Below are 69,718 nucleotides of genomic sequence, written 5' to 3'. Positions count from 1 at the left end.
AGGGTGAGCTAAAAACTTGGTATTAAATTAGGTTTAATAATCTCCTACTTGAGTTTCATACTTTTTTTTGTTTTCAACGTGGATGAAGATATAATACTCATTAAGGTTAGGGGAGCTGAGATAAAAAGTTTTGAGCTAAAAACTTTTTAAATTAGGCTTAATAATTTCCTAATTGAGTTTCATACTTTTTTTTTGTTTTCAACGTGGATGAAAATATAATGATCATTAAGGTTAAAAACTTTGTATTAAATTAGGTTTAATATTTGTTGTTATGATTACTTAACCTAAGAATGTGTTTTCAACGTGGATGAAAATATAATAATCATTAAGGTTAGGGTGAGCTAAAAACTTGGTATTAAATTAGGTTTAAGATATAATGTATTAGGTATAGTTTATTTGTTATTTAGGGTCCATTTGTTTATATGTAAAAAGTTTTATGGAAAATATTTTATGTATTTTCTTGTGTTTGTTTTACAGAAAATAGTTTAGTTAAAGAAAAATGACTTACATGTCAACGTAAAATAAGCCTTTTTTCCTTGTAAAATGACTTACACTTCTGAAAAACGTAAGTCATTTTCCGGAAAAGAGCTCATCTATAGGTAATTTTATTTTTATATGAAATTAACTTAAATCAAGTTTAATATTATTATATTGATAATAAATTTTATTTTTTTATTTTTAAAATATTTAAAATTATTAATATGTTAATATAAAATATTATATTTTTCAATATTATTAAACATACATATTTAATTATTGTCATATAATAAATTATTAATATAATTAATGTAATTTATTATTTTAATAAATTATTTAATATTTCAATTTTATTTTTATAATAATTTTTTAAAAAATAATTTTAAATAATATTAATTACATATTATTAAAAATATTCAATATTAACATTTTAATAATAAATATTTATTACAATTATAAATATATTAATAATAAATGTTTTGTAGTATGAAGGTTGAAATATGTCATAAGTTTATGTACTCTTCACAAATTTGCAATTTAGTCTCTTTACTTTTATTTTCAAGAATTTAGTCCCTCTACTTTTCAAATTTGAAAATCAAGTCCAACTGTTGATATTGTTAATTTCTTTTTTGTTAATTTTGTTGATGTCACATTTTTAAATAAAAAAAAACTCACTTGGTAATCATATAACTAAAAAATGACATTGTAATTAACCTGAATTTAATAAAATATTTTTAATATATGCAAAAACAAAGTAAAATATAAGTTTATAGATATAAAATAAACTTAATTAAACAATAAAAAGATAAGAAAATCTCAAATGGATGTTTGTTTCATTGAAAACAACTTTTATGAAATATTTTAAAGAAATCTATCAAACAACAGAAAATATTTTACACAAATTCATCCAAACATCAGAAAATATTAATTTTTCCACGAATGTAAGTCATTTTCTAGAAATCATTTTCCGGAAGCCATTTTCAGTGAAACAAACAGACCGTTATATTTATAATTTTTCAAATAGATTGGTTTAATAAAATTTCTTTATTCATATGAATGTCATTTGTATTTATCCTCAAAATGGTTTTGCTCGAAAAACAAAATGTGAGCAAATATTAGCTCACTGATTACCTAATGTTTAACTACTAAGTTGCATTAAGTGGAAATCATAATGCGAAAAGACAACTTGTATTAGCAAGTAATCTATAAGGTCCATAGTTTGATGAATCGAAATTGAGCAAATCGATTAAAGGATTATTATGTCATCTATCAAGTCCATATGGGGAGATACCTTGTCTTGGGTATCAGAGTAGTTAACTCCCAAAAGATAGAGATATAAATGTAATTGTTTGGATTACAGACTCATTTAGATTATCTACTGAAGTAAGTCATTTTTCTCGCAATGAAACGTTTTTTACAATGTCACTTATCTTCGGTTTGAACTTTAGACAATCAATGAGCTAATATTTGTTTGTCACAATTTCGCTATACATGCAAAATATAAAAGACAGAATAGCGAAATGTGAAATTAACTTTATTTATTTATTCATCGTTCAAATAAATAGAAAACAATTATATGTTTACTACAATATGGGCATATTTCCCAACAATTACATCTTATAATCTCATATTTATTGTCTTGGCAGACTTCATTTGTTGTCATAGCCTAGCTATGGTCTTACACAATATAATCTCATGTTTATTGTCCTACCAGACTTCATTTGTTGCCATAGCCTAGCTATGGTCTTACACAGTATAATCTCATGTTTATTGTCCTGACGGACTTCCGATTCTAAGGAATCATTAAACCTCTTTCGAGGTGTCACCCCGAAGGATCAGTCAATAACTAACATCGCAGGGGCATTCAATAGAGTCAATAGACTGTCGTCACGGTGTCACTCTTGTAACGACCCGATAGTCATGGGTGTCAGAAAGTGCATTTTTAAGGCTTTGTTACCGTAAATCGGACTCGTAAGCATTTATTAAAAATATTTACGAAGTTAATTGTGTAGTTAATTAGGTTTTGGTTAGGGGCGTTACAACTCTAGCGAGCCAGTAGATACCATTCCACGATGCCGCCCAAACTCTCTTGAATCCCCATTTTAGTTCGTCCATTCCTCCATTACTCCAATTACTCTTATCTTCATCTACCCCGTCAAGGTAAATTCCCTCCAAACTCAGCATATGTTATAATCATGCATATTAATTCAAATAACATTTACCTTAAGGAGTACTTCACACTATCATACATCCATATACAGTCCTACCATACAAAACATATTTATAGGCTCTCACGAATTCAGGCTACCTCAGCCACGCATGTCATACCCATACATTGAATTCATATTCTAACATAGGTTTCAAACATAACTCAGAACAGATGAAAACACAGATCACCCAAGCAACACCCATTCATGATTTATTCAAAAATAGCATATAAAAAACTCACCTTACATCTTTTGTCCTAGTCAGTTTAGCTTGTTCAAACGCCAAAGCCTCATTTGCCCTAGAATTTAAGCATGACAATTATTTATCGATTAAACCGAAGATATTCAAACCTTAAAACCTAGTTTACAAAAACATATTGGAAGTCCCTACCCTCCTTCTTTCTCTAATTTACGAGCCTAGAAAGATAAGAAAGCTTACCAATTTCTCAATTTCTCTGCTTTCAGACTTCAATTATCACGACTTCTCACTACACCAAAACAGGCTTTTAGCGGCGCTAAAAAACGCCGCTAGAAGTATTTACGGCGCTTCGACAAGCGCCACAAAAAATGCCACTATTGACACCGCTGCTAACTTTTGCGGCGTTTTTAGAAACAAACGCCGCTAAAGGTCATGACCTTTAGCGGCACTTTCCCACAAACGCCGCTATAAGCCATGACCTTTAACGGCGCTTTTTTCACAAACGCCGCTATAGGCTATAACCTTTAACGGCGCTTTTATCACAAACGCCACTATAGACCATGACCTTTATCGACGCTTTTATCACAAAAGCCGCTAAAGACCATTATATTTAGCGGCGCTTCTCGAAAAACGCCGCCAAAAACATAACCTTTAAAAAAATTATTTTAATAAAATAATATTTATTTTTATGATAAATATTATATTATGTTTTATTTTTTAAATTTGAACTTTAAATATAATTTTAAGGGTAAATAAAAAAATATTTAAATTAAATTTTCTATGAAAATTTTAACTTTAAAACTAAATATAAAAATTAATGAATTTAGTTTTAGAATTTAAAATAATAAATTAATAACACAATTAAAATCCAAAAGTTAGAACTCAAGTTGTTCTAAATATTAAAGTAAAAATAAAATTTAGAATCAGAACTAAAATAAATAATACATATAAGAAACGACTAGTTGAACCTGCCTATGACTATACACATCGCAAGAGAATTGAATTGAAGCTCTATCAGCAACATCTAGTTTCATTGGCGCTGCAATTGGCACTCTTTTCCACCTCAAGATTGGAGGCAAAGTCTATGTCATCTAGGACTTTGGTGAAGAATCTAAAATGTAGGCTTCCTGGGACAACACAGCTTCTTCTTCAGCACAAGTAACCTACAAAAGAAAGAACACGACCATTATGCACTATTATTCTAAGTACAATCAAAATATTATCGAGTATATTACAAGTTGACACTTAAATTTCAAACTTAGGATGGAAATTTGCAATATCAATGAAATTATCAGATCCAAATTTCCTGTGAGTATGCTGCATGACCATTATGCACTATTATTCTAAGTACAATCAAAATGTTATCGAGTATATTACAAGTTGACACTTAAATTTCAAACTCAAGATGGAAATTTGCAATATCAGTGAAATTATCAGATCCAAATTTCCTGTGAGTATGCTGCATTATAAAACAAAAAAGCATTTATCAACATTTGACAATTGTTTCACATGTCAAAATACTCTGTGACAAGTATAAGTGCTTGAAAATATGGCGCAGGAAAAAAATGCAAATAGACTGAAATCCTGTACCTTGATACAGACCACATTGAATTCCAACTTTCTGGATGAACTGAAAAAGTACATGAACAAAGTTAAAAGGGAATCATTTATAAGGATATACATAAAAAGGAATATCTAAGTTAATCTTCAAAAGACTTACAATCACTCATGGACAAGCATATTTTCTTCTGTGTCATAAACCGTCCATTGGGGGTGATCATGCTACATGAAAGAAAATTTTAATTTGATGTCAGAAAGAGTTGTGTTTTCTATCATAAAGTTTGTAAAGATCAAAACCGCAAAAAACCACATACGTGATTCCAGGAGGTTTGTAGGGATACTCAGGAGGGAACTTGATCTTTCCATAGTAATATCCACCTTAGCAAATCAAATTAAAGGAAAAAAGAAGAAGAAAGAAAGACAAGAAAAAGAACAAAGATAGCGGCATCATATAGCTGCTTCCAGACACAACAATGAGTGAGATAAAATCAATCACAAGCTATCATGGGATAAACTAGCCAACCTGCAAAAGGTGTTCCTTCACTCCCTTCCAGCACATAATCTGAAAGAGTGAAGCAGAAAAATTAGATGAAGTCCATAAAATCTACTACATCAGCACTATAACTTAGATAAAGAAGCTCAAATTAATTTAATCATAATCAACCAGTGCTGCAACCTCAATTCAGTGTAAAAAGACTAGCGAAGCTCGGATTACAAGTCCAACATTAGGAATAACTAGAAAACAAGCCGATTTTATCATTCAACTGCATGAGCATAAGAATAACATGCCATCTACTGATCATTATAATATCGGAACTTGTCTTTGCAAGAAAATTAACTTATCAAATTAAGGCCGACTTCAAATTCCATAAAGGCAATTTCTTGAAGTTTTAATTAGATATGTTTAAAATAAGATTATAAGACAACAGAGATTGGACTCTAGCTCATTGTACAATTATTCCATAAGTCTGCTAAACGAACAAGTGCCTTTTGCACAGTCAGGCACAAACTTACAGTCCACAACTTAGCTAGCAGGAAGCTTTATAAACTTGAATCTCAACTGAGATCCCTATAAATAATTAAGCAACAGTTAGGTTAATATGAATCACTCTGATAGCTTGGGAAAACATGAAAACAATCATTTTCATTCTTTTATAAGGCTAAAATCTTAGGATAGCATGCAAATTCCTTGTTGTTATAGAAGATGATTTCAAATTAGTATTAGAGTATATGGAGCTTTATCTAAAGAAAAGAGATAAAGGAAGATTCAATAAACTTACGCCATTCAAGAATGTCACTTGGGGATGGACGAGCAACAACATGAGAAACTGGTTCCTAGAAGTTCATAGAATAACTGTTAAAATTATCTGAAAACAAAAATAGAATTAAGTTAAACTAATAACAATTTCACATTCTCGCATCCACATATTTTCTTATCGAATTTATTAATGAAGGGAGTGAAAAGATATCCAACTTTCTTTTTTGAAAAAAAAAATTCAAAGTTAGTTAAGCATAATGCTGAACTGCTGATTGATATACCAAACAAAACAGATAATAGACTACCATATCATACAATACTAAATTTCCAGTCCAATCACCACTGATGCAAGCTCTGCAGTAACAAGCCTCATGGACAGGGTAACAGAGACATAAATTTTCCTTTTATTCAAAAAAGGAGTTTATAAATCACACAGACGTGAATACTTTGAAAATTGCACTGACTAGAATGACTGAAAGTTTAACTATATAATATTAACAAGACTTCTACAACAGCTAAGCATTTCCAGCATTCAGCAATTCATATAAAAAGCATGGGTAACAATAAAAGGAATTGCAGGAAATACAGAGAGAAAACAATACCTTACAAAGTGCTCTGTATTCTTTCTGAAGGCGCTTAACGCACGATTTCTCTGCCATTCCTTGAAACCTAAAAAGACAGTCTTAGCCACAACCAAATAAAACCCGTATAACCTGAAAACGAAATTAACAAGTTGAAGTCAAAATTAAAACAGTAAGAAAAATAAAAAAGAAGAATTGAAGTAAGAAATTCAGTTGGAACGGTACCGGCGCCGGCTAAGATCAAGATCTTCGACAAATCTACTCCGGTTTGCATAGCCATGACAGTGTTTTCGAAAAAATTAATCATATAAAAAACAGAATATGTTGCATTAGTAAGGAACAAGAAAAAGAACCTGCAAGGGTATGTAATCTGAACATTGGTAACATCCTTGGTTATAGATTTCAAGAAAATCTCAGATGGTTTAACTCGAGCTAATAGTCGTAATCCCTTTTTGCTCTTTTTCTCATCGTTTCCTTGGTTTCTTGGTTCTGGGTTCTTTGATTTTGGACCCCTTTTATCCATTTGAGAGTTTACGAAGAACAAACAAGAACTGGTTTGGCTTCAATCGGGAAGAAACAGAGTTAATAAGCTTTTGGGTTTTTTTTCTTAGACGTGGGAAATTAGAGATTTTAGGGGGGAAAGTTGGGGATTTTGGGAGGGGGAATTTAATAAAATGGCGCTAATTTTTTTAAAGTGAAATGTTCTTTGTGGCGTTTTTAACAAAAAAAACGTCACTATTGTTTATTTTTAGTGGCGTTTTGCCGCAAACAATTTTTCATTTTGAACAAAATGATACCGTTTTGTGATTTTAAATTTTTTTATTTTGTTTTTTATAAATTGATTTATTTTTGCGGCGTTTTTTATAAAAACGCCACTATTTCATTTTGAACAAAATGACGCCGTTTTGTTATGCTTAAAATTTTTTATTTTATTTTTTAATAAATAGATTTATTTTTTGCGGCGTTTTTATACAAAACGCCGCTATTGCTCACCTTTAAACGCCGCTAAAAAATTTTCATTTTGAACAAAATGATGCCGTTTTGCTATTCTAATTTTTTTTTATTTTGTTTTTTATAAATTGATTTATTTTTGCGACGTTTTTTTATAAAAACGCCGCTATTTCACTTTGAACAAAATGACGCCGTTTTGTTATGCTTAAAATTTTTTATTTTATTTTTTTAATAAATTGATTTATTTTTTATGGCGTTTTTATACAAAACGCCGCTATTGCTCACCTAAAAAATTTTCATTTTGAACAAAATGATGCCGTTTTGCTATTCTAAATTTTTTTTTATTTTGTTTTTTTATAAATTGATTTATTTTTGCGGCGTTTTTTATAAAAACGCTGCTATTTCACTTTGAACAAAATGACGCCGTTTTGTTATGCTTAAAATTTTTTATTTTATTTTTTTAATAAATTTATTTATTTTTTGTGGCGTTTTTATACAAAACGCCGCTATTGCTCACCTTTAGCGGCGTTTTTCACAAAAACACCGCTAAAAAATTTTCATTTTGAATAAAATGATGTCGTTTTGCTATTCTAAAATTTTTTTATTTTGTTTTTTATAAATTGATTTATTTTTGCGGCGCTTTTATAAAAACGCCGCTATTGCTTACCTTTAAAAACGCCGCAAAATTTTTTTCATTTTGAACAAAATGACGCCGTTTTGCTGTTATAAAATTTTTTTATTTGTTTTTTATAAATTGATTTATTTTTTGCGGCGTTTTTATAAAAATGCCGCTATTTCATTTTGAACAAACTGACGCCGTTTTGCTATGCTAAAAATTTTTTATTTTATTTTTTTATATTTGATTTATTATTATCTATTTTACAATTATATAAGAACATGTTTAAAATATAAATTAAAAAATAATTAATCTAAACTCAAAACCTTAACTCGACCCCTGAATCCCTAAACCTTAAATCCCTTGCTCTTAACCCCTAACCCCTAAACATTAAATCCCAACCCTTAAACCATAATCCTTAATTCATAATCCCTAAGTCCATACTCCCTAAACCTAAAATATAAACTCCTAAACTGGCCTTAAATCTTAAATTAATTATATACCCTAAACTAAAAACCCTAAACAAATTTATTATTATCTCTTTTACAATTATATAAAAACATATTTAAAATATAAATTAAAAAATAATTAATCTAAACCCAAAACCCTAACTCGACCCCTGAATCCCTAACTTTTAACCCCTAGCATGTCTAACCCTAAATCCCTAACCCTCTAACCCCTAAACCTTAAATACCAACCCCTAATCCATAATCCCTAATCCATAATCCCTAAACTCATACTCCCTAAACCTTAAAATATGAACTCTTAAACCGGCCTTAAATCTTAAATAAGTCATATACCCTAAACCAAAACCCTAAACAAATTTATTATTATCTCTCTTACAATTATTTTAAATAATAGTATTTTAATTTTTTCATGTGTTTTATTTCAAATTATTTCTACGTGTCCTTACTTTTTTCTGAAGATTTTAAATATTCAATTAGAAATAAATTGAATTTTATTTAATATGAATAAACCAATTAAGATAAAATATTTTTAGCGGCGCTTTCCCAAAAACGCCGCTAAAAACCTGAGCATTAGCGGCGCTTTCATAAAAACGCCACTAAATCCTTGAAAGCTTAGAAAACGGCATCATTGGGCTTAGGTTTTTTTGCGGCGCTTTTGCCAAAAACGCCGCTAAAGTCCTGAGCATTAGCGGCACTTTCCTAAAAACGCCGTAAATCCCCGAAAGCTCACAAAACGACGTCGTTGGGCTTTGGTTTTTTGCGGCGCTTTCCCAAAAACGCCGCTAAAGCTCTGAGCATTAGCGGCGCTTTTATGAAAGCGCCACTAAATCCCCGAGAGCTCACAAAACGGCATCGTTGGGCTAAGGTTTTTTTGCGGCGCTTTCTCAAAAACACCGCTAAAGCCATGAGCATTAGCGGCGATTTCTTAAAAATGCCACTAAATCAATGAAAGCTCACAAAACGGCGTCGTTGGGCTTAGGTTTTTTGGCGGCGCTTCCTCAAAAACGCCGCTAAAGCCCTGAGCATTAGCGGCGCTTTCTTAAAAACGCCGCTAAATCAACAAAAGCTCACAAAACGGCGTCGTTGGGCTTAGGTTTTTTGCTGCGCTTTCTCAAAAACGCCGCTAATGCTTATTTTCAGCGGCGATTTCCGTAAAGCACCGCTAATGATCGATCTTTAGCTGCGTTTTTTATCCAAACGCCGCTAAAAACGCCGCTAAAAGCCTATTTTGGTGTAGTGTCTGCTCCATGCAGAACTCTTCTAAATCCTCCTCTTCTTTAGAACAACCGAAGAAGACGATGAAGATGAGAGGAAATTGTAAATGGAATTGAAAAAAATTCCTTTTGTAGGAATGTCCCTTATCTCCCAAATATATAACTCCCCTACACGGTTTCTCATCCTCTATTAGCCTATCGCCAATAATCATTATGTCTCCCACTTATGAAACCAGTCGGTTCCATCTTAACCAAACCAGAATTGAAATCCAACTAATTGCCCATCAGTCGCTAAAATATCTAAATTTCTCAGTTAGGTCTACCAATTCATTATTTAATTCAATTCACTCCTAATTCCTTTATCTTTGGGTCATTAATGAGAACCGGGTGTGACATATAATATGTGATTTTGTGAACATTTCAAGTTAGAATTGGTATATTAGAAATGGTCATTTGGTAAGATTATGTATTTGAATATGTCACAAGGTTTGAAATGCATAAAATGTTATTATGTTATAGTCTATTTGAGTATGTACATTTGACAAATGTTTTGAATGGTTTGTGCCATGAAACTAACTTATATGTTGAATGGTAATGATAGAAATGGGCTTGTATGTTAAGGTTAGTTCTTGAATTGAATGAGAAATTTGATGAATTGGTTGGGCCGAAACATTTAAGGTGGTATATGAAGTATTGAAAATGTGTTTTTTTTGTATTTAGTAGGTTGAAAGTGAACTTGGCCAATTGGTTAGGCCATTTTGAAGAGGTACCAATTTAGACCATTTAGAAACAAATGGTCACATCAAGACGTCGAACCCTTGTTGCCACGACGAGCCTAGTCAATATGTTGCATCACGACGAGGAACTCCCGAAGTCGTAACTATACAGCCCAAATTTAGCCCGGGCCTCACAAAATCAAACCAGGCCCAACAAAACCTTAACCCAAACAAACCTCAAAGCCCATTACAAAACAACCCAAATACCAACCCACCTAGACCTAACCCAGTAACCATCAACCCAATATTCTGCCTAACCAAACCCAATACAACACCTAACCCAAACCCGGAGCCCATTAGCCCAGGCCCAATTTCTCTAAAAAATATCTGCCTAGGGTTTTCAGTCTGAAACCCTAGGCTCCGCCTCTAGCGCCGCATGCTTTGACTCTTGGTCTTCTGGCGCCGCACCCTACCCCTAGCCACTGCCACCGCCGCACGTCAATCACCGTCACCGCTCCCATGCCACTTGCGCTGTCACCTGCAAAGAAGGAACAAAGAAAAACCAAGCACAAATAGTAGCAGAAATCGGCTATAAAAGTCATCAAAAAATGTAATTGTTTCTTCTTCTTTGGTTAGCAATCTGATGTATCAAAAAAGAGATTAGCAAAGAAATAAAAATTAAGTTTCAAAGGTGATTTCTAGTGTCTTTGTATTCGGTTTTCTCTTGATAGTTTAATCCTTTTCCTATTTTATTTTATCATTTTTTGTTTATCTATTTGCGTATATACAATATAATAAATAAGAAAAGGAGAGGTGCTCACCAGGACAGGGTTTGCCGCGCCGATTTGGCGCTCCGTCGGCCGTCGGAGCAGTGGCGGTGTGGCGAGCCGAGCAGCGGCGCATCAGGAACCCCACATGGCCGGACTTCTTTGAGAGAAAAGGGGTTTCCCTTTTAGTTTAAAAAAAACGGCTGAAATGTTTTCGTGAAGCAAAAAAATGGGATTAAATACCCTGTAAAACGGCGCCGTTTTGAATTTAGGGTTCAGAGACCAAAACGGCGTCGTTTTGGTCTCTGACCCGCGCGGTGACCCGACCCAGGGGGAGGATCCGCGCTTTTTCTTCAGTTGGAATATTTGCGCAAATAGTCCCTTTGATTTTGTAGCGCTTTCATGGAGGTTTTTCGCATATTTTCAATTTAGCCATAAAGTTTTATTTTTGATTCATTTTAGTCCTCATCTAAGCGCAGCGTTTTGGTTCTTTGGGGTATTTACCATTTTGGTTCCCCTTCTTTCAGCGCGCTACGCGATTTAGTCTCTTTTGCCTTTTCTTATTTCGATTTAGCCCAATACTTTCGTTTTTATTTCGATTCAGTCCATATTTTAGCAATTTTTTATTATTATTTAGTTATTATTATTATTATCATTATTATCTTTACTATTATTATTATTATATTTATTAATACTATTGTTAGTATTATGTTTTCTTATATTCACTTATGAAATTTTTAAATATATTTGTTTTAATATATTATTATTATACAATTGTTTATATATATTAACTTGTTTAATATGCCTACTCAATTTTATATGCATATATATATGTTTTTATATATATTAAAATACGTATGTTGTTTATATATATTATGTCATTTCATTTTATTTTATTTTCTACATATGTATATATCTTTTCATCTATATGCATATATTCTTATATTTTGCAATATTTATGTATACCTTTCTTATAATATATATGTACATATTTTAACCTTTGTAAATACACATACATATACACATATACATTTTTTTCCATATTTTTATAAATTTATGTATATACACACGTTTTTATAACGTACATACCTAAATTTTATATTTTTATATTTTATAATCCTTATATGTATATCTTTTATTTATTTTCTTCATTTATTTATTTATTTACATATCCGTTATTATTATTTGTTATGCTTTAGAATTTTTATTTGTTTATTTCTTGTTATGGTGCATACGTGATTGATTTTATTTATATATATGTGTGATTTCGTTTATTTATCTTTTGTTTTTGATTGTATTAGTTTACTTACATCATTATCATTGTTATTCCATTACACCCATTTTTATTTAGATTTCAAAAATAAATTTTAAAAATATAAGTAATACTCGGTATTTGAGATCTTCGAAAGAACCGAGCCCTAACGTATTGGGTTCCGATTTTCTTCGTTGGACCTAAATAATTGAGATTACTCTTTTAAAAATGATAAAAAGCTCGTTATCGAGAATTCAATATGTTGTGTCCTAATGCATTGGATGTGACACGTTGTTTTCTCGAAACGAGGATTTTTCGAAATAAATGCAATATTCAATGTTTAATATTTTGAGAAATTGTGCCCTAACGTATTGGGTTGCGATTTCTTCATTTGATTTAAACAATTGAATATTCTTTCAAACTTTATTACACGAGTCTTTTCAAACTCAAGTTTTAAACGATATCGGGAATTAAAAAAGATCGCGTCCTAACTTACTGGTCGTGATCCCTTTTTTAAATCCGAGATAGCTAAATACCTTTTAAACAAGCATATTTTCAGTATTCATTCATGTTTCGAGAATTCGAGACATTGTATCCTAACTTACTGGATATGTTTCTCTTTCTCGATTAACGTGAAATATACTTCTTTTCCCAAATTTTTATTTAATACAAGGATCGTATTTTTAATTTTTCCAAGTTCTCGATTCTCGACATCAAGACATTAAGTAATCGACTAGGTACCAATTTTGGGCGTATCGAGGGTGCTAATCCTTCCTCGTACGTAACCGACTCCCGAACCCGTTTTCTAAATTTCGTGGACCAAAATCGTTGTTTTAATAAAATTAAACCGTTTATTAAAAACAACCATGTTTTTGAGGTGATCCAATCACACCTCATTAAAAAGGATTGGTGGCGACTACCGTTTGTTTCGTTTTCGTCAAAACTCAAGTCGACCCCGTTTTCAACCAAAAAATGGTGTCAACAACTTGGCGACTCCACTGGGGAATTTAAATAAGAGAGTCAAGTCATGGGTTGATTACTTTTTGTCTTTTTGTCGAAATTTGAAAACTTGATTTAAATATACGATCCTCTCATTGCATTTCATTTGTTTTGAGTTATAGTTTTTCTCATGTTTGGTATATTAAATTTTTATATATCTGCATTGCATTGCATGACCTTTGGTCACACCTTCTTAAGTGGGAGTGAGAAGCTACTCCTTCGTGAGGTTTTCACCTCCGTGCAGGATAGTGGATCACTTTCGGGATACATCTGTACTTATGTCTTCGTGAGATTTTCATCTCCGTGCAGCCATAGGGAAATGTATTCCCCTGAACCAAACTCGGCCTATATGAGCCTATAATGGGTGAAGATCGAGGAATGTGCTGGTTTGGGTACCCTTACTTTAGAGCCAAACCTCATATAGTGGACTTAGGAACTTAACCTAGATAGAGCCACTCCAAACCCTAGTAGTCACCCGATTAGATACTTTCTGTTTTCCTTGTTTGTTTTTGTACTAACTCTTCTTATTGTACTTTGATTATGATTGCATCGCATCTGCATCTTAGGAAAGAGATATTGATTTAAGTTCGATTACTAAATTAGAAAGCTTGTCATGGAATATGGATTCCTTGATAAAGTGGAAAACAATACGACTTCCAAATATATTCCGAGAAACACAAGAAGGGCGATGAAAGAGTTCGTGATATTTACTTCGTGGCCTAAGGGTTCGAGATGATTGTCCAAAAGCCTTCGACAAGTTGATGAGCCTTTTGAAGATGGGCAGATGATGGATCGCGACCAAGATCAAGAAAATGAGTTAGCAATGGCATCTATTGGCGAGATTACCTCAAGCATGCAGATGAAGAAAAAGACCGATGTTGTTTCTTGGAATATGAGGGTGAGGTCGTACATGTATCCGTTTTGTGTAAGGGAATTTACTTTCTAGAAAAGTTTCCTAAATGTAATTGAATCAGAATCAACGTCTCTTTAGGCATTCATTTTATGCATTTGCATTACATTGCATCATATGCATTAGATTTTCACGAAGTGACCCTAATTAGGTAAAATTGTTTCAGAAAAGTTTGGAAAACCAACATTTTTGCGGTACCCGAATAGAAACTAAAGGAATGGACCAAAGGTTGGAGAGATTAGAGCGAATGCAGATACAGATGCTAGAGCAATTGGCCAAATTTCAACAAGATGTGAAGGATCAGATGCTAGAAGTCCAGAGAAATCTGATGAGCCAGTTAACCCAGTTGTTGGATATGAAGTTAGAGAAAGGAAAAAACCCAGTGGTTTACTTTGGGAATGATAATGAAGGTCCTGCATATCTTCCAGACTTTACTCCAACCGACATCCAAGCACAACCAAACATATATCCACAAAGGGTAACTGTCAACATCCAGACCAATACCTCGACACCGGCGAATTTCGCGACAGGTTCAGGTTCCAATCTGAGGGGCAATCTAACTAATTCTGTTGTCCTTGATGATCTAGCGGGAACAAAACAGGCAAGGGTAGAGTTCTCAAAACAATTCGAAGATCATTACAAATGGAAAGGGCAAGAATGGAACTCCCAAAACAATACTTCAAAGGTCTCGAGGAAGAGGAAAAATGAGGTGAGCAATGCGGGTAGGCATAATGAGGGTTATTCAAAGCCGATTACCGCAGGTCAGCAAAGGTCGGTTGTTACTGGCCATCAAATATCCCCAAGACATGAATCTGGCACTAAGCAAAGCATTAAGAAGTCTTAATTTACACCAATCCCAATGTCGTACCAGGAGCTGTATCAGAGTTTATTTGACGCACATGTTGTCTCCCATTTCTACTTGAAGCCTTTACAACCTCCGTACCCCAAATGGTATAAAATAAATGCGCAATGTGACTATCATGCGGGAATTACGGGGCATTCTATAGAAAACTGCATTGCCTTTAAAAAGTTGGTCGAAAGGTTTATCAATATGGGCATCGTCAAATTTGAGGATTCACTCAGTACAGAAAACTCGCTACTCAATCATACGGATAATGAAAGAAATGCGATGAATGAAGAGATGTTGGGAAACGTTCACATCAGTGCCGAATACGAAGAAGCAACTGGAGAAGAGATCTTATTAGATGTTCGCCCCTATAAACTTGGGAGTGTCCTAAAGGAACCCCTATAGTATTTAGAGCTTACTCAGAGTAATATTCAAAACACACTTGTTGCTTTTTAGCCTAGAGGCAACAAGAAGTCTTTTGTGAAATAGGCTCATGTCTGAATGTCATTATTTTAATAGAATGCATCTTTGCGATCTTTTGAACCAATATTCTTTCATTTCTTGAATGATTATTCTTTTATTCTTTCATCCAAATCATTTTTTCATTCATAATCATACTGTGCAAATAATTATTCTTAAATTCATACATTCTTTGTATATTCTTTTGTACCTACAGTAGGTCCCTGGATATCAACGATATGAATGACACTGCTACAGACTTAGAATCTCCTTTTGAGCGAGACATGTGTTTAGAGGGATCTCACGCCTTTGAAGATGACATAGATTGTAGCCTATCTCTGGACTTGTTGAGGATGGTAGAATAAGAGGATAAACAGGTCCTACCTCTCAAGGAATCATTAGAATTTGTGAACTTGGTGAAGACTAGAATTGACCTAACCACAGAGACGAAGCAAAACCTTGTTGAGTTACCTCTAGAGTTCAAAGATGTCTTTGTATGATCATACCAGGGTATGCCTCGATTCTTATAATAAAACCTGCACAATAGCACGATGTCAGAAATTTACAGTGCGAACGATGCAATTCTTTGCCAGGGCAATGCCTCTCTCGTTGAGTCAGCATAGCTTTGCCCATTTGAAGTCGAGTTTCTATCATTTCAAGATGTTTTTGGACTGTCGTAGTTGCGTCCCAAAAGAGCTTTATGAAAGAAATCTGGTACCAAAGAAGGTTTTTCACATACAAGATAAAAGTGGAAGATCTTATGTGGAAGACTTTAGAATAACATTGATTCTAGTCGAAAAGCATGACCCGGACTTGCCTGATCTCATGAGTTCAGACTCAAAAAAAAAATAAAAAAAAATCAAAAATAAAAAAAACAAATCAATCAATCAAAGCCAAAAATAGGAGAAAAAGAAAGAAGAAAAAAGAAAAAGAAAATGAGAGGTCAAGGCGAAAACCCGCAAAGAGCGCTTTAATCAAAGGTGGATCTAAGTTGAAAACCCGAAAAAGGGCGACTCAAATTTTGAGCAAGATGGGGCATGGACATCACCATTATCGAAGAATTCTAATGGGCATTGCTTCATTTTGAGAGGCTACTTCATGAGCCAAAGTCATCGTATACCGATACAAAATTTCAGAGAAGAGGGTATTGGAGAATGCATTGAGCTTAAACAATAGCATGATAGCTGAGGTCTCAAATTAACTCAGAAGTGGACACCACGATTCGTCACTGAAGTTCCTAGAGTTGAACATCGAAAATTGAACGAAAATGACTGAGACTTACAAGGATTGACGTGAGAAATTACCATTTGCCCTCATTGTTTGTCGAACATCGGTACTAGGGCAACACCTCTCTTTTTGGTTTACAGGATTGAGGTAGTTCTACCTATTAAAATCCCCTCATTGCTTGTTGAAGGGATCCAATCGCGATGTGATCAGTTGGCCCTAGGAAAAGGGTTAAAAGCTATTCATCAGGGTCAGATGTACCATAAATAAATAATATGAGCCCATAATAAACAGGTTCGTCTCAGAGAATTCCACAAGAGGGCTGGATGTTGAAAAAGATTCTTTCTTAACGAAAGGATTCTAAAGGAAAATGAATGTCAAACTAGGAAAGTCCCTATGTTGTAAAGAAGACCATTTTTAGAGGAGCACTGATCTTGAGTGAGATTGCTAATCCTATAAACTCGGATCCAGTCAAGAAACACTTCGTTTAAAGAAGAAGGAAGGACCAATGTGAAAACCTGCAAAAGGGCACTTTGAGTCAAAAAAAAGATGAAAAAAAATGAAAAAAATGAAAAAGTAAAAATGGAGAGGCTAAGGGGAAAACCCGCAAAGGGCACCTTAGGCCAAAGGGGATTTGAGTTGAAAACCCGAAAAGGGCGGCTCAAATATTGATCAGAATGGGGCATGAAGTGATCAGATTGGGGCATGTGGTGATCCTGCTATACCTGAAAGGGTAGGACGACATCTTGGGGCATCGATAAAGTCTTGTAGATCTCTTAAATACATGTCAAACTCAGGAAAGTCTTCAGAAAGTTTGTACAGAGAAGTTCAAGCTGCGATATCTGGGGCACCTGACATTCATACTATTTATATATTGAATTTCTCATTCTTGGAATACTTCTTTCTTTTTCAAGATACATGTTCTAATCAATTCCTCTTTTTATTCTTGCTATCCTTGATAATTTATTCATTTCGAGCTATGCTCTCAAATCAATTCTATTTTACCTATCGTTATGATTTTTATGCAAGCATGTTGCATTAGAATAATGATTAATGGACTAATAATACTTTCACAATGGAAGTTTTGCATATTACTCTAGAAGTTTCTAAATAATACAGGGACCTAAAATAGGACTATTGTTTAGAAAACACCAAGTTTAAAGGGTGAAATATCTAAGAGGGAATAGTCTAAGTTAAAGGCTATCTTTTCAGATTTTGTTGTCCAAAAATTGATTGAACAAAATGACAAGATGTCGTGTTGGTGACAAAGCTTCAATGAACAAACAAGCAAGGATCACCGAGTGATAAGAAAAGGTTTTCTCGGAGAAGAAAATTTTGCAATTATGCATGAGCATTTGGTATGACACCTTGGGGATAAGGTAAAGGACCAAAGAGTTTCACATTCAATATCATTGAATTGCGATAGGAGAAGATTGAGAAAAGCCATACCTTTCTACCCTTGGGTTACAGTGGGAGATTGATGGTGCAAATTTTATGTCCCAGTGGATTGAACTTTGACGTTCACAGTGGGGGGCAATCAGATTAAGTATTTCTTTGGATATGCTAGCCGAGCAAGAAGGCGGTGTAGCAAGTCAGTGATAAAGCCTTAATAAGCTTTTGTGTGATGATAACCTAAGCATTAAGGAATCATTTTCATGACATTTTGCATGTCATTCATACACATCTAGTTAGGAGCATTTGATTCGTTCTGATCATGTCATCCTCATCACTACGCACAATTAGGTTCATAAAATAGAACATACAGGTCCTGTTCCCCAGAGAACAGATCAATGAAGACATCAGATATTGCTTTCTTGTACTGACTGCGAAGCAGATCAAAGACAACAGATCTTGCCTTCCTACCTTGACAGTGAAGCAGATCGAAGATACAAGCTTTGTCTCCATCGGTTGCGGTGGAACTGGTTGATGATAGCAAATCTGGCCTTCCTGCGTTAACAGTGAAGCAGATTGAAAACAAAGCATTGTCTCCATCGGTTGTAGTGGAGCTGATTGAATATAGCAGATATTGCCTTCCTGCGTTAACAACGAAGCAGATCGAAAACAAAGCCTTGCCTCCATCGGTTGCAGTGAAGCTGATTGAAGAAATGATCTTATCTTTCTGAAGTTACAGTAGAGTAGATCGCACCAGGTCTTATTTCCCTGAGATTACGGTGGAACAGACCGAAGAATTGCAGATCTTATCTCCCTGAGATTACAGCGGAGCAGATTGAATATAGTAATCCTATCTCCCTGAGATTACAGTGGAGCGGATTAAAATAAAGGATCTTATCTCTCTGAAGTTACAGTAGAGTAGATCGTACCAGGTCTTATTTCCCTGAGATTACAGAGGAACAGACCGAAGAATTTCAGATGTTATCTCCCTGAGATTACAGTGGAGCAGATCGAAGCTAGTAATCCTATCTCCCTAAGATTACAGTGGAGCGGATTAAAATAAAAGATCTTATCTCTCTGAAGTTACAGCAGAGTAGATCGCATCAGGTCTTATCTCCCTGAGATTACTGTGGAACAGACCGAGGAATTTCAGATTTTATCTCCCTAACATTGCAGTGGAGCAAACTAAAACCACAAACCTCATCCCCTGAAGTTGCTGCGAAGAAGATTAAAGCTACAAGTCAGATCTTTCTGAAGTACAATAGAGTAGATTGAAGTAACAAGCCGCAGTGGATTGAAACAAAGCTACTTGAAGAGAAGCGTCAAGAGAAGTCAAGACTCGGCGAGACCGGGCAAATTTGGTCTTTCTTAGTCTTTGCTTCATTCCCGTTACACGACAACGAAGCAAAGAGGGGCAGCTGTACAGCCCAAATTTAGCCCGGGCCTCACAAAATCAAACCAGGCCCAACAAAACCTTAACCCAAACAAACCCTAAAGCCCATTACAAAACAACCCAAATACCAACCCACCTAGACCTAACCCAGTAACCATCAACCCAATATTCTGCCTAACCAAACCCAATACAACACCTAACCCAAACCCGGAGCCCATTAGCCCAGGCCCAATTTCTCTAAAAAATATCTGCCTAGGGTTTTCAGTCTGAAACCCTAGGCTCTGCCTCTAGCGCCGCATGCTTTGACTCTTGGTCTTCTGGCGCCGCACCCTACCCCTAGCCACAGCCATCGCCGCACGTCAATCACCGTCACCGCTCCCATGCCACTTGCGCTGTCACCTGCAAAGAAGGAACAAAGAAAAACCAAGCACAAACAATAGCAGAAATCGGCTATAAAAGCCATCAAAAAATGTAATTGTTTCTTCTTCTTTGGTTAGCAATCTGATGTATCAAAAAAGATATTAGCAAAGAAATAAAAATTAAGTTTCAAAGGTGATTTCTAGTGTCTTTGTATTCGGTTTTCTCTTGATAGTTTAATCCTTTTCCTATTTTATTTTATCATTTTTTGTTTATCTATTTACGTATATACAATATAATAAATAAAAAAAGGAGAGGTGCTCACCGGGACAGGGTTTGCCGCGCCTATTTGGCGCTTCGTCGATCGTCGGAGCAATGGCGGTGCGGCGAGCCGAGCGGCGGCGCATCAGGAACCCCACATGGCCGGACTTCTTTGAGAGAAAAGGGGTTTCCCTTTTAGTTTAAAAAAATGGCTGAAATGTTTTCGTGAAGCAAAAAAATGGGATTAAATACCCTGTAAAACGGCGTCGTTTTGAATTTAAGGTTCAGAGACCAAAACGACGTCGTTTTGGTCTCTGATCCGCGCGGTGACCCGACTCAGGGGGAAGATCCGTGCTTTTTCTTCAGTTGGAATATTTGCGCAAATAGTCCTTTTGATTTTGTAGCGCTTTCATGGAAGTTTTTCGCATATTTTCAATTTGGCCATAAAGTTTTATTTTGATTCATTTTAGTCCTCATCTAAGCGTAGCGTTTTGGTTCTTTGGGGTATTTACCATTTTGGTTCCCCTTCTTTCAGCGCGCTACGCGATTTAGTCCCTTTTGCTTTTTCTTATTTCGATTTAGCCCAATACTTTCGTTTTTATTTTGATTCAGTCCATATTTTAGCAATTTATTATTATTATTTAGTTATTATTATTATCATTATTATCTTTACTATTATTATTATATTTATTAATACTATTGTTAGTATTATGTTTTCTTATATTCACTTATGAAATTTTTAAATATATTTGTTTTAATATATTATTATACAATTGTTTATATATATATATATATTAACTTGTTTAATATACCTACTCAATTTTATATGCATATATATATGTTTTTATATATATTAAAATACGTATGTTGTTTATATATATTATGTCATTTCAATTTATTTTATTTTCCACATATGTATATATCTTTTCATCTATATGCATATATTCTTATATTTTGCAATATTTATGTATACCTTTCTTATAATATATATGTACATATTTTAACCTTTGTAAATATACATACATATACACATATACATTTTTTCCATATTTTTATAAATTTATGTACATACACACGTTTTTATAACGTACATACCTAAATTTTATATTTTTATATTTTATAATCCTTATATGTATATCTTTTATTTATTTTCTTCATTTATTTATTTATTTACATATCCGTTATTATTATTTGTTATGCTTTAGAATTTTTATTTGTTTATTTCTTGTTATGGTGCATACGTGATTGATTTTATTTATATATATGTGTGATTTCGTTTATTTATCTTTTGTTTTTGATTGTATTAGTTTACTTACATCATTATCATTGTTATTCCATTACACCCATTTTTATTTAGATTTCAAAAAGAAATTTTAAAAATATAAGTAATACTCGATATTTGAGATCTTCGAAAGAACCGAGCCCTAACGTATTGGGTTCCGATTTTCTTCGTTTGACCTAAATAATTGAGATTACTCTTTTAAAAATGATAAAAAGCTCGTTATCGAGAATTCAATATGTTGTGTCCTAATGCATTGGATGTGACACATTGTTTTCTCGAAACGAGGATTTTTCGAAATAAATGCAATATTCAATGTTTAATATTTTGAGAAATTGTGCCCTAACGTATTGGGTTGCGATTTCTTCATTTGATTTAAACAATTGAATATTCTTTCAAACTTTATTACACGAGTCTTTTCAAACTCAAGTTTTAAACGATATCGGGAATTAAAAAGATCGCGTCCTAACTTACTGGTCGTGATCCCTTTTTTAAATCCGAGATAGCTAAATACCTTTTAAACAAGCAAATTTTCAGTATTCATTCATGTTTCGAGAATTCGAGACATTGTATCCTAACTTACTAGATATGTTTCTCTTTCTCGATTAACGTGAAATATACTTCTTTTCCCAAATTTTTATTTAATACAAGGATCGTATTTTTAATTTTTCCAAGTTCTCGATTCTCGACATCAAGACATTAAGTAATCGACTAGGTACCAATTTTGGGCGTATCGAGGGTGCTAATCCTTCCTCGTACGTAACTGACTTCCGAACCCGTTTTCTGAATTTCGTGGACCAAAATCGTTGTTTTAATAAAATTAAACCGTTTATTAAAAATAACCATGTTTTTGAGGTGATCCAATCACACCTCATTAAAAAGGATTGGTGGCGACTCCCGTTTGTTTCGTTTTCGTCAAAACCCAAGTCGACCCCGTTTTCAACCAAAAAATGATGTCAACAGCAACATCAACCCCAAATTTTGAAAATATTATAATTTGGTATTAATTCAACCCTGGGTTGCCAATAGAGCTTCCATAAGCTCGCGTAAGACCCAAGAATGATTGTATATCATATTATATGCATGTATTGCTCACAGTTAAATGTATAATGGTAGAAATTGAATATATTCAATCCTAGTTGCTTTGACAATGAATGTAACATGTTGTAGCTCGAACCCGGTGATCGAATCGAGTATGGGGTGTTACATTTCTCTATCCCACTCCATTGTCATCCCTACCTTCATTACCTTAGGATTCAATCAAATATAATCTTTAACAAGAGTATTTAAAAACAAAGTTCCAATCATCATTAATCATTTTCAAATTTTGGTTACAATCTTCAAAAGATTGACAAATAAATCATGTCTACAAAAGAATAGAATTTAGACGAAAGTGGCAACTAATACTAATTTTGTGGGCATTGATCAACCCTATTATTGCTCTATCAATAAAGGCAAAATTTGTAAACTGAAAAAAAGTAGGCATCTTGTTTGAAAAGAACAATACTTTTTCATGCCTTTGAAGTGGCAGGAGTAGGAGTAGCACCACCTGTGGTTGGCCTGCAAAATGTAAACCAAATTGAAGGTCATTTGATTTATTCAACATATAAATGAATTTCGTGGAAATAAAAACAGTTAAATTTATTTAAGCAAACTTAGAAAATAAACCGGACTCGAATTTAAAAATTAGAATCAAAGCTAGATTACTTTTTAAATGGACTTTTTTTTTATGTATACCCAGCAGTTAGGAAGAACATTTGGTTCTTTCAATCGATTCGATTGACTTTTTATTAAACTAACTTAATTTATCATAATCTCAAAAATCAACCCAATTGAACTAAAGTTCAAGAACCGACGTAACTGAATCAACTTTAAGTTGATTTATTCGATCAATTAACTAACCTTAGTTACTCGGCTTGAGTATTGAGATTGAATCATATTTATTTATTTTATATATTATAAATTTTAAATATATTTTAAATAATTAAAATATATATTAAATTAAGTCTGTTTTTTCATTTAAGTCAATTTGAAATTTAAAAAACCAATAACCAACCAAAACAATTAACAAAACCGAACCTTTATCTGAACAAACCTCCCAAACCCACTAAAACGATTGAATCAATTTTCTTAGTTTAAATCACAAGTTGCTCTCTGCTACCAACAGTGGCGGAACTACGTTGGAACCAGAGACGGTTTGGTCCACAAAAGTTTTGAAAAATTTTGATTATGCTCCTTCAAATTTTTAAAGGTTTTAATTAGACCCCCATAATTTTTAGAAATTGTAGTTGAGATTTCCAAAAGTTCTGGTTTTTTTAATTCTTATGAAGCTCCTAAATTTTAAAGAAAATTTAATTAGATCCCTAAAATTTTTTAAAAGTTTTAAATAGATCCCTAAAATTCAATGACATTCGATTTAAACCCAACTTTCAAGTCTAAAACAAAATTTTGAGTTTCATGAATTATAAGAATGTAAGCAAAATTTGCAAGCAGAAGAACTTACAGGCCAACAAAAACTTTGAATGAATCATAGATTCCCCATTGTGTTCCAGTAAGGGTTCCAATCATGAAAATACGAAGAGGAAGGCCACGAGTTAAAAGACCCATTACTCCTAGCTTCTTCACCGCCTGCAATTAAAGTGTACATATATATATATATGAAAACTGAAACAAAATCTACATATATAAATGCATATACAATTTTAGAGATTCATGTATTAGGAGTCAGATTATATTTTTTCTTCTTTTATTTAAAAAATGAATAAATTAGTCTATATGTATTAGATCAAATAGCAAATTAGCTTTTTCTGTTAAAAATTTCATCCATTTCCACCTTTAAAAACTGATGTGGTTAACAGAGTAACTACCTCATTACACGTAGCATGCCATGTTTACATCATGCTGACGTACAAGAAAAAGTTTTTAATAGTAAAAATAGATGGAATTTAAAAAAAAAATCAGTTTGCTCCTTGATGTATCGTACAATGACTAATTTGAGTAAAAGTACCATAGAGGCCCTTGTACTAGGAGTTAGATTGCATTTTACCTCCTTTACTCAAAAAAATGAGCGAATTAGTCCCTATTTAGATTAAAGAGCAAACCGGTCCTTTCGATTAAAATTTTTATCCAATTCTACTGTTAAAAACTAGCGTGGCTGACAGAATAGCTAAATAGTTACACATGGCATGACATGTGTACTTCCTTCTGACATATAGGGACTAGTTTTTAATAGTAGAAATGAATGTAACTTTTAATAGAATGACCAGATTACTCATTGATCTAATATACAATAACTAATTTGTTCATTTTTTAGTAAATGAGGCAAAATGCAATCCGACTCTTAGGACAAGGGTCTCCATGGTATTTTTATTAACTAATTTGCCCATAATTTCTAGTAGAGAGCAAAATGCAATCCGACTCTTATCGCCGCGATATTTTTACCAATTTCAGGGGAAAAAAAAGGACGAAGTATATATTTTTATTACACTTACATCACCAACAGTTGCCCCTTTAGCATTATTGAGAAAAGAAACAAGGTTGTCTGCAGGATGTGATACAACAGCACATAAAACACCAGCAATGTAACCACCACCAAAGCTCACCCCTAGTTGTAATGCTGTGCTGCACTCTTGTTTGGGTGTTGGGATAGAATACTTGTAGATTAGCTCAACAATTGTTTCAAATGATGCAAATTTCATCATTGTATCTGCAAAATTTTATATATACATATATCTTAAATACTAACACCAGAGTTTCGAAAAACATGAAAGGGGTGATAATATATGGCTTACATGGAATTTGTCGTCCCCAAAGAGGAACAAGGCCTTTGTACAACCTATACAAACAAGAAGTGAGATTATATATGGTGTTACATTTTCATGCAATAAAATAAAAATAAAATCTATTATATAAATTAGATTTGTTCAATAATAGGATTATCCATCTAAACCATAAAAAAGTGGATCTATTTTCCCATTTTATAAATTTATATCATTATGTATAATACTAATATAAATCATTAGATGAGATTGAATTAAATTTGAGGTTCGATATAAAATGTTTTAGATACGAAGAGAAATGTTATTTAAACTGGATTTGACCGAAAATCGGTTGGTATATTAATTTGAACAAAGAGATTAGATAAGCTTTAGAGTCAATCACTCATAATCGAACAGAAGAAAAAAAAAAACCAATTGACCCAATCCATCAAAACAATTAAGAAAATGATTTAAAAGGAAGGAAAAATGAAAATGAAAAACTAACCCTAAATCGGAGTGTATAATTGTTGTTTATTTCATTGTTATTTATTTGTGTTTTTTATAATTTTTTACTATTTTTAATTTTTTTAGAATTTTTTTATGATTAGATTAGTTATCAAACCGAGAACTAATATCATAATTGGTTTGACCATCGATTCTATTTCAAAAATATCGCGGATAAGTCTAATATTAAAATCCAAATAAATAAAGGTGCATTTTATATGGACGTCATACCCGGCAACACCTTCAGCTTTGAGGATCTTTGGTAAGCCATCAGATAGACCTCGAGCGAAACCAGGCTGAGTTTGCACACGAACTTTGACAGCTTCCATGGGGCAAAGAGCGACATCGGCGATCAACTCGGCCGACGCAGAACCAGCAAGATAAATGAGGGTCTTGTATTTGGCGGCATACTCGGGACCGGCGATATCGGAATAGTACTTCTTGAAGAACTCATAGAAACCGTATTTGAAAGCACCTTGAGCACTATAACCAACAAGTGTAGGTGCCCATCCCTTGAATAAACCTTTAGCTCCTTGTTCTTTAACCAATACTCCAAACCCTGATGTTATGTTCTTGTATTTTGTTGGATCAATGGATTTCATCACCATTCCTATTAGCCATGTTGCCTCAAATTTTATACATACATACATCTAATGTGTATTCAAATATATACAAAACACTGACACTCGAATTCAAGTAGGAGTATTTATACTCGTAAGCTATATTTTTTAAGTTTGACTTGAACATTAATCAATTATTTTCGAGCCAAAATTGAGTATATAGTTGAGTGATCATTTTGTAACTTTTCATAGTTGAGTAACAAAAAAAAACCTACGAATAGTTGGGAGACCTCTACCGTAGTTTAGCCTTTATTTTTTGTTGGGTCTGTACGATATTTCAACTAACATTTCTATTTATACATGGCAAAGATTGAATATCTTAGAGGTCTCTCCATTATAAAGACCTGATCAAGTTAGTCCTACTATTAAATGAATCAATTTAATTTTTGTATTATTAAAAAGAATCAAGTAAAGCCAAATTGAAATAGAATTAACATTTACTATTGTCAATATTTATAAAGTTTTTACGGTTTTGTAAATGAAATATTTTATTTGAAATTGAATTGCAATTGGAAAAAAGTAATTTCCAAGATATTTTTTACAGAATAAAATGTTAACTCTGTTACAATTTGGACTTACTTGATTCGTTTTAATAGTATGAGGACTAAATTGATTTATTTAAAAATAAAAGGACTAATTTAATTCAATCATTATAATACAGGGACCTCTGAAGTAATAATATATATTATGTGCACTTTTGTATTGACCACATGATATTAAAATATTGGCTGATGGGATAAAAAAGAAAAGACTAGTCGTGTACGCCACATATTCAACCATTTTTTTTCTATATTTAAAAATTCTAATTCAAGAAAAAAGACAAAACACATTTCAATGTCCAAAAAGTTGTTCCAAACCTTGAGGATTCAACAAAAACAAACCCTTGAATCCCAAGAAATTTTGACATAAGTTGAAAAGTCAACAGAGCTTGATTCATGCATCATCAACAACCAAAGACCAATAAAAAAAACACATTTATAATATTGTCTATGTTTAATAATTCAATTCTTATATTTCTTATATTCATAAAAAATAATCAACTGATTTAATTTACTTAAACATAAGATCAAGCATGGTTTTAAGCTTTATTCCCTCATTTCTTTTTGAATTAGGGGAATAATCAGAAAGTATATATTGTATTACTGATCAGCGAGCTAAAATACAAATTAATTATTTTAATAGTTTATATTTTTTAATTTTTAAAAAATTAAATTAAAATTTTATCTTTTTTGAAGGGTTAAAGTACAATTTTAACATATACTATCTTAAAAATTCATAAACTTTAAAAAACCCAAATTGGGTTTTCCTAGTATAAGGAGCTGGGATCCCTTCCAACCTCCGATATTGCCTCACTTAGAAACGATATTATTAAAAAGAATAATCATGAATATCGAAAAAGTTATTTTTATAAACAGTAAAATGGATATAAATAGTACATTCATCCTAAAAAAACACTAAACGATAGTTGGATGAAGAAATTAAGAAAGCATTACCTGCATATTACACTTGACAATGTCGAGAGGCGTGACGGCGGTGTGAGTAATGCCGCAACACAACATCCCGCCAACCGTACACGCGGCATAAAAAGCTGGGGAGAACAACTCTATTTTTCCCTCCTTTGGCGATGGTACCACAACTCTACTCGCTCTCCCCCCTACATCACCCAATGAAATGAACGGCGATCGATGTTCAGCTTTCATCAAAGACGGTTCCAAATTGAAGAGACGTTTGGTTAAGGAAGGAGTAGAATAGAGGAAAGTAGGAAGAAGAGATTGGCAAGAATTATCGGAAATCGCCATTGTTTTCTTGGGGTATAGCAATAATTTGTTTGCTGGGATCAAGTTGAAATGCAAACACAAAAAGCACACATATATATGTATATATACACATACATATGTATGTATTGTTCAAAATATACAAGTAAGCCATTGCATATTTGCTTTCGCAAATTGTGGGAGACTTTTCAACTTGGGGAGTCGTTCTGCATTTGGCAGCCTTTTTGAATTGTGTCAAATTATGGTTTTAGGATACTATTATTAATAATATTTACCTTAATTTCATATTTCAAATGACATAAACAATTTTAGATTTCAAGTTTTTAAAAAGAATTTTGGTGAAAGTTTTATAGAAACTTATACTAGGAGTCAAATGGTATTTTAGTCCCTTTACTTGAAAAAAAAGGTAAATTAGTTATTGTGCATTAGATCAAAGAGTAAATTGATCTTTCTATTAGAAACTTCATCTTTTTTTACTGTTAAAAATCATCCATGGATAGTACAAATGGATGAATTTTTTAATAGAAATGACCAATTTACTCTTTGATCTAACGTACAAATATTAGTTGGCTCATTTTTTGAGTAAAGAGAGCAAAATGCAATTTGACTTCTAGTATAGGGTCTCCATGATAGTTTTACCAAAAAATTCACATCAATAGAGACTTAAATTATGTCAAACCAAAGTACAATGGTACCAATAAATGTTAGGTGCAGTGGTAAGACATATTACACTCCCAATAAGATAATGAAGTTTGAATCTTAAAGACAACATTGTTAAAAAGAGCAATCCCAAACTCCAAACATGATATATGAAAAGTATATAAAAGAATACAATGCATAAACCTTAAAATAATCAAATTGAGTATAATAGAAGCACTAAAACTAGAATTTAAGTATTTAAAATTCCAATATAAAGGAGGCCTAAATTTAAGAATTTAGGGATTAAATTCAAAAATTAAAAATTTATGGTTAGCTTAGAGCTTCCTTTCTCTTACACCAATGGTACAATATTTTGAAATTTAATCTCTATATTTTTATTTTTTAGATTTTAAAATTTAAGTTTAATTGTTAATATTATCAAATTTTTTGATGTAACATTTTGAAATTTTAAAAAAATTCATTTGGTCACAATGTAATTAAAAAAATGATGTTGTAATAAACTTAAATTTAACAAAATAATCTTAACAGTATGAACAATTAGATTTGAATTTTAAAATATAAAAAATAGAGAGACTAAATTCTAAATTTACGAATAATACAATAATTTATTGCATATTTTAACTTTACTATTTTCATCTACTATTACTAATATTATACCTAATCTCAATCACTAACGTTGTTAAAAAATTCCAAAATTTAGTAAAAATAACGATTTTGATATTTTAAATGATATAGGGATTTTCGAATTTTGAGTTTTTAAAAAGAATTTCACATTCAGTTGACTAATCTTTCAAATTGAGTATAATACAAGGACTAAAACTGGAATTTAAGCATTTGAAATTCCAGAAAGTATTGACTCAGTCCGGTGGTAGGCTTTGAATTCGCCATGGTAGCAATAAAGGCATCATCAAGTGGTCCTTCCCGTCCTCCTACTTTGGATGTGACGTTTAAGAATAGATTGTGAGATATTATTTGTTGGGATAATATAATTTTTTATTCGAGGTCTATTTTTATTTTTGGTCTTTGAATTTAATTTCGTTAATATTTGATAATGTTACTAATGTTCTTAGAACATGATTACATTCATTGGTCGAACCGATTGGATCAAGAATCAATCGGTATACTAGTTTAAATATAGAGATTGAACCGATCGAATTAAAAACTGTTTGAATCAGTAAAAATAAAAAATTAAGACAAAAATAATAATTGAATAGGTTGAACCAATTTAACATTCTTTTAACTTCTTCAATTTTTACGAAGTTTTAATTACTTATTTAATTATTATTGATCTAATAATTGAATTTAAATCAATCAAACCGATTGGATAAAAAATCAATGATATGGAATGCACTACAACTACAAGATGTTAAAATAAACTAATAGTTTAAAATGTAAAATATTTTTTTCATTATTATTGCAATTATGGGTAGGAAGCCACGGGCGGACAGGGCCTGGCCCCATGGCTCAATGGCATAATTTTATACCTAGCCCTTTTCAACAGTTTAGCTCCTTAATTAAATGAAAAATTACCGTCTTAAAACTAAATAATTCAATTTAAATTATTTTAACTCCAAAAATGTTATTATTTTATGTCACCCCTAACATAAATTTCTTAATTTCAATTTTAGTGTTAAATCCTAACTCAAGTATAACATATGTCTTGGTTAGAAGCTTAAAACCCTTTTTATAACAAAGCTTCAGCATGTATGGTATGTTTTCGTATTAATTAAATTTTATTATTAGTATTTGTATTTTGTGAAAATTATGGATTTAAATTATATACTTTAATTTAATACTTTTTAAATTTTAAAATTTCAATCTTTGGCAACTATTAAATTCAAAAATTTTGTTATTTCCCACACATTAAATTCAAAAAGAATCTCATTAATGGCTAACATTTGCTTTAAGGCTAAAATTCCAAAATATAAAATTTATAATGACTTAAAATAATCTAATTGAAAAATATGAACCAAATCTACTACCGTACTAACAAGCAATTGACTAACCAAATGAACTTAATTGTTGCTTGGGTCAAAATTATAATTTCAAGTACTAAACTAGGTCTAAATGTTGACAAGGTTGTAAACATGAACCATTAGAGAAGCAGCTAAAAAATATTTTGATTCATCATTCATGTTCTAAAGTAAAGGAATCACATTTTGAACAAATTTAAAACTTTTTTATTGTGAAATAAACTAAGCAAAACAACACTACCAACCACCATCCTCGTTGAAAGCCTACTCCAACCATGCATGCACAAATTCAGTGTTAAAAGATTTACAGTTTCAACACTTCCAAATGCAAAAAGCAACTAATGCCTTCCAATTTCAACTGCCCAACTAGTCCTCCCAACAAAACAGACTTCATAATAGTATAGCCAGTTCAATCAAAAGGAGAAGAAAAAGAAAAAAGAGGGTACAAAACAACATATCTAGAGTGGCTTATATGTGGTTTACACAACTGGAATCGGATCGGTCAATGACTCGGAAGTGCCACTGCTGCCATTGAGAACCGTGACATTTCCATCAGAGTCAACATCTACTATTACTGAATCACCTTCCTTGATTTCCCTTGCAAGCATCTTCTCAGCCATGCTGTCCTCCAGAAGTCTCATTATGGCTCTTCTTAAAGGCCTTGCTCCATAACTTGGGTTGTACCCTTCTTCCACCACCCTTTCTCTAAACCTTTCGGTCACTTGGAGCTCGATTTCTTTGCTTTTAAGCCTGTCAAACACTTCTTTGAGCATTATATCGGCAATTTCCTTCACTTCTAACTTGGTGAGTTGCCTGAAAACAATCATCTCGTCCAATCTGTTCAAAAATTCCGGCCTGAAATATTGCTTCAGTTCTTCTGTCACCAGGCTCTTTATTCTATTGTAACTACTGTCTTTCTCATCATAATCGAGATCAAACCCAATTCGCCGTCCACCCTTTTCGATAACACTGCTTCCAACGTTTGATGTCATTATCAGGAGTGTATTCTTGAAATCGACAGTTCTTCCTTTACTATCTGTGAGCCTTCCGTCCTCGAGGATCTGAAGCATCATGTTGAAAACATCGGGATGGGCTTTCTCAATCTCATCAAAAAGTACTACGGTGTATGGTCGCCTCCTAACAGCCTCAGTTAGCTGACCACCCTCGGTGTACCCAACATACCCAGGGGGTGAACCAATCAGCTTGGACACCGTGTGCCTTTCCATGAACTCACTCATATCAAGTCGGATCATGGCTTCTTCAGAGCCAAAGTAGTAAGCAGCTAGTGCCTTTGCTAGTTCCGATTTTCCTACACCAGTTGGTCCAGAGAAGATAAAACTGGCAATTGGCCGGTTAGGGTTCTTGAGACCAACACGAGCACGTCGAATAGCACGGCTAATGGCTTTGACAGCTTCATCCTGACCAATGACTCGCTTATGAAGAGTCTCTTCCATTTTAAGTAGGCGATCGGATTCATCGGTTGATACTTTCTCGACAGGAATACCAGTCCATGAAGAGACTATATGCTGAATGTCGACTTCAGTCACTAGAGGCCCTCCATCCCCTGCCTCCGCCTCTGCCTTATTCATCTCCTTGTCTTTCTCTTGGATTGCAGTGATCTGAGCCCTGAGCTCAATTTCCCGATCACGTAATTCCCCAGCCTGTTTATGCCAAACCCACAACATAAAAAGCAAGAGTTAGGACCTGGGGAAGGACCATTGATCCACCCTCCAAGAGAAATCAGCAAAAAAGGCTCCAAGAAACTCAAAATAATTCTGTACCTTCTCAAAGTCCTGGCTGCGAACTGCTTCATTCTTCGACTTTGTGATCTGCCGGAGCTCTTTCTCAAGCTCTCTAGCTTCCTCAGGGAGCTGTATCAACAATGTCATGAAATGAACTGGAGAAAGAAAAGCATGTAAGAGTCACTTCATGACTAGGTTATTATACAAGCATACCTGTGCATGACGAAGGCGAACACGAGATCCAGCTTCATCAATCAAGTCAATTGCTTTATCAGGCAGAAAACGGTCACTGAAGCATACAGAAACCGAAATGAGGAACAAAAAGGGGAACTCCAGATTCAATGACTATAAAGGAACTCGATGAAATAAAATGACCATGTACCTGATGTACTGGTATGAAAGCTGTGCGGCAGAGATTAAGGCCTCATCTGTGTAACGAAGCTTGTGGTGAATCTCGTAACGCTCTCGCAAACCTTTCAAAATCTGTATAGTTTCATCAACAGATGGTTCGGGCACTTTAACTGGCTGGAAACGTCTTTCCAAAGCTGGGTCTTTCTCAATATGCTTTCGGTATTCATCGAGTGTGGTAGCTCCAATACACTACATCAATTCAAGTAAAAGTGTAAACGATACTATAATTTCAACAGTAGTAGAAATTCGACATGCGTTTCTTACACCTAACTAGAAAATTCAAATTAACAGCAAAAGCAGACCGCACATAACTCAAATTAGAAGCCGGATATAAAAATTAACTAGTCTCTAAAAGATTATAGTATTCAGCGAAACCTTAAGAGAGAAGTCAAGCCGGATAGAAGTCTTAAGAGAGTCGATAGCAGTGTACCTGCAATTCACCTCTTGCAAGAGCAGGCTTCAAGATATTGGCAGCATCAATCGCACCTTCAGCTGCTCCAGCTCCAATCAAAGTGTGCACCTCATCAATAAACAATATTATCTCATCACTTTGCTTGATTTCCTCCATTAGCTTCTTCAACCTCTCCTCAAACTCACCACGATATTTTGTTCCAGCAACAAGAAGACCCATATCAAGAGTTATAACCTGATAAGAAAACCATAACAAATGCGTTGTTCTAATTGTTGTAGGATCAAGGAAATTCTAATTAGGCACATGCATTAAGAAATTTCAAAGTCAATTCTTTCAACCCTTTTGCTAAAATAGAATGTTTTTAATAGTAAAAAGAACATGTATATGCACCTTCTTGCCCTCAATAGTATCAGGAACATCACCAGTAGCAATTCGTTGGGCAAGACCTTCTGCAATAGCAGTTTTTCCAACACCAGGTTCTCCAATAAGACACGGGTTGTTTTTGGTTCGTCTACCCAATATTTGGACGACTCGTTCGATTTGATCTTGCCTTCCAACAACAGGATCCAATTTACCCTAAAAAGAGAAAATACTTTTTAAAAACAAGCAAATATGAATACCAAAATGATAAAAAGAAAATGACAAATAAATAAAACCAATTACCTCTTCAGCTAACTTAGTCAAATTGGTTCCGTATTCCTCAAGTGTTGGCATCTTTGTGTTACCAGTTGATCCTCCGGTAACCACACTAACTTCGTTGCCCTCACCAACCATACGAATAACCTAGCCAATCAAATAGTAAAGATTTAACCCCCTTTAATTGTTAAAATATAAATAAAAAATTTTAAACAAGATAAAGTTGATAAAGGCATTTCTTGCCTGTGTGCGGATATTGCTTGGGTCAGCACCCAAATTTTCAAGAACACGTGCTGCTACACCTTCACCTTCACGAAGCAACCCCAGAAGCAGATGCTCTGATCCAATGTAATTATGGCCTGAAATGTTATAAAAATAAGATTATATACCAGTTAATCAAAGTAAATTCAACAAGTAATTTAAAAGCTGTTGTAAATTATCTATAAAGATACCGAGTTGGCGAGCTTCTTCTAACGAGAGTTCCAAAACACGTTTTGCACGAGGAGTAAATGGAATTTCCACAGCAACAAAACCACTTCCCCTTCCAATTATCTTCTCCACTTCAACTCGTGCATCTTTAAGATTGATTCCCATGGATTTAAGAACTTTTGCAGCAATGCCAGTACCTTCACCAATAAGACCCAACAAAATTTGCTCTGTACCGACAAAGTTATGGCCAAGTCGCCTAGCTTCCTCTTGAGCAAGCATGATTACTTTAATTGCTTTTTCAGTAAAGCGTTCAAACATGGCTTTAGGCACACACCTACTTCCCCTTCCACGTCGAGACGAGATTGAAATCGCAACCTTGGAATGGAAATCTTGGTCGACTCTAACCATATTATCCAAAGAAGTTGAGCCCCGCAACCCGGAGAAACTATTTATCCTCAATCCAGGTGTTGGTAAACTAGACATCATTTTGACGGACCTTTTCGATTTCCCAGTGGATCGACCATGACTTCGACTCGTAACTAGAGAAGGAACAATAGTCGACTGCGCCAGAACTTTAGCCATCACTCCTAAACTATCTGCGATAAGACAAAGACTAAATAAATTAAATAACCCCCCAAACAAACAATAACAACACTTGCATTCTTCAAAAATATTACAAATTATTAACCAACAATAAGAGATTTGGAAGAACAGTCACAAATAAATGAAGGTTCACATATATAATCTCAAAATCAACTAAAAATGGAAACAATTTACCAAGAAAAGGGATAATTAACAGTTCTTACACCACTGAGTTAAGCACTTCTAGCAAAACATAAATTCATCAACCCAAAACAATATACCCAGAGCTAATCCATTAGCAATCATTACTATTATCATAACCCATAGAAGGAAATTATACAAAATGTCAACAGGTGGGCTACTCACCTTATCCATTACCAATCACCAAGTTTTTTTGGGTTTTAGCATAAAGAAATCAAGAAAGAGAATCAATTAAACCCAAACCAACCAAAACCCTAAATCAAACTTTTCTTTATTCAAAAAACAAATACCCACGAAACTAAAACCAAAATCCAAACCATGAAACCATAAGAAAGCATAAAAAATTAAACCTCAAGAAAGTTCCATAACTCACCGAAAAGAAAGAGGGTGAAATTGAATAGAGAGTGAAATGGATAGTAAAATATACTAAAAAGGGGTCTTTTCTTTTGGGAATTGCAGAGAGAAGAGACCCTCTTTTTACCCTTTTTTTGTTCTTTTAAACTGATAGCAGGAATGGTCGGGCGAAGAGCAAATATAGAGGATAGATGTGGTTTATATTAACACGCGCTCTCTCTCTCTCTCTTTGATAATTCTCTACGTCGACAGTCTATCATCTTCTATCGACTTCTCCGCCATTTGATTTACACTTGTTTAGATTTATGTGGTTTAAGATGATATTTTTACTAGATTATCGATTTTCTGTTTAATCAATTCAATTATAAATTTACTCGTAAATAAATAAATAAATAAATTTAAAATTTAAAAAAATCATAAAAGAAATTTAATAAATAAATAGCATTCAATACATTACAGCCGAGAGAGCTTTTAGACTCCACCGGGATGAAAAATTGAGAAATCCCCTTATAAAGCATAGTAAAATATTAAAAAATAAATACATGACAAATTTTGAACAACACTTCTGAAATAAATAAAAAGTACACAAGAAATGGTAAACAAATTATAATAAAAACATAATCATTCAATTTTTTTTAATAAACTATAACAATAAAATCAATTATTTAAAATAATTCTTAATATTTTTTATAAGAGTTAAAATATGCGTTGGTAATGATCTATTTTAAAAAGATTTAATTAAAATTTTACAAATTTTCAAGGGTTAAAAGCATAAGTTTTCATAATTTTGTTATTACAAAATATAATTATATTGTTTGATAAAAATATATGTGGAGTTTTGAAAATCATTTATTATTTATTTTAATATTATTAATAAAATATTTTATATTATTTTAGTAGTTTTGAATTAAAAGATAAATACGAATATGAATATGAAGCAATTTAGTCAAATATATTTTTAATAAAAAAATCAACTAAAAATTTTAACATGGTTGTCAAATACATTAAAAAATGAGAATTTTTTTCAAAGAAATTACAAATTTCAAGAGATTTTTATATTTTAATTTCATAATTCATGATTTAATCTAAATTACTAATATGTTAATTATTTCTGTTAAAATAGCAACATGAAATCCGATAGAAAAGTCCAATTTTATTTTGTTTTGTTTTAAATAAGAAATTAGCATAAAATCTCAAAATTGAGGTGAAACTTTTTTTTATATATAACTTAGTGCTAAAAAACAACAAAAAATTAAATATTTATTATGTATATAATTTTTGGAGCATTAATTATTTACATTTTATATTGCTATATAAGTAATTAAAGATGTGTTTTAGAGATACATACAAAAACACCGCTTAAAATCTATCAGCCTTTACATTTGTTGCTTTTACGGTACGTCAATACATAAAATCTCAGTCCCTAGATATTTTCTTTGCTTGACTTGTTTGCCCTTTGTTACTCTGTTTTTATTGGTTTATATCTTTTAATGCAATTTGAAAAACAAGAGTGCTGGTCAAATGAAGATTAAACTTAGTCAAGTGTTATGTGTTTTATTCTAAACACGTCAATATTTACGTAATTTTCTTTTTCAAATACGTAAAAAGTTCTTATTTAAACACTTTTACCCTTGAATGAACAACATCTAAAAGATTAAGCTTCAAGCATTTACCCAAAAAATAAAGAAAAATGCATGAGGTTGAATATTATTATATGCAAACACTTATTTAAAACCAATATATCATTATACCTGACTTTTAAAAAATATATTAAAAGTATTGATAAATTTTTAATAATACAATTTATCTTCATTATCAACATGTTTCAAGGCTGAGAGACAATAAGTAAAGGACAATTTGCGCAAATACACCAAATCTTGTTTATGCAATTTGATAAATACAACTGAGAATAATTCATCCAAAGAGTTTCCTACCAAAGGCAGCAAATACTCACCACAAGTGATAAATAATTGATGAATAGAAGGGACTGAGTTGAAGAAGGGACTCAAATACAAAAAACATAATCGCATATAATTGATGAATTAATGATTTATGTTGGGGTTCTTGATATGTTGGTTCCATGTTCTATCAGAGAATGGATTTTCTGTTTGATGTTTTTCTGGTTTGCTCAGGAGTAACATGTTTGACAAAACAATAATTGGTTTTCGGCTAAGATTCTTCAATTAATGAAGTTTAAAGTGAAGACAATTATCTTTTGAGAGAGTTTTAGAGCAATTAGAAGACTAATTTATTTTAAATATGAGTTTAAAATTTATCAAAACTCTGTTCGATGAACTCTTGTATCAACCTATAAATAAGTTGCTTAAGATGTGGTTTTTTAGTGTCTTTGTTGACAGGTTTTTTATGCTATTTGGGTGAGTGATTTGTAATAATTAAGGTATTGGGGTTGCAATTACTTTTTTGTGTAATGGTAGATTGAGTTTAAACCAATAGGTGATCGGGACAATTGTTGAATATAATCATTCATTGGACTACATTAACACATGTTGCATGTTATATCTCCCTACTTTGCATTTAACCTTTTTGTTCGTTTCTATTCTAACAACAATTGGAACGAACTATTTTTCAAGTACGAATTGAAGATTTCTTTTTTTATTTATGTTTCGGAGAAAAGTTTATGAATGGAAGGGGTTGAATTGAAGAAGTAGATGTAGGGTAAATATGAACAAACTTCTTATCTATTTATCATTTTTAATTTTAAGTGATTTTTATTGCAAACTACTAAATATTCTTTAAAATTAAATCATTGAAAATTTAATTCTCAACCAGTTCAATCTTTTGATGGGTTATTAAATAAGTTCTTAAATGTAAAAAAATTTTGATTGAACCACGAATGAAATAACAAAAAGTTGTATATCAAGTCTTCAATTTCAAGTCGATTGTTAAAGCTTTGTTTAGCATTACTTTTCGAAAGTACTTTTAAGACTATAAACAATATTAAACAAACACCTTTTGAAGTCAAAAGTGCTTTTAAACTCAATCGCAAAAGCAATTTTTTTAGCTTTTGCATTTGAAAAAAAAAGCATTTTGAGGGTGAGTTTGGATGGGCGGTGCATTTACCTGCGATTAGTGTAAAAACAGCGGTGGCGGTGAGATTAGATACTGTAGCGTGAGACAAAAAGTAAACTAAACGCACCGCACCCAATCGCCCATCCAAACCCACCCTGAGTCAAATGAAAATTTAACCTCATTTTATAATTCAATGTATTTTACTTGATATTTTTTTATGGGGTATGTACTTATTTTCTTATTAAAATTTGTTTCAAATATATAATATGATATTAGATTTTACTACGCTCACTATGCAGGTGAAAGAAAAATATAATATTGAAACTATTTTTATACAAAAATTAATTAATAATTGAGTTAGAGGTAAAATGATGAAGTATTTATGATTAAGCTTCTTTTTAAGCTTGGATTCAATCCTTAGATATTGCATTTTTAAATTTTTGTCTAATAGTTTCATTTAAAAATAGTAAAAAAGACTAAAATACCATTATTTTAATAGTCAATTCCTTATTAAAAATGAGTTTTTCAGTAATTTCTTTGATCGAGTTGGTGTTGAGTTGATTCGTGACACCAATTTAGTCAAAAACATTATATATAGTATAGATTAAAAAAATGGCTTCTAGGTAATTTCCTCGATTGAGTTGACTCGTTACATATCTCAATTAAAACATTTGTATGTAGTATAGTTTATAAAATTTATATTTTATACATTAAAATATTAATAATGAGTTAGAATTAATTATTTTTTATATTTTTATTGAAATATCGTAATATTAACGAATTTAAAAATAATTTAAATGCATATTTTTACTTTACAATATTATGTCGGTTGGCGCAGTTTATAAGGCATGCCGAGGAGCATCGGCCAATAGTATCTACCACTACCCAAACTCATAAACTTGTCATGGTTAGAGTTGGCAAATTTTTGTAACAAAACACTTGGGCTTTGATCTTTGTCAATACTTTGTATGTGTATAAGTCCATCTATGATGTCCAAATATTTTATAGCAATATATTTTGAAGATCGGATTGGATTGGATCAAAACGAAACATATCCTAAATATTTAAAACTTATCTTGGACTTGTTGAAGGTATTCTCAGTGTTGGTCATCTTGTCGTTTTGTTGTAGAGAAACCGAACTGTATAAACATATTGTTGTGTTCTTCATTCTTTTTCCTCAATGCCTGAAGCAGTTATCACTGTTTCTAGCATTTCTTTTGCAATGTTTAGTTTTACTTGCAAATGTCGATTCTTAAATTCTTACAATGTCTAAAAAAACAACACTAAACATTTAAATTTTTACTTTCCAAAAACAATATCCTTAAAAAAAGGTTGTAAAAAATGTTTAATATATTTTTTTCCTCCCGTTGCTGTTTATAGTTTTTTTTTAAACGTTCAACTTAACATAAATAAAAATAATATTTTTTTAGATTTCTTAATATTTTAAAATTTCTTTTTATAAAAAAATAATATATATACATTGGTTAATAGGATCTAATTATTTTCCATAATAACTATAGAGAAATTTGATGGGTTGGGTTAAATGTATAGTTAAGTGAATGAATTTGTAGAGAGAAGTAGAGAAATACAAATTGTTTTGACAAATTAGGACCTCTAAAATATCCTTAAATTTATAATCCTCTATTTAAGAATATCAAACATGTGTGTGGTGATTTGGTAGGGCTTTGTTGTCAACTTCACCGCCATTCTCTTTCTCAGGCTTTTCTTTAGATTTTTTTTGCCCTTTTTCCAAAAGGTTAAAATATGTTATAGGTCTCTGTACCTTTTACAAATTTAAAATTTAGTCCTTTCTGTTTTTATTTTTAGGAATTTAGTCTCTTTGTTTTTCAGATTTTAAAATTCAGGTCCAATTAGTAACGCTGATAATTTTTTGTTAAATTGGTCCATTTGATATTTTGAAATTAAAAAAAATACTCACTTGATAGCAATGTAATTAAAAGAATACTTTGCAATGAACTTAATAGTGGTAAGAGCTAAATCTAAATTTTAAAATGTAAAAAGTAACACTAAATTCTGAATTTGAGAAAAATACAAAAAGTTATAAAACTTAAAAGAAAAATGTAGGTATTATCCATTTATACTTGTGGAAAATAATTTTGATCTTTTGTATTAATAAAAAGGATGTCCTAGAGACTGGTAATTTGTGTTGTTTTGCTTAAGAAATAGTTGATATTTTAGCTTTTGGAAAATAGTAATAAGCCTATTTCGCAAAGAAAAACAACTATTTGTTCAAACACAAAACAACTTCAATCTTCTTGTTCGAAGATTATAAAAACATAAAAATTAAATTATGAACATTTGGGGTGGACTACAGTTATAATTGTATCGCATAATCACTCTCCAACTTTACAAAAGAGTCCTTCCTTTAATTTTTCATATTTTGTAGCCCTTTAATTTGCATTATTTGTCAAATCACCTTAAAATGGATGAAAATGTTAATGCCTACTAATTTTGTTGATGTGGCATCCACGTGGAACTCCACTTGCATTCCATGTCAGCAACTAGTTAACTTTTTAAAAATATAATTTTTAACTTTGATGTTGAGGCTTTCATGAATACAATGGGCTTTTCTTCAACATGGATCCCTTTTTCTGGTGCCAATAGCTCATCAAGCCTATTGTTATTGTTGTAAAATTTTTCGAGCATCAACTTTACATCAACCAGTTCTTCATTGATTTTCATCATGTTGCTCAGTTCTTCTACTAGTAAAGCTTCTTTTGCAGCCACTTGATTGGTCAAAACAGCATTCACATCTTTCAAACACTTGTTTTCTTGAGACGGTTGAATGTTGATCTCACACACCATTTCCCATTTACCCAACATCTCTTTATAAGTCTTCAGAAAGTCTTCATCAATTTCACCACAAGACTCTATATTAGAATCCTCATTTCCAATATTAGCAGTGAAAGCAATAAAGTTTTGATGATCATCTTCTAAGTCAGAACCACTTGAGGAATCCTCATCACTCCATGTCACACAGAAAGACTTTTTCTTCTTTTCCATAGTGTTAGCCCTCTCGGATTGAATGTGGCCAAACCCTTGGCATTCATAGCATTGTACAACTTTCTTTTAGTCCTTCTCAAGTCTTATTTGATCACAACTCCCTTTGACTTGCTTTTAGGAAAATTGGTATTGACTTCAAATTTCTTGAATCTCTTTGATTGTTTTTTAGAATGCCTTATTGAAATTCTAAGCAAACAAGGCTATATGCTCTTGTAAGTCCTCCGAGATAGCATTTTGAGAAGTGAGCACTTCCTCATTGACTTGAAAAGCAATATTTTTATCTCTTTTTCCCTTTATTCATTTTGCTTCATCTAGTTTCATCTCAAGGTATGAATTCATCTATAGCCAATTGTTCAAGGTTCTTGGCCTCCTCAATGGCAATGACCTTGATGGAAAATCTTTTAAGGAGAGATCTCAGCAGCTTCGAATTTGAATACTCTTCACCTAATGCAAAAGCTTGGTTTGATAAGTTACACAATGCATAAAATTCACCAATTGTCTTTGACTCCTGCATCTTCAGACTTTTAAATCTTGAAGTCGGCACTTGCATCTTTGACTATGGAGGTTCCCTCGTGTTCTGTTTTCAAGATATCCCAAACATTTTTTTGTCGCAATGCATTTGGCAATTCTTTTGAATTCCTGCATATCCACTCCATTGAAAATTGCATATAATGTAGGCCTTCATGCGTGCTTTACAGTAGGTATAACTGCCAACTTCAAGCATAAAGGGTATTCATGTGGATGAACCTTCCATATCTAAGATCTTAGCAACACTCTAGATCTCCACTAGCTACTTTAAGTGGCAAGCTTGATACCAATTATGAGCAAAAAAACCATTGCTAAAAGTAGAAGTTGCATAACCAAATTGGTGCCTGAGTTGGTGGACACTTTTCCAAGCACTAATGAAAAACAATAAACACATAAGACACAAAGAGATGATTATGCAGTTTGGTTTCCTTATGCCTACGGAGCCTAGCTCAGTGAGAAATATGCACACTTTTCAACAATTACAAAGTGAACCTACCCAATCACACATACCGTGATTGTTTCTCTCATCCTTGCACTTTGAAGATATAATACTCTCACCACTATGATCACCCCTTGTGACCACGGCAAGTAAAAGCACAACATAAGGTTACACTAACAAAAAAACACTCTTGCAAATTATTCTCATTAAAACCGATTAAATGCCTAACTCCCGGTACATTTTTCCAGGCAAGTCTCTCAAATATATAGACATTGATTTCAAGACTTACTCATAATAAAAGTGTAACACCCCTTACCCGTATCCAACACCGGAATAGAGTACGAGGCATTACCAAAACACATACACTTGTAAACGTATTTAACCGAGTTATAAAATTTCATCAAAATTAAAACTTTCAAAATAATTAACATGTTTCTATAACTTTTCACAATATATCCTCAAAATATTATAATCATAATAATTAGGGCCTGCGAGACCCGATACATACTCATGCAATTTAATGCTTCATTTCTATTTCATTCAATTCGCAATTTCTCATGCTCATAATTTAAATCATATCACTAGCAATTTCCATTTAATTCACGTACAATTCAATGACATCAAATTCAAAACTAATATGTATTTACCATTTAACTAAATGTTTATTGATTATACCATTCAATAACACATTTATGAAATTCTCAATTTAGCAATGAAAATATCACTTTAGTTTGAATAACAACATCGTCCTGATATAAATACACTACCACTTATCCATTTACTTTAATTCTTTTGGGCCCATTTGTCACTTACCATCCTTAATCAAATTAGGGAACGGTCACGGAAAATTGAGTACTTCACTTTCACTTTGCCATAGTATAACTATGGTCTTACGTATGATCACTTATCACTTGTCCCTGATCAGATAAGTGTAGCCACCTATCACTTTGTTTATTGATCAGATAAGTGTAGCCACTTATCACTTTGTTTCTTGATCAGATAAGTGTAGCCACTTATCACTTTGTCTCTTGATCAGATAAGTGTAGCTAAAGCTATCACTTATCACTTTGTCTCTTGATCAGATAAGTATAGCCGAAGCTATCACTTATCACTTTTCACTTGTCACTTGATCAGATAAGTGTAGCCGAAGCTATCACTTATCACTTTGTCACTTGATCAGATAAGTATAGCCGAAGCTATTACTTATCACTTTCCACTTGTCACTTGATCAGATAAGTGTAGCTAAAGCTACCACTTATCACTTTGTCACTTGATCAGAAGTACTCAAATCCGGCGTTCCGCTCAATTTGATCATTTATTCATATATCAGGCTTACCAACATGTGTTAATTCATAAACCATTCATGGTATTATTTCATGCCAAATCATATACTGAATATACCATACACACATACTATGAAACTTTATTTTCACACATGAGCTTAAACCATGACCAATAATGCACAAAAATAAGCATCATTCATATTTCATCGTTTATGAGTTATAATCAAACATATGACCATTTATACACGAATCATTCATATATTTCCCAATTTTCCTCCTCCTCCTCTCCATTCCACATCCTTAATGTGTATAACACACTTAAACAACATTAACCATAATTTCAACACTCACTAACATGTATATTCAAAGCTGTTTATCCGAGTCAGAGTCACTAAATTATTTTTATCCGGAGCTACAGAGCTCCAAATTAAGATCCGTTAATTTTCCCTGAAACTAGACTCACATATCTTCATACCATAAAATTTTCATAATTTTTGGTTCAGCCATATAGTACAGTTTATTCTTTAAAATTTCCCCTGTTTCGCTGTCTGACAGTTCCGACCACTCTTCACTAAAAATTAATTATCTCATTGTACAGAATTCAGATGATGTTTTAGCTTGTTTCTTCTAAAAATAGACTCATTAAGGATTCTAACCATATAAACTATAACTCATAATCATTTCTGTACAATTTTTAATGATTTTCCAAAGTCAGAACAGGGGAACCCGAATTCATTCTGACCTTGTCTCACAAAATCTATTATATCTCATGATTTACAATTCCATTGCTCACGTCATTTCTTTTATAAGAAACTAGACTCAATAAGCTTTAGTTTCATATTTTATTCATCCTCTAATTCAATCTCTACAATTTTTGGTGATTTTTCAAAGTTACACTACTGCTGCTGTCCAAAACTGCTTTAGTGCAAAATGTTGATTTCCATTTTGCCCCAAATTTCACAGTTTATACAATTCGGTCCTTTCTCAATTAACCCCTCAATTAATCTAATTTTCTCAATTAGTACTTTACTAGACATTATAAGTTGTTACACAAATATTGAAATTCAGAATTTCCACATATAACTCTATCTTCAAACTCTTTTACTATTAGGTCCCAAACATTCACTTTCTATTCAATTCTTTCAATAAAATCAGCATATGAACAATTTAAAGCTCTAATTTCATGCTAAATCATCATATACTTCCAGCACATATTCATATCAACTTTCAACTTCTTTCATAAAATCAAAAACTAATGGATTTAACAAGTGGGCCTAGTTGTAATAGCCCGATTTTAGGCTTAGTCGGAACAGTGGTTTCGGGACCACAAATCCGACGAAAAAAAATGTAATGGCTTGAATTTTCAAAGGTGTCAGAACGGTGATTCGAGATCACTAAATTCGACAAATGGGTAGAAAATATTATTAATTTAGTAAGTATAAGTTAAATATGAAGTTAGGAAAATTTTTGAAATAGTGAATAGTGCACTAGAAATAAATATTAAAATAATTAGAATCGAAATGAGGTATCAAGACCTCGGGGATTTTAAACTGAGCCATAAATATTTTTATAAATATTTATGGAGTGTTAAAAAGTTAGTATTAAAGTTTCGTTAAGAAATTTTAAAGTTCCGATAATTAATTGAACAAAAAGGACTAAATTGTAACAAATGCAAAATTTTGGGAAATGATTAAATAGCTTAAATGATAAAAGGAAGAGGGCTTAAAAGGCAAATAGACCCAAGGTCTATTTGGGCTGGACGGCAGAGGCATGAAATCAGCAAGAAAGTAAGGAGAATTAAGGGCAAAATTGGAAAATTGCAAAATTTGCTTAATAAAGTTAGGACCCAAGTGGAATTATCTAGATTTCTCTTCATTTTTCTGAATTCTCATCAGCTAAAACACCATGGAAGGGCTTCTTCAAGCTGGTTCTTCATATTTTTATTACAAGTAAGTTCAATTCTTGACTATTTCTTGAAATTTTTGTATATGATCAAGTGACAAGTGGAAAGTGATAAGTAATAGCTTCGGCTATACTTATCTGATCAAGTGACAAAGTGATAAGTGATAGCTTCGGCTACACTTATCTGATCAAGTGACAAGTGAAAAGTGATAAGTGATAGCTTCGGCTATACTTATCTGATCAAGAGACAAAGTGATAAGTGATAACTTTAGCTACACTTATCTGATCAAGAGACAAAGTGATAAGTGGCTACACTTATCTGATCAAGAAACAAAGTGATAAGTGGCTACACTTATCTGATCAAGAAACAAAGTGATAGGTGGCTACACTTATCTGATCAGGGACAAGTGATAAGTGATCATACGCAAGACCATAGTTATACTATGGCAAAGTGAAAGTGAAGTACTCAATTTTCCGTGACCGTTCTCTAATTTGATTAAGGATGGTAAGTGACAAATGGGCCCAAAAGAATTAAAGTAAATGGATAAGTGGTAGTGTATTTATATCAGGACGATGTTGTTATTCAAACTAAAGTGATATTTTCATTGCTAAATTGAGAATTTCATAAATGTGTTATTGAATGGTATAATCAATAAACATTGAGTTAAATGGTAAATACGTATTAGTTTTGAATTTGATGTCATTGAATTGTACGTGAATTAAATGGAAATTGCTAGTGATATGATTTAAATTATGAGCATGAGAAATTGCGAATTGAATGAAATAGAAATGAAGCATTAAATTGCATGAGTATGTATCGGGTCTCGCAGGCCCTAATTATTATGATTATAATATTTTGAGGATATATTGTGAAAAGTTATAGAAACATGTTAATTATTTTGAAAGTTTTAATTTTGATGAAATTTTATAACTCGGTTAAATACGTTTACAAGTGTATGTGTTTTGGTAATGCCTCGTACTCTATTCCGGTGTTGGATACGGGTAAGGGGTGTTACAAAAAGATCTAATACAATCCCAAAAAAACAATAATATCATAAGAGTAATACAATTTAATAATAACATATGAAGTAAATAAGGACTTTATGGCAGCTCATCAAAAGAATCACAATCCAATCCAAAGTCCATAATCTAATGGAGTGTTTTAGGGAATTTCGACCCAAATCAATTATCAATATTTATATTCCCAAGCAAAATGATCTTCCATAATGAGTTATATATTCACCATGTGATCAATATAGCCTAAATATAAGGTTCAATAAATTGTCAACACCTAAACATGAAAATTGTCTCCCCATAGATTTGGTGGGCACTCCCTCTTAACACCAATTTACTAGTTTTATGAAGATCAAAGTATAAAATCGAGTTGAATGAATAAACGGAGAAAGATGGTAAAAAACCCAAACCTTTTTCCTATTGTTGTAGATCAACTTGCTTCTCTACTCCACAATTCATCTATTGGATTATTTGAAATATTTAGGACGTGTTTGGTTCGCCGTATTACCCAATCCATTACGCCCCGATTACGTGCGTATTACATTACGCCCCTATTCCGGCGTTTGGTTCGCTGTAATAGGTATTACGCGCGTAATCGGTTACGCCCCTAATCCCCAAATTCCCGTGTTTTCCAATCCCTTCCCTTTTCGCTGTATTAGCTATTACTTCCGGCCTCCCTCCCCATCTCCCTGTTTTACCCTCCCTCCCTACCCGACCCTCTCCTCTTCCGTCCTAATCATTTTCTCCTCCCATTTCCCACTGCTTCCGTTGATTATTCTGTCGTCATCGTTTCTTCTCGTCTCGGCGTCTAATTTCCCTTCCCCATTTCCTCCCAACCCTATCTGCGCCGCACACCAAAACTCTCTCTTTTTCTCTTCAATATATTCACAAAATTGGAAATTCCTGATAGCTTAATCCATTGAAAAAATAGTGAAGTGTTTTTCGGGTCATCACGTTGCATCCAATATCAGGTGAGTTTTAATTCTGACCTAAAATAATCTGCCAATTGTAGTACATGTATCTCAATGTTTTTCCCAATTGTAGATAACCCCTCTGCATGCTTTTCTCTTCACTTTTTTAAGCTTAATCGTCACCTTATAAGTGTTACCTGTTTTAGTTCCTACAAGTTAATTTCTGCTGAAATTGCTATTTTATTTTATTCATTGTTGCTTACTTCATCGAGATTATTGTGTATATGGATGCACTGCTTTTATAGCTGCTTTCATTGGAATTATTGAATACTGGAATGACACAATTGAATACTGGAGTTTAGGGTTCAACTCATCTATCAATGGGAATTTGACATCACCTAGGTTTATGTTGCAGTCTAATGGGATTTTGGTAGGTTTAGATCCTTCGTTTGCTAGGGGCATGATTAGCATGGCTTTTACTACTGACTATGGTGAAAGCAACGATGTGTTTAGGTTTTTAAGGATGGATAATGATGGGAATTTGAGGATTTACAGCAGTAGTGGGAACAATGGGAGTGGGAATATAACCCAGACATGGGCAGCTGTAACTGATCAGTGTCAGGTTTACGGATTCTGCGGCAACATGGGAATTTGTAGTTACAAGGATTCGAAACCGGTTTGTGGATGTCCATCTCAGAACTTTGAGCCTGTTAATGAACATGACGGCAGAAAAGGATGCAAAAGGAAAGTGGAGATTGAGGATTGTCCTGGGGATGTTACCATGTTGCAATTAGAACATACCATGTTCCTAACTTATCCTCCTGAGCTTTCCGATCAGTTGGTCACTCTTGCAATTGTAGCTTGTAGAACCAATTGTCTTGCTAGTAGTACTTGCACTGCTTCTACTTTAGTAGCTGATGGAAGTGGATTTTGTTACCTGAAAACGCCTGATTTCGTTAGCGGCTATCAGGGCGCGGTTCTTCCAAGCACCTCTTTCATAAAAGTTTGTGGACAAGCTATTCCAAATCCATCACCTTATCAGGAAGCGTCCCCTAAGGATAATGATTCCTTGCATACTATGGTCATTGTCTCTGTGGTTATGGCCAGCCTTTTGGCTTTGGTTGTAGTAGGGATAGGCTTTGGTTGTCTTAACTATGAACCTCTAGAATCTAGATAATTGCATGCTATTGTTCATGCTATGAACTAGAAATTTTTGGTCATGTTTGATGATTGCATATCTAAAGCAAATGATGTTTCTCCTACATTCTTCAGCCAAATCATTGGCTAAATTAGCTTATCAATTGTTGTTGTCTCCTTTTGAAATTAGGTTTGATGGATAAATTATGAGCATCAAATCACTTTTGTAGTTAGTTTGAATCTTTTTGCTCGGTTGATGATACATATGCCTGCATTGTGTTGTTTGCTAATGGGGATGAATGTGGGGGAATTAGAGGCCAGTGGTTTGTTATGTATTAACTGAGTGCAACTTACTACATGTAGGATGTTAGGCACTGAATTTACTTAATATGGTTGGTTTTATGGTTGTGCCATGACTGCTTCCAGCATTCTTGAAAAACAAAAGAAAAATTATTATCTAGTCTTCTCATATTGTAATGAGAAGAGGACACTTGCTGGTTCGGCCTTTTATTAGGAAGAAAAGGGAAGTGAGAACTAATTACAAATAATGAGGGAAATGAGGAGGCAGTTCAGTGTAGGTTATTGAACTTGGAATTGGGTTTAATGGTTTGTCGCCTGGTATCATACAGAACAAAGAAAATCCAGTGAATCCTTTGAAAGCTATGCAATTGGACTTAATAGTTTCATAGTTCCCTCTTTTTGTGTTCCTGCTTATCAGTATCTGCTATAAGCCTATAACCAGTGGCTAAATGTTTTATTTTTCTTATGTTTTTGCAGTAAGAGAGAGGTTAATAAGAAAGTTCTCAAAGTTCCTGGAATAGAGCAGAAGGTAAGACTACTCTAGAAAGTTAACGGTCCATTTAAGTACTTAAAAGGTGATTGTTGCATAATTGTAAGTATTGATGATTGGTAGGCAAGGGGATTTAATAAACTATCTAGATACTGTTTTGATCGATATCATATTTAAAATATGGCTCATGGATGATGATTGGTGTATGGTTGTTCTGTGATTTGATATACTATATTTAGCTATAGCATAAATATTTTCCCCAAAAAAAAAGGTTGATCCGAGCACTTTTCTCATTACAGGTAACATTTTTCCAACACTTCCACATCGCAGTCGTCCCAGATTTGAGCATTACAGGTTAGTATTGATGTAGTAGGTTCTGTTGTTTCCCAAATGAATATGGTTTTGTTTGTATGTTTGTAATGATCATTAAAGCTTTTGTTTGTATGGTTATGGTTATTGCTGCATGACCATTGTTCTTTTTGAATTTATCAGCCAAGTTATATGTTTTTACTATTAGGTAACATTTTGTTTAAAGAGCATTATGCCTACAAATCTTTTGTGAGATAAATTTGTACATGTAAATGAGATAAAAGTTATATATTTTTTATGAAATTATATTACCATTTAAATTGTTATTATCTAGTTTTAAAACTTCAATTTCATTATTAAACTAAATCTTCATTCTTCATTTTATTTATTTTGAAATTGAAAAACCTTAACTAAACTAATCATCAATAAAAAAAATTTTCAATGATCAAACTTTGAACATGCTTTAAGTAACTAATCAATATATTTATACGATATCATTTTAGGTCAATTAATTTGGGTGATTTTAATTAACTAATCAATATATTTAAATGTCCAAATTATAATGAGTTTAGTTATAATCTAACAAATACCAACCTTCAAATTTTACCTCAATTAATTTTACCTCAATTATACATAATATATTAAAATTTAATATAAGTTTTTGAAGAAATTAAAATGCTCATGGATTATAATTAACCTTTTATGCACGCAATACATGTTATTTAAAACAAATGTTAATTGATTCAAACATTATTTTTCCCCTATAATGGAAATAATGTTATCTTAATTATAAAAATGGATAAATGGACTGAAATTTATTATTGTCTAATTCTATCTTAGATTTTAAGTCAATTACATTATACATAAAATATTCCTCATTCATAATATGATTTCCCTATAATACATAAATTATAATTGTGAAAGTGTAAGGAAGTTTTTAAAATTAACGTATATATAATATGATAAATAAAATTATACAAATTTTACTTAAAAAGTCAAATTTGGCTGTTAAATTAATAAATTCTATAGAATTCTGAAATTTTAATAATAATAATTTTTTGATGAAAAAATGCTAAACATGTATTTTAAACTTGATACTAGACAGATAAGTAACAATTCTTGTAAAAAATAAGTCCTCTTCAAAGTTATATATATTTTTACAAAATGAAATTACCATTTAAAATGTTATAAAAGTTATAAAACTTCAATTTCATTATTAAACCAAATCCCCATTCTTCATTTTACTTATTTTGAAATAAGAAAACCTTAATTAAACTAATCATCAGTAATTAAATATACTCTTTCATTATTATTTGGGTGATTGATAAAGAAATGAAATTAAAGTTGCAACGATATCATTTAGTAGATAATTTTTTGCTTCGTGTGTTCTAAATTTGTGCTGTTTATTTTTATTCGATAATGTGTAATTGCAACTTCAATTCTTTGATAGTGTGTTCTAATTTTAAAATGTTGCAGTAATGGCTCGTCTGCCTTTAATTGCACAAAGTGTGAGGCGTAAAAGAATTAGTATTGCTGTGACAATATGGTTGGAAATCTGTAGAATCGCGGTTTGGTTCTTATTTAGAATGGGTGCCAGCCTTAGCCTACATAGACCAAGGATTAGGTCCTATACCGTAGATTTTTATGCAAAACGGGATTATGTGAATAGGCTTGTATATGCTAGTGACGAGACCTGTATTGAACAAGTTAGGATGAATAGAGCTGCCTTTTTTAAATTATGTGAGATGTTAGAATCGATAGGGGGATTGAAGTCGTCAAGGTTCATGCTCGTTGACGAGCAAGTAGCAATGTTTTTACATATCATCTCCCATCACCTGAAAAATCGAGTTATCAAGCATCACTTTAGAAGGTCCGGGGAAACTGTTAGCAGAGCATTTCATAGTGTTTTAAATGCTGTCATACGCTTGCAAGATGTGTTATTTAAAAACCCGGAGCCAATTACAGCCGATTCTTCTGACACAAGGTGGAAATGGTTTAAGGTATAGGACTAAGTTTTATATATAGCTTCAACAACATTTACTTGATTTAGATTTAAATTAGTATTCTAACTCAAGGTTTTATATCATGTGATATAGAATTGCTTAGGTGCTCTTGATGGAACCCACATCAAGATTAGGGTTCCAACAGTTGATAAACCTAGATATCGGACGCGAAAAGGTGACATAGCAACAAATATGCTAGGTGTTTGTACACCTGAGATGCAATTTGTTTATGTTCTTCCTGGTTGGGAAGGTTCAGTTGCTGATGGACGGGTTCTTCGAGATGCCATTAGTAGAAGACATGGATTAAAAGTTCCTCATGGTAAAGTGTATAGTTAGAGGACTTTGATTTATTCATTAAGATCACACTTTGTGTGCTGAATTAATCATTTTTTAATATGAAACTTATTTTATAGGTTGTTATTATCTAGTTGATGCTGGATACACAAATTGTGAGGGATTTCTTGCACCATTTAGAGGACAACGATATCATTTGAACGAGTGGCGTCAGGGTTATCAGCCAAGTTCTCCGCAAGAGTTTTTTAATATGAAACATGCCTCAGCACGTAATGTCATTGAAAGATGCTTTGGCTTATTAAAACTTAGATGGGGAATACTTAGGAGTCCATCGTTCTATCCTGTAAGGGTGCACAATAGAATTATTATTGCATGTTGTTTGCTCCATAATTTTATTCGAACCCATATGAGTAGTGATCCCATTGAAGCGGAGGTGGGAGAAGGATTACCTACAATTAATGTGGTGGATGACGATGAACCGAATATCACAAATATTCATCCATCGGATGCTTGGGCTACTTGGAGGATGGAACTAGCCAACCAAATGTTCGATGAATGGCAAGCATCTAGAAATTAGTTTGTGAAACTTTTGTGAAACTTTTGTATTGATTTTTGTATTGTACTAAACTACAGAAATTATAATATAATTTCTTCTAATTCAGCATGTGTTATAATTTTAAATTTTTTGTGCTATGGAACTTTTGATTCATGATATTCAACTTAATTACTTAGATTTTATAAAGTGTTGACCTTTTGAATCATGATATTAAAATAGTAATTAATATAATTTTTTTTTTGTTCTTAAGATCATTATGTCAGGTGTTCCAGAATCAAATGCTCAAGCTTCTCGAGGAAGCAAAAGAAAATGGGTTCCCGAGGAAGATGCAGCATTAGTTTCCAGTATGGTGGACCTGCACAATGTTGGAACATTTAATGCTGATACCGGGTTCAAAGCCGGTTATTTGAACGAGTTGGAAAGAATGCTACAAACGGTTTTACCAAATGCAATGTTGAAGGCAAAACCTAATATTGAATCAAGGATTAGGTTACTTAAAAGGGAGTGGTCAATCGTCTACGACATGCTTAATGGCCAAAACAATAGCGGTTTTGGTTGGGACGAGCATAGGCAGCTCGTTGTTGCTGAAGATGCGGTTTGGGAGTCCTATTTAAAGGTAAGATTATTTCAAGTCTTTATTATATTATTTTTACCAAACTTACGACTAATATGATTTCCTCATTTTTTTAGAGTCACAAAGAAGCCGCCCAATTCAGATTTCGTACTTTCCCTTACTATGACCAGCTTACTACCATATACGCAAGAGATCGAGCAACTGGGAGAGATGCTCAAACAGCTGCTGATGTTCTTGAAGAAATACATGCTGATGATGAACGTACTACAGATATGAATGAAGAGAGAAACACATTCTATGACTGCGAAGCTGACGTCTCTTTAGATGACATGGATGTTTCTGGTACGGATCCGCGAGGAGATCGAGACCAAGGGGGTTCCTCATCTTCAAACAAGAGAAAGAAGAAATCTGATGCTCGTGATAATGTGTTTTCTTCATTTAATGAGGCTGCCACTTTGTTCGGGGAGAAAATCCAGGCCGTTGGCGATCAAATCAGTAGGAGTTTTGCCTCCGAGGTGGTAGTTCAGCAGAAGTCAGAACAACATATGGAAGAGAGAGCTTCAAATTTATATTCAGCCTTATGGTCAATTGAAGGTTTAACCGACGATCAACGATATGATGCATTGAGTAAAATTCCCGACCATCCAACTCAAATGATCGTTTTCTTTAGTTTACCTTCAGTTGCCCGATTGGAATGGGTTAGGAGATTTCTTTCTTACCATTAAATATCAATGTTCAAACTTTTTGATGTTGTAAAACTATATAACATATGGATTTTAATGTACAATTTCATTTTCATCTAACCTTTTCTTAATATAAGTTAATTATGTTTATGCATAATATAATTCTCAAGTTATATATTGATTTTAGTAAATTCATATAAGAACATTTTATTATTAAGAATTTTATGAAATTATATATCACTATATAATTATATTTAATATTAATTATTTTAAATTGTATAAATTCATATAAGAAAATTTTTATTATCAAGAATTTTATGAAATTATATATTATTATTAAATTATATGTAATAATTATTATTTTAAATTATACAAATTCATAAACTATAATCATATTAGTTATAATAATTTTAAATTTTATTAAATCATATATTTAATTAAATCATATTAGTTATAATCATATATTATGATTTGAGTAAATTCATATAAGAATATTAATTATTAAGAATTTTATTAAATTATATATTTTAATTATATTATATTTAATAATAATTATGTTATTTTATATTTTACAGTATCATATATTATGGTTTGAGTAAATTCATATAAGAATATTAATTATTAAGAATTTTATTAAATTATATATTTTAATTAAAATATATTTAATAATAATTATGTTTAAATATGATTAAATTATTTATTATTGATATTAATCTTATTAAAATTTAAATAAAATAATTTACCAAAACAAATTTCTGCTAATTATTAAGAATTTTATTAAATTATATATTTTAATTAAAATATATTAAATAATAATTATGTTTAAATATGATTAAATTATTTATTTTTGATAATAAATAATCTTATTAAAATTTAAATAACAATAACAATAATCATTTACCAAAACAAATTTATGCTAAGGGTATTCTGGTCATTTTAGTTTTCTCCATTATGCTATTACACCTCTATTACATTCAACCAAACACAGTTTTACTATTACGCCTCTATTCCATTACATTCAACCAAACAGTTGATTTGCTATTACACCTCTATTCCATTACACCTCTAATCCAATCCAATACACCTCTAATCCAATACAGCGAACCAAACGTGCTCTTATAGTGAAAATTAGGTACTAGGGAAACCCTAAAAACATTTACATTAAATTAAATTAAATTTTGATCTCAATTAAATTACCGTAGATGATTCTCGTTTTGGTGCAATAAAAAATGGTATATAATTGATTATTGGCATAATTATAGCTGTTCATAGTTATTAGTCAACAGCTTTAATTAAGATAAAATAAATACCATTTTCGGAAGATGTATTATTATTAAAATTCTAGACATGGAATATATATTAGATTTCTAAAATTATTTACATACACATGTTTTGTTGGGCCTCACATCCAGCAAACACTCATTGCAGTGATAATATCTTTGGGGCCCTCTCACTAATCTTTTCATGCAAGACGTTTACATCTTGGATTGTATTTCATCTCTTCAATTTTAAAAATAATCAAATTAATTCATGTATTAGTCCTTTTGTTAAGCGTTCTGCCCATTTTTATTGTTAAAGTCCGGTCATTGTGGTATACGTGGTACGTCACATGTCATTGTCTAATTATTCCGTTAACCATGTCAATTTGCTCAATTACATATTATATATACATGTGAATATATCTCAATTACAAACACAAATATTTTTATATGCAAATATAAAATTTTAAATTATTTGTTAGGTTCAATAATTTTCAAACAACTGGAAATCAAATCTACGTCCGAAACAACCTCAATCCCAGAATATTAAACTAAAAATGATTAAACTTACACTTGAAATTGATCACGAATCTAAACCCAACAGGATGAAAAACGATTTCAAAAGGTTTAATTTCTATATGCATGAACTCAGGTTGAGTAAAACACGTAATAAACCTTTGCCACACCTACAACATGTGATTCATTTTCAATGTTTTGTCCACGAGGCATGGGACAAGAAGTCAAACCCCCTTTTTTTTCATATTTCTAATTAATATAATCTATTTTAAATAAATATTTTATTGCAGTTAAAAGTCTTCAATGTAGTTCCTTATGTCATAAGAATAATTACTTTTTTGAAATGTATATTTTGACGAGTTCCACGGTTGAATACTTGAATTTTCTCCTGTACCTTCCATTTTTCACACACATATATATACACGCACAAGTCATACTTTTTCTTGGTTAAACATAATAAAACAAAACCATAAAAATGAACGGAGATCAAACTTTCAATCACATTGTTAAGAAACAAAGTAAACTACAATTAGTTTTAAATTGACTTTAACATAAGAAAACTGATCGACTGGCTTATGTTGAGAAAATCGACTAAACTGAATAAATTTTGATTCCGTCACATTTTCTTGGCTTTAAATTTATTTGATTGGATTTATGTGATCGTATATTTATTGGTGAAAGTACCCAAGAAGTCTATGTATTATAGGGACAAGATCCAATTAATCTCTATTATTATAAAGAGTAATTTAATTCGTATCAAGTTAGTCCTAATTGTAAAAAAATTCAAAATTAATTATTTACAAAACCATTAAAACTTTAAAAATACTATTTTGCTAAACAATAGATGCTATTTTTAAAACAATAAATGTTAATTTTATTCTAATTTGACATCATTTGATCCTTCTTCATAATACACAGACTTAATTGATCCATTTAACAGTTGAAGGACTACTTTGATCAAATCTCTATAGTAAAAGGACCTCTCAAATATATCACCTATATTTATCATATATTATATAAAATATAAATATGTTTTTCAATAATTTAAAATTAATATAAAGTACATCAAGTTTTTAATTGATTCAGTTTCAATATTCAAAAACCAACCCCACCCAACAAAACCGAAACTGAAAAACACGAATGGGTCGATTTTGCGATTTTAACCAAAAATTGCCCTCCCCTAACTACCACCCCCAAAAATATACATAAAAAGAGAGAGAAATTAAGCCGCTGGTTTACAGATATCATATGTGCACCCAACATTTGGTGATTTAACAAAAATATGATATATATATATATAAAAGAAAACCATAATAGAAACCAACAAAATGAAATTCTTACTTGAGAAAGAAGATAATAGATGGCGTATTTACTTACATTCCAAGGTCAAGAAAGGGGATGGGGTAAAAGTAAAACATCTTTGTACAAAAGGGGCGAGGTTGCAAATGAAAAGGCCATGCTTGAAAATCTAAATTCAGGTATACATATTTATGTATATATATAAATGGATACCATATACTACTAGTCGTCTACTCGCATCATGTCCAAAATTGGATTAATACCATTTCTGCCATCTATATTGGATTCTGGTTTCTGAGAAAAACTTGTGGACCAGTCACTTTCAACTCGGAACTAATTCAAGTTCTAACCAACCAATCGTCTAATGCTACTACGGCACTCCATATGCCTCCCACCAAAAAGCTGAAACGATAAAAAACGGTGGATGTTCTCATGTAATAACATGGTATATGTTCAATCTGATTAGTTTTCTTCTCCCTATTTAAAACAAGGTTCGATACTTATATGCAATTATACACGCCCATTATATTACCCAGAATTATTAGAGCCGAGCTTTAACAATTCTCTGTACTAGATGCTGATGTACATTTCACGTCTTTTGCATCTAGGCCTTCCGCAGAAACCAGATTGTCCTCACCCTTTGAATTCAATGACCCCGGCTTCATCTTCTGAACCTCTTCCCTAGTGTAGATACCGATCTTGCGAACCATGGTGCAAAATTCCCTGTTCAAAAGCAGGAACTTAGTAATGATGTAAGCCATCAAATACAAGAAACAAGTGAAATGTATTAGAATGAAGTTACAAATCCTTACTGCCAGGGATCATCTCCAACAAGCATCATATCACCCTCATCATCAGTATAAACGACAAGCCAATTCTTTTTAGGGGCCATTAATTCACCACCAAATTCAAATAATTGATCCAATTCAGCAATCAGTTCATCGTAGTTGTTGAACTTAGTAAGGTCCACGGACCTACCAAGAGCACTCCCTTGCATTAGGACCTGAAATAACAAACAGATTTGAGCAAGATCCTAAAAGACTACATAAGAGGTGTACATCTTCAAAAGGAGAGACGAGATGAAAGGAACCTTTGTACAACTCCTAGTTGAAGCACTAGGAGATTTGCTTTGAACCTCTCTTGTATGAGGCTGACCCAGCTGAAACGATTTCTCCTGCTCATTAAAAATAGACAGATCCTCTGCCAACGGTGAGAATTTTGGCTGCTCGGACTTTTGATCAAACGTAAATGTACGACCTTGGTTTGGTGCAGGTTCCACATGACTTGCTGCCTTGTTCGTGGCATTAATAGGAGAGACGGTGGGCTCTGATGCAACAGAATTACTAATGAGAGGAATACCAAAGAGCTTGCAACTTCCTTCTCTAGATTTTCCGTTCTCATGATCTTGTCCCAATGAAGCTTTTGGCATTAAATCTCTTGATTGGATAGGATTCTCGTAATTAGATGATGTTGGGGGAGGCATCAACCAGTTTCCATGTGGGTGCTCGATCCTATGACCTTGAAGCACAGGATACTCACCAAAACCACTAAATCTACCATTTCCTCGAGCTTGATAAGGAACCTCAGAACCTTGCACAGAAGGCTTAGCATTACTGTCAACCAACTTGAGTGAGAGACCAGAGGACATGAGGGACCAAGAGCCAAGCTTCCCTTCTTGATCTAGTAATTGTCTTCTCATTGGATTACCAGCTAATGAAGTTTGATCAACCAACGGTGGACAATACCCAAGGGAGGAATCAGCATTTGACCTAAAACCTGAGAGCAGATCTGCGTATGCTGCTGGTTCGTGCCTCCCAGAGGACATCCAATTCTCTGACCCAAATCTTCTTGAAGTGGGAACCACATCAATCTTCTCGTCATCTACCGTAGGTCGCCATATCACCGACTTTTCAACAGTGTCAGACTCCTGACTCTCAGCAAAGTTGCCTCGCAAGGTCGAGAATTCTTGACCTTGCAAGACCCTTGAAAACCCAGTAGCTGGTGAAGGGTCTACAATAGCTTTTGATGAGCCTAGAAAATTAATTTAAATCAATCTATCTTTCCAGATAAGCTGTTACATGAAAATAATAAACCTGTTATATGATAGGACCTACCTTCCCTAGTAAGTACAGAGGAATCAGGAGATGAAGGGACTGCATTAGATCGGGGCCTTTTTGGCCTGGGCATTGGAAGGGGATTCAGCGCAGGAGGAGCCAAAGCAGGTTCAATTTTCCAAGGAGAAACTCTCTCTGGACGAGGTATGGTAGAAGTCTCATCCCATCGCACCTGTTGGGGGTATTAGAACATTATTTCAACATAACCGTAACTTTGAGAATTCTACATTTTGTTTCACTATTCTAAAAAAATGTCGAACACTGTTCACATTAAAATCTACCTTGAGGCATCTCCATTTGGAATCGTGCCACTTTTTGGGATCAGCATCTTCAATTCCAACTATTGTTCCAGTAAACCTGCAATAAACCAAAAATGGAAACCATAACCTCAGCTTTTCCTCCCACATCAAATTGAAATTTGTTGCCATTATGCAGAAACATATTAGAAATTCCATTAATTATTTTTTATGTGGCAGGAAAGACACAAGCCATACCTCTGTTCAGGAGCCTCTTCACCTTCAAATCTCATTTTAAACCTCATCCCTATGGAGTAATTATTCTTCATTGACTCCATGTACTGATCAAAAGGAACAATAAACTCAGCTGGACTTGTCCTACAACAGAAATTTGAGAAGCATGAATACAACTGCGATGAGTTCCTCTACCAAACAGCATTGTTGAGATCTTGTTGGAAAGCTTGGGAGTAGCATGATAAAAAGGTAGCAATCTACATACCTAGGTTTGTAGTACACAGTGAATATTGTTTTTGTCGTGTAGGCATGCCATGCTGTTGCAAGCACACCAAGATGCATGCTGTGACTTGATATTACTGATGAAGGAACATTGCCCTGCTGCCTCATTGCACGTCGTACACCAACACGTAATTCTCCATTCTCGCCTCTACAAAATACAAGTCATTCTTCTTATTTATTCTCAAGCTCAATCAAAGAATTCAAACCTAAAATACCAAAATTCATAGGGCGTATGAGGAAGCAGAGAAACCTTAAAAATATAAAAGCATCCCCTGCAACAAGCCTCTTGGAGCTAACAAAAACACTCCATCCACTTTGAAGCAAGTGCCTTCGTGGTTGACCTGTTATTTCCACCGACATTTAAATCAATTTGTAAGTCCAAATTGCTTAAGCAGAACAGAACCGAATAAAAGAATACATCTCCCAGAACTTGTATGAACATTCATGACCATTACCCCTGAAAATATGCCGGAATCGCCACTCATTTCCATGCAAATCCTTAGCAACCAACTCCTGGGTTGGAGGTTGCCGTGACATGTCCTGTTAAACAAGCACAAATAAATAAGAACCTAACTACAAAAAGGAACTATACAGGTGCTTCTGATAGATGCAAACCAATGGTGGAAGACATTCATCTGCATGCCGCCTGAGCACCGAAAACCCACCATGGGTGCTTGTATCTGAGGCAGTGAGGGTCTTGCAAAAGGAATGCACATGGAACCGTGGTGGTTGAGGCGCAGGAGGCTCCTTGTTCACAGTGTTCTCATCTTGCTGCCAAGCAAAGAACAAGCCTTTAGAAATTCAACTTCCCATCAATTCCTAAACTAAAAAAAATACCAAAAACAAAAGAGATCGAAGCTTACATTAGGCTCAGGAAGTAAAGTCACTTGAGCAAAGACTTCATCTGTATCTGGTTCAGCCTATAGAATTAAAAGCAAAAAGTTATTCCTAAACCCAGAAAGGAAACCAAAAAAAAGAAGGTAAATAACAGTAAAAGACAAGGTACCTTTAACTGAACGTTAATCACACGACAAAGGATCTTTGATGGAAGATTATACACTGGCATCTGCTCGTCTGCTACTTGACTAGTAGACGCCTCAACCTGATTTCACCCCCAGACCAGTGGATAAGCAAATAAAAACAAAGCCGAAATAGCAACAAACGTGAAAAAACGAAAAAATAAAACTAAAATCCACTTTCAAATCACATTCCTTTGCCAACAAAGATGAAGAACAAAACTAAAGGTAGAAGGAAACCTGTTCTATGTGACCTTGAGGAAAGTAAAACACACGATCTTGTTCACGAGGAACAGTGACCAAAGGTCCAGCACATGCATGCCATAGTTCATTATACAACGCCGTTTCGGGGTCTATAAAAAAAACATACATTAAAAACAACCAAAAATCAACAACAAAGACAACAAAAGCCAGAAACGGCCATGAAAACACACCTGTAGCCGGAGCTTGATTAGTCGAATGACCATTTTGCCCTTCCACGGTGTTCCTACCATCATTTGGCTCACTATAACCAGAAGAAAAGCTCTCTCCTCCTCCTCTTCCGTTCACACAATTCCCTTTCATAGCTACCTCCGTATTCGTCATTTTTCAAAATCTCTTTTTTAGCTCAGATCTCTCATCTGATTAACTCTCGAAAAAAATTCATAATATCCACGAAAAATCCCTAAAAAACCTTAAATTTCAGTCAAATTCACCACCAAATCTTGTTGATTAACACGTAAATCAATCAAATTACAACAACAGAATTGCAAAAAAACAAAAACCAAAGCCAAAAAATTAAGAAAGCTGAATCTCTTTTTTCTCTCTGGTTTACTTTTTTTTTTCTTTCTTTTTTGGTGTGTCTCTCTGTAACTTCCAATGGAGAGGGGAAGAAGGGAATTGCAATCATTTCAACCGCGGTCAATTTCTAAACCCACTGAAAATAAACCGGCACTAACCGGTACGAATCCCTTTATTAACCGGTTATAGCCGGTTATACTTATCATTGGGCCAGCCGGATGCAGAGGAGTCAAGGTTCAAGGGGACCAGATGGAACATATTGTAAAATTTTTTATTATTTATTTTAATAATTAAATTTATAATAAAATAATAAAATCCTTCATCCTCGGCTTGGATTTTAACGACGTTTACCTTTTTGGTTTTTTTTTTTCGTTAGTTTTCATGAGCTCAGAGCTCTTAACAAAGCTTCTTCATTCTCTAGTCTACCATCCATCTATTGATTATATTTATTATTCAATTCAATTATTTTAAATCTCATTCAATTTAACAATATGAAACTCAAATTCATGATCCGCCTTATGGTTAATCTAATTAAAGCATTCATCATTCTCATCCGGTTGTGAAAATAGTGTTTAAAATTTATCTAATATGTCTAAGTTTGATGTGCTTTTGTGCTATTTAAAATTTATAATCAAATCTTATCATTTGTATTTTAATAATTTCACAATTGAAGTGATGCTCTATAAACCCATGACATCAACACTCCATATATAAATAGAAGTATTTAATATTTTATAAATGTAAGAAAGTTTTTAGGGTGGATTTAGATAGACGATTGGGTATAATGCGCTGCGTTTAACTTGCTTTTTTTATCGCGCTATAATATTGTTACAGTATCTAATTTTACCGCCACCATTGTTTTTACACTAACAGCAACTAAATGCATTTCCCATCCAAGTCTACCCTTAATCATTTACCAACTAAGTTATTGATGAATTGACTCAAACTTAAATAAAAATTATTATAATAAAATATATTAAAATGAAATTACTCTAATATGAACTCCACTAAACAGAAAATATTTTTTTAAAAAATCAAATATTTGAAATGAAGGTAAGGAATTTTATCTCAATTACTTGGTGCAGATGGAACTAAAGTTAGAGTTTTAAATGAAGTAATAAATATGAAAGTGAAAAAGTGTCAAGGATTGATTGGGTTGGCAGCAAACGACGTTTGTCTTGACGTTAGTGGGACAGTTGTTGTGTTTTTTATGGGGAAGTGGCTTTGTCGTGCTATGAACAGGCAGGTTTGCTGTAAGAAAGATAATAAGCGAAAATTAAATAATAATAATAAAATTAAAAAAAGTATGGGGATTGTGCGCCCTGCCGCGCACGTTAGCTACGCTTCCTTTTCTTACTTTTTATTATTATTGTTTTTCCCACTGTTCTGTGCCCACTACGCCTATCACTACCATGCACCTGGGGTTGGTTACAGTTTATCGTATCGTATCGTATCGTATCTTTCGCATTTCTCCTCGCCGATCATTACTACCATTACCTACCCCTTTCATTTCTCTTTTTTTTTTCTCCCACAATCGCTCTTTTTATTTATCTCTTTTTATTTTCTTTTCCTTTTAATATTTGCTTAAATTATCTCTCTTTTTTCTTCATCAAAAGCGTGCTACTAAATTTTGACTTAATATACGAACAAGTCAGGAAATTTGTCACGGAGTTGAAATTAAATTATAATTTAAATGTAATTTTTAAATAATTAAATTAAAATATTATTATTTTTATGAGTTTAAAGTATAATTTTATCATCACTAATTTAAAATTTTAAAAATTTTAAATGACTAAAATAAAAAATTTATTTTATAGGGGTTAGGGCCTCATCCAACCCCTTAAATTTTCCCTATATACGAATATATTTGAATTTAGCATTTTGTATTCGGTATCTATAACTTTTTAACTTAGTTAATACCTAAATTAAGTTGGTATGTTTTTATTGGCAGTTGACTAATACGATTAGATTTTGGCTTGACAACCAATAAAAGATTTACACATATAAAAAAATTCTCAAAAAAATTACAAGCATAATGTACCTAGACAAATGATTTTCTTCATGTTTATTTTGAATTTTTTTAATAATTTTATTTTTTTTAATTTCAAAAATAATAATGTATTTTTTTAGAAAATAATTCCCTGTATTTTATAAAATTTCCAATTATCCAAAGAATCATTTTTCTAGGTTGATTATGCGTGTAAATTAAAAATAAATAAATTTTCTAACTTTTTTATTTTCAAATAAATATTATTTTGCGACACGTGTCAAAGTTCTATTGATTGTCAACCTAAAAATTAACAATATTAGTCAAGTATCAATAAAAAAGTATCAACTTTAATTACGATTTCTAATTTTAGATACTAGTTAGGTGCCAAAAAAAAAGTAATTACAAGTTTTTAAGTTCTACTATCTCAGTATATATTAACCCAAATTTTTTATGGTGTTGGCAAAAATCGGGTTCTGTTATTTTGAATATTAGTCTCATTGTATATAAGTATTATGTGTAGTTTCTCTCTTAAAAAAATTCTAGGTTTAACTTCATCCTGTATGTCTTGACTTATATTTAGCGGTGGTTAAAGTTCTTCTCAGACACCAGTTTGATCCCGGTTCAAACTATGTGACCCCATCCCCTACCCCAATTTCAAAAAAACTTCATCTCGTGTAAATTTTATTCAATTATTTTGATATAGGTTTAGATGTATTCAAATTTCAATTATTTTGATATAGGTTTAGATGTATTCAAATTTCAATTTGTTGTACTTTGTATTGAGTTTATTTAAATTATAGTTATTCAGATCTTTCTTATTTGTGATTTATATTGTATTTATATTTGTAAACTCTTTCAGAAACATAAGTGTATGTTGAATAATCATTAATTATTAATTAACTAAAATATGTTCCCTTCGAAATTTTGGATTTCATTTTTTTTTTACGTAAATGGTGAGAATGAAATTTATATATTATAGACAAATTATTTGAGATCTAATGTATATGTATATTAAAAAAGTATATAAATAATGACTAATCAAAATTAAAAATATTTTAAGAATTTCAAATTCATTACTAAATAGATATTTAATAAATCCATCGGTTTGAAAAATTATCATAAAATTTGTATTTTCAAATAGTTTACAATTAAATCTGCAGAGGTCCTTCTCTAGAAAGCTTTTTCTCCCTCAAAGTTTTTGCTTCTTGGCTGCTTGTAAGCAGTCGCATGGCCGTCGAGCCAGCATCGATCACACCTATGTTTGTCGCATAGGTTCTCCTTTCCTTCCTTTGTGTTCGGCATAATAACTCAAGTTCTTGCCTTCCTTTCTTTGCTGGTCTCAAGTCGTTGGTGCAAGGAAGTGTTCGTGTTCTATGGACCATCACATATTTTGTTATTCATCCTTGTGACTCTTGCTTTGGACTTTGGTTTTTATAAACGTTTGTCTAGCTTTTTTATATTTGTGACATTGATGTTTCTTTAAAAGTTTATTTGATCTAAATCTCGATGGATTTTGGTGTCATCGCACCAATAACTAAAATAATTGTGACCCTCGGCCATCTAAATAAACAATAACTAAAAAATCTCTTTCTTATCACAACCCATGCATGTCATATACCGCTTCAGATACCCAAAATCGATATTGAATCACTTTGTTATGAAGCAATCTGACCCTGATAGCTATAATAAAATCATCTAGCCTCCTCCATCACTATATCAATGGACCCCAATTGACCTGAAGAGTGGATTATCCCTCTTCCTCCACCAGTCCCTGAATCATCGTCCGGCCGTCCTCCACCCACCAGACATCACGTTTCCAGCAAAACCTCTCTTTGGTCAACGGGTGAGCAACCTGATTGCCCACAGTTCATATGTTGAAATTTACATCTCTCGAAACCCAACACAACTTGTTTTGCTTCCCATTTGTGGTTACTAATTTCCAATCGATCGATGCATGTTGCTCGGAGCTTCATTATAACCACCAAGGAATCCCCCTCAACCTCCACTGCCCAAAATCCCAACTCCTGTACGATTCTAAGAGCTTGAGTACTAGCCAATGCCTCTACCTCCAACGCATTCGGCACATATCTATTTCATAGGTAAGTTGCTCCCATTATCAGACCAGTGCTATTTCTAATAATAATAATAATAATAATAATAATACCCATACTCGTTACCTCCAACTCATTGCATAAACATGTATCAATATTTACTCAAACAAAAAGCTCCGAGGGAGACAACCACACCATCGTCTCCTCTGCCGATCGTTCAACTCTTTCCCCAGTTAACAATTCCAACTCACAAATGTATCCCAAAATGAAGGCAACAATTTCAGTCTTAGATTGTTGTATTCCTTCATACACTAGTTTATATTAATAAGATTAAAATCAAAAAATAAATAACCTTTCAAAAATCAATACTTATATTTAATAATTTACTAAATAATTTTCTAATATAAAATCAACCATTATAAAATTTAATAGTAAAAATTCAATACTAATTTTTTTAACACTTAATTTTCCAATTTATCGTATACACCTCAAATAAAAACTTAAAATCTAACTGTTTTAATTTTTGATTCAATTTTTTCAATTATAATATTTGCTAAATTTTGTATAATTTGTATGTAAAGAATAAATATAAAATGTATGGAAAATAATCATTAACAAAGTAAATAAATAAACAACTACCATAATTATAACTTTAAAAATCCACCTTAAAAAATGTAAAAAGAGCCAACAAGTGAGTAGTGGATGATAAAAATATAAAACGAAATACAATTTTTTTACACTCAATAAACTACTTGACTTTGAATATGTTGTTTTTTTTATTAAATAAAAAATAATTAAAATCATAATATATATTTATTCAAAACCTATTTCTATTCACAGCTCTTCCAACCCTTATATCGAATGAAAGCACGTTTAAACATATTCGAACTTATAGCAATGTGTTTGGTGGAATACAAGTTCAAATACTAATTAAGTACTTTTTGATAAGTTTAGGAGGGTAAACTACATATTAACCCTTTTGTTAAAGTTAAATACTCTCAGCACAGAGACTTATTTGACTCTTCAACTTTGTAATAAAATCATTTTAGTCCTTCATTTAATTTTTCGCCTTTCTAATCATTAAATTTGCGTTGTTTGTTAAATCACCTCAAAATGGATGATATGCTGATTTGGCATACACATGGCAGTCGACGTGTATGCCACATAACCAATTAATTATTTAAAAAAAAAATTAAAAAAACCATATACACATGCATACCATGCCAACTAAGTTAATATACATTAACTTTTTCATCTATTTTATAGTAAATTGACAAATAATGCAAGGTTGAGAGTTAAAATGAAAGATAAAAATAAATTTTTCATAAAATTGGAGGGCACAAGATAAATACTCATGCCAACACTTTCTTCCCAACCCCCTTGCTTGAAAAAAATATTTGTCGTTCTCCTTAGAGTTATAAAATTACGGCAAATAAACGAATAGTGGTTCTCGCGAGAAATTGAAGAGAAATGCGGCAGTGGAAACAGCAGGGAGAAGTAAGTCAGTGGGACCCACGTGGAATTGTCCCAAGCAACAAAGGGGGGAATCTTTGTCCCAAAAAAATATTTTATTTGTTTCTCTTAATATATGATCTAAAATAAGATTTTTATGTAAAATAAAAAATTTAATTACCGTAGAATAAAAATCATTTTAATATCAATTATAAATATAACGAAAAAGATTAAATGTCAAAAACTAAATATATATTTTCAGGTTTTCTTACTTAAAAAAATTATATGAAAAAACTAAATATTTATAAAAAAATTATATTTAACCCAAGCGAGGCTTTAAGTTAAAATAGTTAATTTAAAATTTCAAGTTCAAATCTCAACATAGGATTGCTTTATTAAAATATGAAAAGATAAAAATATTTTCGTATTAATGTTTATTATTTTGTAAAAGTAAACGGTTTTTAATCATCCGTGACATCAATTCAATTAAATAGGTATGAATTAACCGCCATTTTGACAAAAGGAATTATGATATTAATTATTTTCATTTTATTTTCCATGTTTTCTTGCAAAATTAAATTAAATTAAATATTTGGGTAATGGTGTTGGTTTTATCTTAATAACTTTTTTATAAATACAATCGCAATCGAAGTTACAAATATCTTATATATAATAATTCAACCAAATCAACATTATTACAAATTAAATAAAAAATTATTATTACAAAGCATACAATTTGGATATAACACATATATGATAATATTTAGGTCATATTATATTTGGACGATATGAGACTAGTGACGAATTCAGAAAACTCTTAAGAGAGTTGGAATTTAATTATAAATTTTTGAGTAGTCAAAATATAATTTTATTATATGTTAATTTCATTACAGGGTTTAATCACATCTGTCTTTTTTAACATAATGCTTATAACTATTCATAACCTCCAACCCATAAATATAAGGATAATGCACATTAGCGTACTCAAACCCACATCTTACTATATTCGCAATAATGCATATGCTAGTCGAGTTAAAACTCAACTGACACTAATTAATTTTATTTAAATATTGAAAAGGAAATATAACCAAAAAAAAAGTGTATGTATGTATATATTTATAGTTGGAGAGCTACGAGTTAGTAGCATTATAGATTAACATGTGACAAAGCTTGGAATATATAGGCATGAACGTGCATGTGCATTGGGAAAAAGGACCCATCTTTCAAATTGTTACAAAATGGTGACAAGTCGATTGAGGCAAATACAAGTAACAACAATGTGCTCCATTATCCCATTTCATCCAATTATGCCTTCGTCCTTTGAAATCTAGCCCTTCCATTTGCAGATAACCATTCAAGTCATAAATACAAGAAAAGGGTTAATAGAAAATTTGGCCCTTGAATTTAGCAATTAGGTTAATTTAATACCTTTATTTTTTCACTTGTTTTTCAATATTGTACAATTAAATGGTTAGTACTCACACACGCACGCACTAAGGTGAAAGGGAGCTACCCAAATAAAGGCTTGAACTCGGGTGGATTCTATGAGTGAATAGCCCTTGGCTATCAGGCCAAACATAAAAGTTATTTATTGTCTATTTTGATACTTAAACTTGACAAATAATTCATTTTATCCTAGTCCAGGAACCAAAATAGACTTAATTGTTAAATTCAAATACCAAAATAAAAATAAATACAAATACTAAAATATACCTAATTACTAAATTTAAGTTAAAAAATTGCATTAACCCTAATCATTATATACAAGCTATTTGCATACAATTAGCTTTTGCCCTTTTCAAATTCCTAAGATAACTTAAATATCTTATATTATTAAACTCATTATTTTTTTAAAGATATTAAATTTATTAAGTTAAATTATTTTATTTTTAAAATTTTATGCGATAAACATATGATTCTATGTTAATTTGTAATTTTTATAATATATTCATAAAAAAGTTCCTTATTTTAATTAATAAATTTAGCGATCACTATTTTAAATTAAAATTGAAATTTTAAAATTTTAAAAATATAAAAATATCAATTTGAATAATACAAACTAAATATACAACATTTTTATAATATGAAATTGATTATAGAATTTAAATAATAATTATTTTACTTTTAAAAATTAAATTTATATATTTATATTGAAAAAAAAAAGCATTTCCTTTTAGATGATTCAACCGTTTAAAGTAAAAAAAAAGGACAAAATTCATAGGTAAAATACAAAAACAGGGTGGGTAAAACATGACAGCAGAGTAAACAGTAAAAAAGGGAAAGAAAAAGCTGTAATGAACAGTAAAAGTAAAATATAAAAAAAGATAGTAGTAAAGTGGAAGAGGGTGAAACATCAGCGTCGGTAAAGCGACGTGTACTCGGTCAGCAGTAACAAAGCCAGGCAACTCGCAGCCAACCAAAATAAAATAAAATAATTAATTTAATTACTATTAATATTATTAAAAAATTTATATTAACATTAAAAATCTGAATTGGTATCCCAAATCATTTCTATATTAGTTGAATTGAAAAAAAAATTAAAATTCATATTTTTCAAATACGAATATTT

General features: G+C 32.2%; 5 protein-coding genes and 1 long non-coding RNA gene across 12 annotated transcripts; 2 read left to right on the top strand and 4 right to left on the bottom strand.

The window, feature by feature from the left end:
• Positions 1 to 3,690: 3,690 nt before the first annotated feature.
• Positions 3,691 to 6,936, bottom strand: LOC121202946 (ubiquitin-conjugating enzyme E2 34). 6 transcript variants are annotated; one of them, XM_041097208.1, is made up of 9 exons: positions 6,636 to 6,790; positions 6,508 to 6,540; positions 6,304 to 6,414; positions 5,724 to 5,778; positions 4,967 to 5,005; positions 4,758 to 4,821; positions 4,604 to 4,665; positions 4,474 to 4,513; positions 3,707 to 4,046 (listed from the first exon to the last, which is right to left on the bottom strand). In XM_041097208.1, exons 3-9 carry the CDS (start codon positions 6,358 to 6,360, stop codon positions 3,995 to 3,997), a joined length of 369 nt encoding a protein of 122 aa, XP_040953142.1. In that variant the 5' UTR covers positions 6,361 to 6,414; positions 6,508 to 6,540; positions 6,636 to 6,790; the 3' UTR covers positions 3,707 to 3,994. The 6 variants fall into 6 exon arrangements, 4 of the variants coding, with proteins under 4 accessions (XP_040953140.1, XP_040953142.1, XP_040953141.1 ...); XM_041097206.1 differs by lacking the exon at positions 6,508 to 6,540 and having other exon boundaries at positions 3,691 to 4,046; positions 6,304 to 6,370; positions 6,636 to 6,936; XM_041097207.1 differs by having other exon boundaries at positions 6,508 to 6,861.
• Positions 6,937 to 22,671: 15,735 nt separating this feature from the next.
• LOC121219293 (mitochondrial phosphate carrier protein 3, mitochondrial) lies at positions 22,672 to 28,226 on the bottom strand. 2 transcript variants are annotated; one of them, XM_041097204.1, is made up of 6 exons: positions 27,762 to 28,226; positions 25,880 to 26,220; positions 25,178 to 25,221; positions 24,878 to 25,092; positions 23,890 to 24,014; positions 22,672 to 22,946 (listed from the first exon to the last, which is right to left on the bottom strand). In XM_041097204.1, the coding sequence occupies exons 1-6, from the start codon at positions 28,065 to 28,067 to the stop codon at positions 22,898 to 22,900; spliced, it is 1,080 nt and encodes a 359-aa protein (XP_040953138.1). In that variant the 5' UTR covers positions 28,068 to 28,226; the 3' UTR covers positions 22,672 to 22,897. The 2 variants fall into 2 exon arrangements, with proteins under 2 accessions (XP_040953138.1, XP_040953139.1); XM_041097205.1 differs by having other exon boundaries at positions 25,880 to 26,258; positions 27,762 to 27,910.
• Positions 28,227 to 30,860: 2,634 nt separating this feature from the next.
• LOC107944389 (chaperone protein ClpC1, chloroplastic) lies at positions 30,861 to 35,715 on the bottom strand. The gene is made up of 10 exons (XM_041097203.1): positions 35,463 to 35,715; positions 34,330 to 34,902; positions 34,121 to 34,236; positions 33,905 to 34,024; positions 33,632 to 33,817; positions 33,260 to 33,475; positions 32,801 to 33,018; positions 32,632 to 32,707; positions 32,458 to 32,547; positions 30,861 to 32,337 (listed from the first exon to the last, which is right to left on the bottom strand). The coding sequence occupies exons 2-10, from the start codon at positions 34,886 to 34,888 to the stop codon at positions 31,156 to 31,158; spliced, it is 2,763 nt and encodes a 920-aa protein (XP_040953137.1). The 5' UTR covers positions 34,889 to 34,902; positions 35,463 to 35,715; the 3' UTR covers positions 30,861 to 31,155.
• Positions 35,716 to 48,043: 12,328 nt separating this feature from the next.
• Positions 48,044 to 48,751, top strand: LOC107915384 (G-type lectin S-receptor-like serine/threonine-protein kinase At1g34300). The gene has a single exon (XM_016844547.2). The coding sequence runs from the start codon at positions 48,044 to 48,046 to the stop codon at positions 48,749 to 48,751; it is 708 nt and encodes a 235-aa protein (XP_016700036.2).
• A 493-nt stretch (positions 48,752 to 49,244) lies between these two features.
• LOC107915385 (uncharacterized) lies at positions 49,245 to 53,412 on the top strand. The gene is made up of 3 exons (XR_005915963.1): positions 49,245 to 49,540; positions 49,801 to 49,855; positions 53,354 to 53,412. It is a non-coding gene; the product is annotated as an uncharacterized lncRNA (long non-coding RNA).
• A 3,599-nt stretch (positions 53,413 to 57,011) lies between these two features.
• Positions 57,012 to 61,795, bottom strand: LOC121219292 (auxin response factor 2B). Its single transcript, XM_041097202.1, has 15 exons — positions 61,311 to 61,795; positions 61,117 to 61,229; positions 60,867 to 60,962; positions 60,724 to 60,780; positions 60,476 to 60,631; positions 60,316 to 60,400; positions 60,111 to 60,201; positions 59,844 to 60,008; positions 59,603 to 59,722; positions 59,390 to 59,465; positions 59,109 to 59,280; positions 58,085 to 59,025; positions 57,807 to 57,997; positions 57,527 to 57,717; positions 57,012 to 57,396 (listed from the first exon to the last, which is right to left on the bottom strand). The coding sequence occupies exons 1-14, from the start codon at positions 61,459 to 61,461 to the stop codon at positions 57,549 to 57,551; spliced, it is 2,583 nt and encodes an 860-aa protein (XP_040953136.1). The 5' UTR covers positions 61,462 to 61,795; the 3' UTR covers positions 57,012 to 57,396; positions 57,527 to 57,548.
• Positions 61,796 to 69,718: the final 7,923 nt, after the last annotated feature.

The sequence above is a fragment of the Gossypium hirsutum genome, chromosome D07, assembly GCF_007990345.1.
Source record: "Gossypium hirsutum isolate 1008001.06 chromosome D07, Gossypium_hirsutum_v2.1, whole genome shotgun sequence".
Lineage (NCBI taxonomy): Eukaryota > Viridiplantae > Streptophyta > Magnoliopsida > Malvales > Malvaceae > Gossypium > Gossypium hirsutum.
The sequence above is the reverse complement of the archived record's forward strand: the minus strand, read 5'-3'. Positions and strand labels throughout refer to the sequence as shown.

Coding starts and splice junctions, on each gene's coding strand:
- LOC121202946 (XM_041097206.1), bottom strand. CDS start 6,805: ATGGATAAAAGGGGTCCAAAATCAAAGAACCCAGAACCAAGAAACCAA. Junction 5,779..6,303: donor AATACAGAGCACTTTGTAAG/GTATTGTTTTCT, acceptor ATGAACTTCTAG/GAACCAGTTTCTCATGTTGT. Junction 4,047..4,473: donor TCAATGTGGTCTGTATCAAG/GTACAGGATTTC, acceptor TTTCTTTTGTAG/GTTACTTGTGCTGAAGAAGA.
- LOC121219293 (XM_041097204.1), bottom strand. CDS start 28,067: ATGGCGATTTCCGATAATTCTTGCCAATCTCTTCTTCCTACTTTCCTC. Junction 25,093..25,177: donor TTGGGGACGACAAATTCCAT/GTAAGCCATATA, acceptor AAAATTTTGCAG/ATACAATGATGAAATTTGCA. Junction 22,947..23,889: donor TTCAAAGTTTTTGTTGGCCT/GTAAGTTCTTCT, acceptor TACATTTTGCAG/GCCAACCACAGGTGGTGCTA.
- LOC107944389 (XM_041097203.1), bottom strand. CDS start 34,888: ATGGCTAAAGTTCTGGCGCAGTCGACTATTGTTCCTTCTCTAGTTACG. Junction 32,708..32,800: donor CTTTCATACCAGTACATCAG/GTACATGGTCAT, acceptor TGTATGCTTCAG/TGACCGTTTTCTGCCTGATA. Junction 32,338..32,457: donor GCAGCCAGGACTTTGAGAAG/GTACAGAATTAT, acceptor TGGCATAAACAG/GCTGGGGAATTACGTGATCG.
- LOC107915384 (XM_016844547.2), top strand. CDS start 48,044: ATGGCTTTTACTACTGACTATGGTGAAAGCAACGATGTGTTTAGGTTT.
- LOC121219292 (XM_041097202.1), bottom strand. CDS start 61,461: ATGACGAATACGGAGGTAGCTATGAAAGGGAATTGTGTGAACGGAAGA. Junction 59,466..59,602: donor GAAGAGGCTCCTGAACAGAG/GTATGGCTTGTG, acceptor GGTTTATTGCAG/GTTTACTGGAACAATAGTTG. Junction 59,026..59,108: donor CTCTGTACTTACTAGGGAAG/GTAGGTCCTATC, acceptor TTAATTTTCTAG/GCTCATCAAAAGCTATTGTA.